Below are 72,089 nucleotides of genomic sequence, written 5' to 3' on the forward strand. Positions count from 1 at the left end.
TCCTTTGTTTTTCCAGAAGCATACAGCCTTATCTAAGACCCCTATCAAAATGCAGAATGTTGTCATCCAGGAGTTGTAGATGTTTGCAAAGTGGCATTTTGCTGAGGGCTGCCTTGCCTAAGTGGAAGCCAGAGAGATGGAAATTGTGCAGGAGCTGGTGTTGCGCGTGGTGGACTGCACACATTGCTGTCCTCTTGCTACTCCTGGGTGGTTTAAAGACTTGTTTCCTTATTCCTTATTAATGTGTGAAATGTGGAGATAAAATTTTTGTTTACATGTAGTTTAAAAGACAGAAGTGTACTCTGAAAACTGTTCAGATTCTTTTTGACCAAGTGTATCGCATCGCCTTTAGCCCAGCTTTGGTCAGGAGTGCTGTCGTCTCTGTCTGGCATTCCAAAGAGCCATGTATTCATGAACGCATAATTGAAGCTCAAGACCCATGCCCATGTATTCTCATGGGTACCTTCGTTACATGGTATTTAAAAGGGCTGGCCACATGTAGGAATGTAGGTGTGTATGACCCACTTGGTAGAAGTGGCAAGAGTCCAGGTACTGCTATCCCCGGGAAACACGGTCCTAGTTTAGAACCTCAGATGCTTCGGCATACTGACTGGTAGTTATAAAAAGCAATTCCGTATACATTATCTTGTTTAATTTTATCAAATATGCTAATCCTGTTTTTCCTCCTGACTGCTAGTCTCTTTATCTCTTATCTGAATTTTAAAATGAAATTTAATTTTACAACCCATATGTAAATATATCCCCCTTGTAAAAACATCCAAGCATTTTATATTAAACAGAAGTTCCCCTTGATCTTTCCTAATCCCAGTTCTCTCCTCATAGGTAGTCATTGCTTTCAAGTTGGCATGTGAAACACTAAAACTGTCTTGTTTGTTGCATTGGCCCATTTATTGATAAAATCGTTGGGACTCAATCATGTTCAGTCCAGGTTTCAACAAATAAAATATGGGAAATCATGGTCTCAATTCCAGGTCTTCAGATAACAAATCGCTATCTTTTTCTGTTTTACCCCTGAGCTTCTTTGGAGGACCACAGGGTAAATACATGCCCCCTTGCTCAACTCCTCAAAAAGGGAAGTAGCTGGCTCCCTCTGCCATCCTAATAGAATGCCGTTTACCAAATCCTTGCCGTTCCGGGTGACTTCTTCATGGATGTCTTCTGGTTTGCTGGTACTTATCATCAGAGCCTAGTGCCCAGATCACTGTAGAGTTCTCCAGCAGGTTCCACCGAATCCAGGCACAGGGCACTGCTCCCTCCCTCAGCTGACACAGCACACTCTCATTAGTGTAGCCAGGATTTCATTAAGTTAGTCATGTCTGTCCCCTGCTGTTCAATATTTGGTGATCTTTGCAAACTTTGAAGGCATCTATATTTATAATCCTATGTCTTCAGCCAAGAAAAATTGTAGCTTGAGCCTGGCCTAAGGCTGGTGTGCCCAGATTATCTGGAAAGTCTTATTTATAAAGGTAGGTATATGAGTTGACACGGATCCACTGTTTTGTTGTCCCTGCAAGATCTTTTTACAGGTCATGTGTGCAGGAAACACTTTCCTCTTTCAGCTTTTCTTTGACTTTTAATCTGTGGAATGCAAACCAATTTCCACAGTCAATATGTTAAATTTTGTAGATGGTTAAATATTTACATTTCCCTCCCTTCTTGGCTTTTTGGCTTCTTGATTTACTCTACTTAGGAAATCTTCCCCAACCAACCACTATATAAATAGGCATGTATGTCCTTTTGGTATTTTCATGCTTTCATGTTTCTATATTTAAATCTTGAAGGAAGACGCTGTTTTGTAGGATTAAGAGTTCCCGTGGGCGCCCAGGACATCTGACACACTCGTCCAAGCGTAAACACAATTGCCTTTTCTGAGGTGACACAGGGCCGCGGGCCTGGAGGTCCGAGGCGGCCTTCCCGGGCCTCCTGTGTCCTGCTCGGCGCCTCCCCCAGCGCTAGGGCGGCCTCCCCCGTCTGGAGGGCTGGACCGGAAGTGCCCCAGCATTTCTGCCGAGAAGGCGCGGCTGTGCTGGTGAAAGCCCATCCCTTCGCCTCAGCGGCAGGACCGCGCGGTGCCGGTGTAGGTCCAGAGCCGCCTGGGAGGCCTCGCCTGGCCTTGCCCGTGCCCTGCTGTTCTCCCCTCCCCTCCCGCCAGCTGGCTCCTCCGGGGGGGCGCTTCCCTCCTCAGCCGCGTGCCCGCGAGGGTCCTCTCGTCAGGGCAGGGGTGCCTGAGGCCCGCCTGCAGCGCTCACTGTTCCAGATCCTTCGGAGCCTGCCTGGTGCTTTCTGAGGGCTGAGGGCAGAGCGGTGCTGAGAGTTACCTCCAGACCAGGTACTGCAGGGGCCGGAGCCAAGCCGAGCAGGCCGGTGCGCAGAGCAGGCGGGGAGGGCTCGCGGGGTCGGGACCAAGCTTGCTGGAACAAGGCGCGCCCTGGGGGGTGGCGCCCTGCGGCTGAGGAGCAGGGTTGTAGCTGCCACAGCTCACTGGATCCCCAGCAGGAGGCAGAAGTACGGGGTTGGTTCTCTGGAGGTCCAGAGTGAGGAGTCAGGGTGGAAAGCCATCCTTCTCCCTTTCCCCAGGGGCTGCGTGCCCAGGACTGGAATCTTGGTAGTGGGCTGGGGGACCGAACCCGGGACCTCCCACGTGGGAAGCAGGCACTCTACTGCTTGAGCCACATCTGCTCTGGCAAATTGCCTTCCTAATCCTTAGTCATCAGGGAGGCACCTTTGACAATCTGGTTAAACTGCCGGATCCCCTTCTCTGAAGAATGTTTGTAAATGCATAAATTAAAATATGGAGGATCAAAAAGGAGAAAAAAAGAACAACTAAGTCACAGTGTCTTCAAGAGGAAACCTTTGTCCTGGGTCTGATGTGCTTGGCTCTGGGTTCACGGTTCCTGCCGTCTAGAGCCTGTAGCCTGACAGGTGGCCAAGATGAGGCCTTTTGAAATCGAGGTGACAAGCGCTTGGTCATGGGCTGCATGCAGCATCATGGGGTGTGAGGAGGGACCCAAGTCAGGAGACACAGTGAGCCAGGGGAAGGGTGGAGTCTATCTCCTGCATTCCCTTGCCCTCCTTTCTTCCCATCAGAGTCCTTATCAACACCCGTTATGGATTGAATTGCATCCCCCACAAAGGCATGCTCAAGTATTAACTTACCAATGCATGTGTGAACCCATTCATAAATAGAATCTTCCACGATCCTATTAACACGAGGCCAAGGTGAACCAGGGTGGGCCTTCATCCAATATGACTGGAGTACTTCTAAGCAGAGGAAAGTGGGCACAGGAGAAGGGAGAATGGGACTGAAGGAGACGGGTGGCTGTGTGGCAGGCGGAGATTGAGTTAGAGACTGCCAGCCAGCCACCATCGGAACACTAGAGTAATAATCGGAGAAAACCCGGGTTGCCAGCAACTTGATATTGGACTTCTCTAGCTTCCAAAACTGTAAGTCAATAAATTCCTGTTGTTGAAGCCAACCAGTGTTCAGTATTTGTTATAGCAACCATGGCAAACTGAGATAGTACCCAAGCTCCTTTTTTCATTTATGTTTGTGATCTACCCCCCTCCACTGGAGTGTAAGCTTGATGAACTCAAGGCTCTCGCCTCACCTGCTCATCATTGTCTCACCAGTGCCTAGCTCATGTGCAAGATCAATAAATGACTTCTGAGTCAAGATGAGTGAGCACAGCCAGCAATATGTGATGGCATCATCATCATCATCATCAAAACAAGCCTGCATGATAACCTGTGTGTGGCAGAACAATGTGGTACCACTCCAGGGTGCTCTGTCTCATCAGCCTCAGACTGTTGAAAAAACACACTGGGTGTTACAGTATTTCTTGGAGCATAGGCCATTGGGGCCCTCATATTTGAAGTCATCTCATAATGAGGACTTTAGGTAAACATTTCAGATAAAGATCCCATGGGTCCTACCTTCTGCTGACTACATAAGCTGCTCTCTGGTAAACAGTATTCAAAGGAGACATTTCATCTTATACCATTCAAACTCAAATGCGCAAACCCGTTTGTACAGAGGTGACTACGTGATGTACTTTTTCAAATGGGATTGCACTACTATCCAAAAGTTACTTTAGAGTGATGTTTACATTTAGCTGATGTTTTGGATGGGATGAGATGGTACCACACATCCCTAAGTGCCGTGGTATTTAATTTTCATTATTATACAGTGTTCTTTCCAAAGAAAGAGTTGTTTGCACAAATCCTACATTATGGGAAGCTTTTCAGAAAGCTTTTTCTTGTGTTTTCTTTTTGACAGTCTTGGTTTCACCTTCAGGGATTAGTGAGTTGAAAGGGCTCAACGAGAAGACATATACGCCTCTGGTTGACAAGAGTATCTATGTTGGGTCTGCCCTTTCCCTTACATTGAGTGGGGTAAATATGGGAGATCTTATAGCTGAAGTGTTTGAGCTGTGTTTAAACACCAATTTGGGGGATGTTAAATAAATGAAACATATTTCAGTTCATTCTTTTGCTGTGTATTGCCTTGAGCTTGCTATTCTAACACGCTATCTAAATAATAGGCAAGATTAATTGGTTTTCTACTTTATTCCCTCAGGATTTTCATGTGCTTATTTTACTATGTTTTATCAAAATTACTAAATAGCCTCACCCTGTCAGGGAATAACTTTGACAAGCATTTGACATCCCTGCCAAAAACATCTGTATCAGTCAGAATAGAGCACCAGCTGTGCTGGGTTTCTCTGCAGTCAGTGCAGAAAATGAGGTAAGCAGCACGTCTCAGGGTGGAGTGGAAAGATGATCACTGCTTTGTGCTTGGCCTTGGCTTACTCACATGGTTGTGTCCAGTGTCCAGGAGTCATGTGAAGACTGAGCAAGTGTCCACTCTAGTCCAGCATCAAGTGAGAGGAACTCATTCAATCTTGCTGTTAGGCTCTGGAGCTGGCATCAGCCTTAGGGAATATGGGACCCCCTGTTTTAGTCTGCTAAGCTGCCAAAAGCAGATACCATAAAATGGGTAGGCTTTAAAAATATATATATGTATTTTTTATTAGAGAAGTTGTGAGTTTACAAAACAGTCATGGGTAACACGAGGAATTCCCATACAGCCCCTCTCCACCAACATCTTGCATTGTTGTGGAACATTTGTTACCGATTATGAAAGGACAGCATCAATATATTACTGACTACATCCACAACTTGCACTTGGTATCTTTTTTCTATACCCCCTTTTATTAACACCATGTATTAGTACTTACATGTGTTATAGTTCATGAGAGAATGTGCTCACATTTGTACTGTTAACCATCGTCCATCATCTACCACATGGTTCTCTGTGTTATACAGTCCCATGCCTTGTACAGTCCATCCAAAGTGAACACTCAGTTATTGCCTCAGTAAGTTTTTGGACATTTTTCTTTGAATGGGTTGGCTTTTCACAGTGGGAATTTATTAGCTTAAAATCTTGTAGCTCTGGAGGCAGACTTGGCCCAATGGATAGGGTGTCCGCCTACCACATGGGAGGTCTGGGATTCAAACCCTGGAACTCCTTGACCTGTGTGGAGCTGGCCCATGTGCAGTGCTGACACATGCAAGGAGTGCCGTGCCACACAGGGGTGCCCATACACAAGGAGTGTGCCCCATAAGGAGAGCCACCCAGTGTGAAAAAAGCACAGCCTGCCCAAGAATGGTGCCACACACATGGAGAGCTGACACAACAAGATGACGCAACAAAAAGAAGCACAGATTCCCGGTGCCGCTGATAAGGATAGAAGCGGTCACAGAAGAACACACAGCGAATGGACACAGACAGCTGACAACTGGAGGGGGGGGTGGGGAGGGAGGGGAGAAGGGGAGAGAAATAAAATAAATCTTAAAAAAAAAATCTTGTAGTTCTAAGGCTGAGAAAAATGCCCAAATCAAGGCATCATCAGGCAATGCTTTCTCTCTGAAGACTGGCAGCCAGTGGTCCTGGACTCCTCTGACACCTGGGAAGGCACATGGTGGCATCTGCTGGGCTCTCCCTTCTTGCAGAGGTTTTGGTGATTTCAGCTTCTTGGTTCCATGGCTTTCTCTCTCTTTGTCTCCAAATTCACACTGTTTATAAAGGATTCCAGGAAGAGGATTAAGAACCACCCTAAATGACATGAGTCCCATCTTAACCTAAGATCCTGTCCACCAAGCTCCGTCTTACAATGGGTAAGGAATGGATCAGCTTTAAGAACTTAATCTTCTGGGGTGCATCCAGGTTCAAACAACACATGGCCTTTGTGAGACTTCAGGAATGATGGCTGCTACACGACTATTAGGCTCTGTAGGGAAAATAAAGCAATCTTGCCAACAAAAGATACCCATCCCCCATTTCTATTCCTGTCTAGGAGAGAGGGAGAGGGAGAGGGGATTTGTTATCGAGTATGCATTATCAGATTTACATTCATGTAAGGAAGCAAAAGCATGACTAACAAATACTGGGCAGAATTTCACCTAAATTTGTAGTCAAGTAAACGAAAGGACAATGAAAATTCTCTTTTTGAGAGACAGATGGCCTTCTTTTCACCCTGTGAGTGACTACTGAGTTAATTTCAGGGACCTAGGTTTGCAGTTCCAGTGGTCAGAAGAGCTGGTTGTATTTTCACAGAGACAGCCTAAAGAGGAGAGAGCGGGGGTACAGCTACCTCTCTCCTCTTTATTAAGCCAAGAAGATGTCATCCTTTTACCCTGACAGTCCAAGGTAACAAATTACCCTTACACAAACTGCTGCAAACTGTAACGAATGCAGTGGCTTCAAGCACCACATGATTGTTCTCCTACAGTTCCCAGGTCAGAATGGGCTTGCATGGTGGGTTCGCTCCGAGAGTTGCAGGCAGATTCTCCTCCTTGCCTGTCCCAGCTTCCAGAGGCCTCCGACATCCTTTGGCTCATGGCCTCCTCCCTCCATCATCAGGGCAGCAGCATTTCAAATGCTTTCTCCCTGCCCGCCCGCTTCTGCCCCCTCTGATAAGGACTTGGTCATAGAGCCCGTGGGGTGCTCCAGGCTCATCTCCCTGGGTCAAGATGCTCAGCTCAAGCGATCGGCAAAGTCCCTTCTGTGAAGGTCACATTCACGGGTCCTGGGATTAGCACCTGGCCTGCTTTCTCAGGTGGTCTGGGTTTCACCTTGGCCCAGGTGGACAGCATTCCACATCATGGACCCCACGCGGGAGCCGGCAGGCTGGAAGGCACGAGCCCCCGTGAAGGCACCCAGCTGGCCCTCTGTCTCTGCTTGGCTTCCGCATCGACCCCCGGAAAACACGGGATTGCAGCTCCAAGTTTTGGGCTGAAGCTTGGTAGCAGGACTGTACCATAGAAGCTCTAGTTTTTAAGTGGTTTTCAAAAACTTTCTCTAAGTGGGGTAGGAATGGGAATTCTGCCAAACCTCCATGGAGAGAAAGGTACAAGGAAGCGATTTGCACTCTTGGAACTCAGACGCCCTATTTCATGAGTTTGTTACTTTGAGAAACGTGCAGTAATTTCCCAGGTCAGGAGAGCTGGGCTTGTCGTGAACTGTTAAAGAAGTGCAGGTGCCACTTTCTGTCTGTCTGTCACAGCCCACAAGCCTTGTGCGCAGGCTTCACCGGGAGGAATTGCAGTAGTGCAGCAGATTGTCCAGAAGAGGGGGCTAAAGACTTTTCAAAGTGCCAGGGCTCCTTAAATGAGGGAAAGGTGACCAAAAGCTGTGAGCAAGCATCGGCGCAGGCGACTTCCCACCTGGGATGGGCAGCCTCTTGATGGTGCAGGAGAAGGTAACTCACCTGGCGATGCTCAGTGGTGACCTGCCTGCATTCTAGAGACCACTGAGCCCTGTCCTGGGGAAAGCTGCCCATCTCTGGACAAGCACCTGTGGTCAAGGGCTGCAGTGTCACTCCAGGAGCTACCGTCTGCAGGTTTGAGCACAAAGTGAGTTTTTAATCAATGGGATCATATTTTCTTTAACATTATGGGGAAAAAGGTGATTCTGGAAAGTCACTGTTGCTTGTTGGAGATGGGGGAGGCTGAGGAGAGAGGGGAATGAACGGGGAAACGCTTCAGGGACGGGCTTGGAAGGGCCACTCTCGTCCAGCTCCTCCTACTCCAGCCACACCTGCGTCCTGGTCTAGGCGTGTCTGAGGCTAGGAGTGTCCTGCAGAGCAGAGGGAGCGGCTTTCACAGCATGTCCAGCCATCAGAGAAGTGTACCATGTTTTTCAGCATCCAGCAGAGACAACTACGCTGTGTCAAGTCAGCTCCAGGAACCTTTCCAATAACTAAGGAAGCATCTCAGTGGGGACAGCCATGGTGGATGCAGCGGTGCTGCTGCAGCTGCTGGAGAACATCCGTGAGGCTCGGGTGAAGGTCACCCTGTTCTCCAGCTTCCATCCACTGGGCTGGGTGCCCTGAGCTCTGTGCCCTGAGCCTCCATCTGCTGGCCTGGGCTGCCCTGAGCTCTGGGTGAATCTGAGCCTCCATCCTCTGGGCTGGGCTGCCCTGAGCTCTGTGTTCTGAGCCTCCATCCTCTGGGCTGGGCTGCCCTGAGCTCTGTGTTCCTAGCCTCCATCCTCTGGGCTGGGCTGCCCTGAGCTCTGGCTGCCTTGAGCCTCCATCCACTGGGCTGAGCTGCCCTGAGCTCTGGCTGCCCTGAGCCTCCATCCTCTGGGCTGGGCTACCCTGAGCTCTGGGTGAATCTGAGCCTCCATCCTCTGGGCTGGGCTGCCCAGATCTCTGTACCTTGAACCTCCATCTGCTGGACTTGGGCTGCCCTGAGCTCTGTGCCCTGAGCTTCCATCCTCTGGCCTGGCCTGCCCTGAGCTCTGTACCCTGAGCCTCCATCCTCTGGGCTGGGCTGCCCTGAGCTCTGGGTGAATCTGAGCCTCCATCCTCTGGGCTGGGCTGCCCTGAGTTCTGTACCCTGAGCCTCCATCCTCTGGGCTGGGCTGCCCTGAGCTCTGGGTGAATCTGAGCCTCCATCCTCTGGGCTAGCTGCCCTGAGCTCTGTACCTTGAACCTCCATGTGCTGGACTGGGGCTGCCCTGATCTTTGTGCCCTGAGCCTCTATCCTCTGGGCTGGGTTGCCCTGAGCTCTGTACCCTGAGCCTTCATCCTCTGGCCTGGCCTGCCCTGAGCTCTGTGCCCTGAGCCTCCTCTGTGGGTGTGTAAGGCAGGCCACCTCAGCACAGCCTAAAGCCATGGCAGAGGAAGTCTCCAAAGGGGAAGGCAGCGTCCTGCCAGTGGCTGCAGAGAAGCCAATCGGCGATGCGTTTCCTGCTGACTTTGCTTAAATGCAGCTTCAGGGTTTTGAGTTTCAGGTTTTAATCTGAGCTCTGCTAAGGCATTGCAGTCCCCTCACCCCCTGCACAGGCCCTTGGCCAATGCATTTCTAGCTGAGCTGCTCAGCCCAAAATGCCCTGTCAGGTCAGGTTTGCATTTCATCCACCACTTCAGAGGAGGGATGGCCCTGCTGCAGGCCCTGCTGCCCTTCTCTCCTTTCCTGCCTGCCCAGGGTCAGTTCCACATGGAAAGGGGTTTGTTCTAACATCTCACACTCATCAGTGAACTCAGCTTGCTTCCCCCGGCTCACTTGCTGTTGGGGTAGTGTTGGGGCATCACATGGTTTCAGGAGGATCTAGGAAATTTAGTCCTCAGCTGCTCCATCTGCTCAGCACATGCTGACTCACTTAACTGTAGAGAAGGACTGGCCAGTTTCTGCCATGGAGCCTAATGAGCGTTCTCTGTCCTGGAAAGGGCTTGTGGTGCTCAGACCAGCTGGGAACTTTCCCACTTGGCTTCTCTGCACATGACAGCGTTTCCCTTTCTGGAGCCCCTGCTCCTTCCACATCTGGCAAACCGCTGCTCATGCTTCCTGTCTTCCTCTCTCAGCACAGGTGCCCCCTCCTCTGTGCAGCCCTCCACCTGCAGCCTGGGGCTCCTTCCTGGCTCCCAGCCTTGTCCCTGTGACCAGGCTTGGAGGTGGGGCTCCACCCAGGTGATTGGACTGAGGACAGGACTCTTGTCCTCTGTCTCCCTGCTGGCCCAGGACCTTTACACATTCAGAGCAGGATGAATGTAGCATGCCTTCTGAATGCGTGGACTCAGTGAATGGAGGGCAAGTGTGCCTCTTGAGGTTTTATAATGCCCAGCAAAGCCTCCTTGCTCAGATAGCTCAGGTTTGCTTTCTACCTTCACCAGGTGTGACCACCTGTGTCCTCCCATTGCATATGCCCAGCCCACCCTCCCACATCGGGCACACCCTGTGCTCCAGCGAGTCCACCTTCCAGGCTCCTCCATGCTCACACGTGCTCTCCTTTGCCCCTGGTCTCGACTTAGGCTGTTTCCTTTGCCAACAAGGCCCTTCTCCTTCCCCAATACTAAAAAGCTTTTACTTTAAAGCCTCAGTGAGTTCTGATTCTCCTGTGAAGTCTTCAACAACTGCAGGCCATTTTATTTTCCCTTCTTTGAAGCTCTACTGCTTTTTATAGGCTATACCTCACTCCACTCAAAGTTGCATTTTCTTTCGTGTAGTGCACTTGGTTTTCTGGTTACATTGGAATCTCCTTGAGGTCAGAGACCATATCTTGGTTTAATCAGTTGGTCGATCAGTTGATCATTTCAGCAAATGTGTATAGAGCCCCCAGGGTGGGGGCTGCCCTGCAACCTGCATGAGGAGGTGGCTGTGATGGGGAAGGGAATGCACTGGCCTTATAGTTTTGTGTCCTCAGGGAGATGTTACAGAAGCCCAGGCATATGACAGAGGCTTAAAATATATATTGGGTTGTTGATTTCAAGACTAGACTCCTTCAAATGCACTTAGTCACCCTCTAGACTTTCTTCACATTCTTGGCAGTATTCATAAGCTTGGAGGAATTGGTTCAATGTTTACTTTAAAATGGTCATGGGGCATTGTCACAGTGGGTAGAGATTCACACAACAACTGAAAGAATACTGAATTCCCATCCTGGGGAGCTCTGTCATATTCTCTAATGGAGCAGCCACAATCCCCCAAGTACAGGGGCAATGACCAATGAAGAAGGATGGTCCATTGATAGGCCCTTGATAGTGAAGACTATGTTTATGAACCCTTTGCTCTTGAAATTTCAACTTAGCCTAGTGTTGTAGGGAGAGCCTCTATGTTGCTGAAATGTGGCCACCCTCTAAACCAAACTCAGCATATAAATGCATTACCTACCCTCCAGTGTGGGACATGACTCCTGGGGATGAGCCTCCCTGGCACCAAGGGCTTACTACCAAGCACTGGCTGGTGATACAAGGGGAAAAAGACCTTGAATAAAAGGGGGAAATGGTAAAGACAAATGAGTTTATATGGCTAAGAAACTTCCAAATGAGTCAGAAGGCCATCAGAGAGGTAACACTTATGCACATCTCAGCAGGATCTCATAGACAGCCAAAGTAGATACTACCCCAAATAGTGGGGCTCCTGAGGGCTCTGGAGACCACCCAGGCCCTCCAGTCATGGCAGATGGCTCCAGAGTTTGGTGCCTTGCCAATGGGCCCTACTTTGGAATTTGTGCTCCTGAGTGTGACAGAGTTGGATTCAGATGCGGCTTCTCTACACATGCCTCTTCTGTCCCTTTTATTGAACTTATAGTTGGTGCTGGAGTTGGTAGGTGTTATGTCCAAGAGACTTAAATCTTTGGCCAGTCTATGTACTGGCTGGGCCCTGAACCTCAGTGGAGTTGCAACACCTACTCATCAGTTCATTGGACTTACCCAGGACAGCTAACAAGGAGGTAAGGATGGACAACCACTGCACCAAGGAACCAAGAAAGTCTACAAATGCAAGCAAGAGAGTCCCATCCATCAGCCATATGGGATAGAAGTCCCCTCTCATTTAGAGGTGGAGTGGGCATCACCATCCTAGAATCCTCAGGCTTAGGGAATAAAATATGGACTAGAGTGGACTTACTGGCATTCTACTATAGACTTGTTGGTATTCTAGCAATGGAAGAAATTATATCATTGATGTGGAAACAGTGGCCACTGGACATGCTGAGGCAGGGAGAGGGAAAAAGAGGAGTAATATGGGGACATTTTCTGGACTTGGAATTGTCCTGAATGGCATTGCAAAGACAGATACAGGATATTATATATCCTGCCATAACCTACAGAATGGAGTGGGAGAGAGTGTAAACTAGAATGTAAACTGTAATCCCTTCTGTGTGTCAGTGTTCTAAAATGTGCTCATCAAGTGCAATGAATGTACCACACTAATGAAAGAAGTTGTTAATGTGGGAAAAATGGGAGGTTTGGGGAGTGGGGCAGATCGGAATCCCCTTTATTTATTTTTATTTTTATTTTTTTATTCCCCTTGCCCCTTGCAGCTTGCTTGCTGTCTGCTCTCTGTTTCCATTCGCTGTGTATTCTTCTGTGTGTCTGTATATTATTTTTATTTATCCACCCCCCCTTGTGGCCTCCTTGTAGTCTGCTCTCTGTGTCCATTCACTGTGTGCCCTCCTGTGTTTTTACTTGCCTCCCTTTTTGTTGCATCACCTTGCTGAGTCAGCTCTCTGTGGTGCTTGAGGGCTGGTGGCGCTCAGCAGCGTGCGGTGAGCCTGCCTTCACAAGGAGGCTCCAGGATGCAAACCCGGGCCTCCCATATGGTAGACGGGAGCCCAACTGATTGAGTCACAGCCTCTTCCTTCCTTTATTTTTTTATGTGACATTTTATGTAATCTATGTATCTTAAAAATGAATAAAATATATATTTTCAAAAACTCACTTATTTTTGTGGTTTTTACACACATGTAACACATCAATTAAGACACAAAATATTCTGACCCCCCAAAAGTTCCTTATGCCCATTTGCTGCCAATTCTACCTAGCTCCACCCCCAAGTCTAGGCAAACATTCATCTGTTTTCTTTCACCATAAATCAGATTCGCCTTTTCTAGTATTTCATTCAAATGGAATCATAGAATATTTATGTTTGACTTCTTTTGCTCAGAAAAAAACATTTTTTTGAGAAATATCCATGCTGCCACATGGATCAGTAACTTATCCCTTTGTTTGTGGAGCAGTATTTCATTCTATGGATATACCACGATTTATTTATCCACTCACCTGTTGAAGGATATTTGGTTTCTTTGCTGTTTTTGATTATTACAAAGAAAGCTGCACTGACCATCGGTGTGCAAGTCTTTGTATGTATGCGTACTTTTGGTCTTCTTGGTTAAATACCTAGAAAGTGGAGTGGAATGGCTGCCTCAGGTAAATCCTTCAGCTTCATGTAGCAAAAAACTGTTTTGGCTATTCTAGATCATTTGAATTTCCAAATACACTTTAAAATTAGCTCATTAATGTCTACAAGAAAGCATGCTAGAATTTTGACCAGAGCTATGCTGAATCTATAAATCAGTTTAGGGAGAACAGATATCTCAACAATATTGGATCTGGTTCAGTGCTTTGAATCTATTCTAACTGCATGATCTGCCAATTTCACTAATAGGAAGCTAACAAAACTTATTCTGGATCCTCAGTTATTATTGTAATTACTGAAAAATCTTAATTACCTGGGAATAAGGGAAAAAGAGATATAAATTTTAAATAAACAAACAAGCTGTTGGGGTGGGGGTAGGGGTCCCAGCAGTGGAAAAACCTGGTAGCTGAGCTGCCTGCAAAGAGAAGAGTTTGATGCCCAAGTTAATGTGCATGGGAGAAGATATGGGGAAGAACCAAATCCTGGTTGATACGTGGTGGGTAAGAGCTCTAGACAGTGGACATGTTGCTAGAAAACAGGTGGGAGGGGCAGGGTTCCCTGAAATGGTAGCTGATGTTAAAGGGGCAGGAAGGAGCAGTGGCTTAGGGTCTGTTGGCACATGAGCAGATGAGAGGATGAATGGATGTTCGTCCCTAAAGAGAAGTTATAGAAAAATCAGGGCTACAAAGCTTTAGAAATCAGTGTGGCAGTAAAGGAAGGCAGACTCTTGGAGCACGGGAATGGACGAGATCAGCCCACATCACAGGTGGGGTGCTAGTGGAGTGCACAGATGTGCATAGGCTGTGTTAGAACTCACTCCATGTTTCAGCAGGGCTCGCCAGCAAATATGAAAGGACTTGGTAGCATGCTTGCAATTCCCAGAACTTCCTTTCAGTGTCCTCTTGCTAAACATTTCAATGTATCCCATCAGGTTTCTTTATCCTTGGCATTAGCAGAATGCAGAAAAAAATAGGCTTAAACTTTTTTTCATTTTCTGTGTCATTGGGAAAGTGGAGACATTAATTAGGTGAGAAATGGACCAGAGGGCAAAAAGCAAGTTGATGTGGAAAGAGAAGCTGAGATGTGAGGGACTCTTGAGTGAGAGAGCCAATTCTTGAAAAACACGAACTAAAGCGAGACAGTTTTTGCGGGGAGGTAAAAAGTCATGCCAATGGGACACCAGGCAGTGTCACTGGGATCTGCTGGTCTTCACCTGAGCTATTTCACACATCTCACACAAAGGGAATTTGATTCTAAAAACTATTCATAGTGAGACTGTAAGAAATAATTGAAATCAAGAAAGTGGATGGATATAGGACAAATAGAAGCATCCAACATTTTAAAACCACATCTGGCAGCTATTGGGAGTTTGCTACCTTGCACACATAGGTGTTGGCATCAACTCTGACACATTAAGAAAGTTTAAATTGGTGTTTATTTATTCTTTACAGCTCCTCTATAACTTAGAACTCAATGCAGTTTAAAAACAAAACAAATCAAGGTTTAATGTGAACAGAACCATTTCTTACAAAGAGCTATTTCTCAGATCAAATTAAATATTTGGTTTATTTTGCCCAGACACTGCTATTTAAATTTGAGCATTCAAACCTTTCTCTCCTATTTCTTTTAGTCATTTCCTTGGCGAGCTTTTCCACTCTTTGATAAGAAGGAAGAAGCCCTGCCAACATTTGTTTATGCAGCAGACTTTCCTGTAATGGATCAGGTCATGGACAGCCCAGCAGGAAATTAATTTGGAGACTGGCAACTTTGGTTTTAGACATGCTGACTGGATAGCCAACCTTTAATTTGAATAAACATTTTGCTTCTAACCCAGGTTGCCAGGGTCTGCTGTTCTAGTCACTGTGGTGTGAAGACCTAAAATCAAGGTCCACTATCCAGTGCTTCCTTGATGTCTGGTAAAGGTGAGAGGGCCTGAGAAATCCTACCTGCAAGATCACCTGTCCACTCTGCTCCTGCCGAGAGGGTGCCCTCGCCATAGGAGCATCTTTCACAAAGCCCAGCTGCAGTTCCTTCTTATCCTTGAGCAGCAGTTTCTGGTTTTACCGCCAAGCCAAAGAATTATTCAAACAACTCAATCACACCTGCCTGTGGGAAACCAGGGGCACCCGCCCTCTTGTCACCACCAAGCCGGCCTCCCACCAAGCCCTGGTGTTTCATTCTGCTCCAGTCTACAACACACGTGTGGCCTTGCGTGTGTGTGGTGTCCTTCCCCCACCCCCCCAAACTCTGAGTTACGTGACTAATAAACTGCTGTCGATCTCATCTTTCCAGTGTTCGGTGTTCTGCCGTCCTCCTACCCTTAGGGCGGGACCCCCTCTTTCATTAACGCGGGGTGAAAAGGAGGTGATTGAAACAGTCATTTATGACATAATATCTGTGATAACTTCTCATCCCCTCAAGAGTGGACAGCTATCATGTGGGGAGATATCGCGCTCTGGTGCAATGAACTACATAGCCAACACCCAGTCCAACGGCTTCTCCTCTTTCCTCTCTGGTATTTTCATTTCTCTTTTCAGTGTTGGCTTCTGCCCCCCCCCTCCATAGGCTGGGTTAAGTATTACATTCTACTTCTCTTTCAGACTCCTTCACTCCCAAAGCTCTCTCATTTTCACAAGTTAGCTATTATCCTGCTGATTCTGGTTTCACAAAACTAAATCATTAACTGAAATGCTCTTTTCAGATTACCAGTGGCTTGTGGGATGCATCTTTTTTGGTGACTGGACATCTCTTTAAACATGCATACCTCATCCTTTCTATCCTTTTTCTAAAGAGTGCACATCACTCGGCACCATTTTTCTTCTTGAAACTTTTGGGCCTGACTTTGGAGCAATGTGATTCTCATATGTACAACCTCTCTGTTCTTGTCGTTTTCCAGGTTCCACCTAAGGCAAGGATGCTTATAAAGCAAACTTGGGAGGCAACATCTAGTCCAACAGAAATCATTTTCTGATCACATATGGGGCTAATTAGACACATTTCCTGAATGTAAGCTTTTAAAATCACTTAGAAGAGACAGAGGAGGGAGCGGATGTGGCTCAAGCAGTTGAGTGCCTGCTTCCCACATAGGAGGTCCTGGGTTTGGTCCCCAGTGCCTTCTAAAAACAGAAAGAAAACAAAACAATTATAAAAAAATGAAAAAATCAACTCAGGGGAGCTAATGTAGTGGCTCAGTGGTTGAGTGCTGGCTTCCCACATACAAGGTCCCAGTTCAATCCCCAGCCTCCATACTAAAAAAATAAATAAAAGATAGACTCTTTGTTTTTTAAAGATTTACTTATTTATTTTACCCCCCCCCCATTTTTTCCCTTCCCCATTGTCATTTCTCTGTGTCCTCTCACTGTGTGTTCTTCTGTATCTGCTTGTATTCTCATTAGGCGGCTCCAGGAACTGATCCTGGGAACTTCCTGAGTGGGACAGAGGCAATCATTCTCTTGTGCCACCTCAGCTCCCTCTTCTGCTACATCTCTTATTGTCTCTCCTCTGGGTTTCTTTTTGTTTACTCATCTCTCTGAGCGAGCTCTCCACATGGGCCAGCCCTTCTGCATGGGGCAGTACTCCATGCAGGTCAGCATTCTGCATAGGCCAGCACTCCATGTGGGCCAGCTCCCCACACGGGCCAGCTTGCCTTCAACAGGAGGCCCTCAGCATGGAACCTTAGACCTCCTACATGGCAGATGGGAGCCTAATTGCCTGAGTCACATCCACTTCCCTAACGGTAGAGTTTTGATAGCCCTTCCTCTAGTTCTGCAATTTGGGTGCTATGTAAGGAATTGAAAGATGGTTGACTCAGTAATGTCTAAAGCATGAGACAGTTTGGCTATTTCAGGACCTGACCAAGCTGCTGCCATTTTATGACTCCTGAGCTGAAACTCAGTTTTCGCTGTAATGAGCCTTTCAGCCACAGCCAGGGGCGAGTTGCAGGAGTGCAGGTGGGAAGAGACTTGGTGACACTGTCCTTATCCAGACGCTTCTAGGCAGGGCAGTGGCTTGCCGTGGAGCTTCAGCCCTTCCAAACTCTTCTTCCCAGACTAATTCTTCTGTGAAGTTGCTCCTTTCAAGATCGGCTTGTTCTTGCTAGCTCTCTGGCAAGACCTCCTTCATACATCTCTGGGCTCACCTCACAAATCTCACCTGACAGGGTCCCTGCCACCAAGCCGCCTTCCAGACTGGGATTCTTCTGGCTCCTACCTGAGGTTGTGTGCATCCCCTTCTCCAGCATGCCCTGCTCTCCATCAGATCTAAATGCCACCTTCCAGGTGGTACCTGCCTGCTTCCACGCCTCTTCCTGGAGGCCCTGCTCATGAGCTCCTAGGAAGCCTCTGTCCTCTGAATCCTGTACCCCGGGTCTCAGCCTCAGTCCAGGTGTCACTGCCTGTGCTCTCTAGCAGTTTCATGACTGGACATGACAACTTACCTTCCAAGATTTTTAGGGCTAAGAGCTGCCTTTTCTGAAGGCCTCACCATTGGCCCCCTGAGAGCCACGAGGTGGGTCAACCAGTCAGTACAGCACCCTGCTGGGGCCCCTTCCCAGCATTATGAAGAGGGCCGGGGAAAGACTTTAAGAGGGCATAACCTGGGGCCCCACGTGCGTGGCTCACCCTACAGCATGCCTTGGACCAGGTGCTTCTCTAGTTTTCTTTTTCCTAATAAACTCTTTATTCCCTTAAAAAAAAAAAAACCCTGCCTTTTCTGTACCATTTTAGCAGGTAGTAAATTGTTACTTGGCATTGTTAGATTGACTAGAGGCTTTTTGGTTTGGTCTTTTGTCTTGCCATTTGGTACCAGCAATCTCCAGTCAGGGAATGGATATAATACCTTCTTCATCCTTGTAGTTTATTGCCGACATTGTCTTAACTAAGATTTCAGAGGTAGGTGTCCTAGCTCACCTTTCTTTCACTGCTTTTGGATTTTTAAAAAAATTAATTTTATTTTTCACAAAAGTGTTTTCTCAGATGTAGGTTCCCTTCTGAAATGATATGTTCCTTCTGGGGCAAAGAATTTCCCTGTCAGCTCAACAAAGCTTTTCTGAAACCCACTCTTATGCCAAGACCCCATTTGGCATTCCAAAAGTAGAACTAAAGGTTGTGGTCCAACATCTGGTATTTAATCTTATCAAAAACTAACTTTAGGAGAAACCAACTCATGTGGTAAAGTCAGCCAAGTTTAGTTCTGAACAAATTGGCAGTTGCCTTGAAAATGATTTGGTTTTGAACTAAGAGCATGATAAAAATGCCTTAGGATTTCATTATTTTTCCTCATCTGGGTATAATCTTGATTTTTCAGGTAACATTATGTATTCCTGGTTTACAACCAAATAGTTAATAGTAACTTTGGGGTATTTCTTTAAATATTGCAAATACTTGTTTTCTCCAAGTGACTTTTGAGTTAGTAGCCTTATACTGTTTTTTATTTGTGTGAAAAGATGGAGAACCCAGAGCATTGAAAATGGAATTTTCAGCCATGCCATCTCTTTACAATATAACTGTCTATTTCTTATCATACTTGTGTAGCCCAAGGCCTTTCTAATTTCTAATAGCTTGTTTTATCTATTACTGGCCTAAGGAAACATAGGGCTTTGTAATTTGTAAACACATTTGAAATTTCTTTAAAAAAATAGGCTCGGAACTAATTTTAGTATAAGACGAAAATCACTGCATGCTTTCTCCTAGGTTTCTACATGGCAATCGCATGATTGATTTAATTCCACACAAAGACAAGTTATTAGCATTTTTAGGTATTATCAGTTCAGTTTACCACTGTCCTAGTTTCCCAGAGGCTGTGATGAGTGTCACTTAATTGGTTGGCTTAAACAACAGGAATTTATTGGCTCATGGTTTCAGAGGCTAGAAGGCTTGCTTCTTTCTCAGGGCAGGGGCGTTCTGGCTTGTCGGCAATCCTTTTGATTCCTTGGTTTTCCCATCACATTGTGATGTCCTCTCCTTTTGCTTCTGGGTTCCATTGACTGTCAGCTCCCTGCTCCTCCCCATGGCTTTTTCCTATAAGGGTCCTAGTAATAAGGTTAAGACTCTTCCTGATTCAGTTGACCATTGTGGGAATTCCCGCCACTGGAAAGTCCCTAAGGGAAGTTGACGCCTAGAGCTATCAAAATGGTGCCTGAGGCAAACAGCGGGAAAGTAACAAAGGAGCGCCTGGGGCAATGACTCAGCATATACTGGAAACCAACCCATTTCCAGGAAAAGGCAACTGAAACCGAGTGCGCACAGACCCAATAAGGGCATGGCAACCAGCACTAGAGCTCTGATGTGCATCTCACTTCACTCAATATCATCCAAGCAACCTTTTACACGATCCTTCAAAAAAGAGTATAAAATAGCCTCCCCCTTTACAATAAACTAACTTGCTTTTGCCCATTAAGCAGTCTCCAGAGTCTCGTTTCGCGCCGCCCTGGCTGCCAGAGTGTCTGTGTGACTAAGTGTCTCTGTGACTAAAACTCTGCCTGCTTACCCCCGCGGTGCCGAGGCGGTGGGCATAGCGCTCTGCTGCTCAGCCTGGATAGGGCTTGCGACGACGGGTCCCTAGCGACCAGCGCCCCGCCAACCCGCGATAACAGACCAGCCTTAACTAAAGCTAAATCTTCAAAAGGTCCTATTTATAACAGGATCACACCCACAGAGAAGAGACTGAGAGTAAGAATATGTTTTTTTTCTCTCTAAAGTATATAAATCAACCAACCAGAAGCACTGTAATAATTTACTGAGTTGGTGAACTTGGGGGAAGGTACTTTCCAAGCTGATCAAGAAGGCATGCTCTGGAACCAGAATGTCTAGGCACCCACTATATAGCCCTGGGTTCATACCTTACTGTCTACAACTCAGTTTCTTTGTGTGTAAAATGGGGAAATAATGCTTACAGTGCACTAAAGTCTTATTATAATACATGGGGTTATGTCTGTAAAGTGCTTTGGACTTCACCTATCTCTTTGGAAACCCTTTCTGTCAATATGATGATCATAATTACTCTAAGAAAAATGGTCAAGCTTCCAAACGATGTAATGTTGGAAATGTAAGAGTTGCCAGTCAAAACATTTCATTCATTGACAAAGCCACAGACACAGGAAAGGAATAATTAGTCAAAAAGGGGAAGGAGCTGGAAGATGAAGATGCAACCATCAGTCATCAAACCTCAAACGTGGACCATCCATGATAATTCTCTTGAAGGATGAAATTCTAATGTCTTTCCTTTAAAATCCTCTGGCATTTGGAGAATTGTCTGCACATCAGAGTTCCTAAACAAGACTTGGACACTTTCTAATGAGTGCTGAAGGTGAAGAGCTCCTGTGATTCCTCAGAGCTATACACATGCACTTCATGGTGAAGGCAAATTGCAGAGGATCAATTAACATTCGCTCATTTTAAATAGACCCCAGGGTTTTATTTGACTGAAAAATAACATATAAACCAATGGGGCAATGTGAATGCATGAAAGGTTAATATAACCTCAGATTGCAGCAAATGAAAGAATTCAAGTCAGGGAAAATGCTGGCCCCTGTAACCTGCCCAGTTAGTCTGTAGACCCATGCTGATGAAGTGATACTCTCAGCTGCTCCTTGTGTCCTGACATTGAAGTCTGCGTGTTTATGTGGAAGAGTTGAAGAAGAACTTACCTGGGCAGGGAGAAGCGATGATTGAAAAATAGCACATTGCAAACCTGTGATGAGCAGTGAGGAGGAGAGGAAGTGGGTTGGTGTAGGCAAGTTAGGAGGACCTGGGATGCCTGACCAGAGACTGCCACCTCCACAAGCACCCAGTGCTCTGTCCCCAAGTTCATAGCCATGGCTTCATGACCCCCTTCACAGAGGCATGGTGACTTTGAAACATTGTGTAAACTCTGGGGCTTGAAGTTGTGATTTCAGCATGTGTGCTAAATGCTGGTTCAGTGTGCACACCTTGAGAATAAAATGATCCCATGATGTCTGTTAGGCATGGTTTTAGCTGAATTGCTGCAGCCCCTCAAATGCCTTCTTCTGTTGTTAAATGTTTTTTTTTTTAAACTTGCAGCTGAAATTTTCCATCACTCTCCTTGTTTCTCAAACTGACCAACATATAGATTTCAGTCATTCAGGCATAAGAGTGATTTGCTTCCCAAGAGGTTTGAAAAGTCATTTTCATGTTGATTTGTTATTTTCTCTCCCTTTGCCAGTGAAGTCGATGGTAGCATTTCTCTCTTTCTCCTTTCTGCTCCAAGGAATAGCTAATTACCTGGACTTCAGCAAATGTTTTCCCGCAGTTTTGAGAATGAACGGTATCATGAAAATAACAACTGTGGTAAACATAATAGCTAGAACAAATATTCTCATTAAACCGTCATGGTGTAGGGAGAGAATCAATGTGGGAAATCAGCATGCCTGGTGAATGTTATAACCATGGACTTGTTGGTGTGCTGCCTCGGGGTCCGTCCCACCTTGGCTAAGCCACTTACCTCAATGCTGCCCTCTGGCCTAGGGAATAAACAGCTTCCAGCCCTGGGATGCAAATGCCCCCAGAGCCCAAATTCCCATTTGTGCCACCACCCATGCCACCCTCACTCCTCCCCCAAAACCCACAGCTGGTCCTTGGTGATAAGCTAAACATCCCCACCCTAGTTCCTTTCCCTTTTTGAGTGTTTCCTTTAAACTAACCAGTCCTTGACTCCTGTGGAAATCTACTAGCCTCTACCACTGAGCCACCACGAAGGCACAAGCCCGTGAGTCTGTCTTGCTCTGCCTGTGTGTTCCCACCTGCACTTCCCATGGACCCTTGTTCCCCCCAACCTATGAGTAAGGAACTATCTTTTCTCATGTATTATGGCTTCAGTTTCCCATTGCATCATACCTGACCTCCACCTAGACCCAAGTTTAAAATCCAACTTAACTAACTAGAAACAGTGAATATCTACAGAACCCTGCTGTGCCCGAACTATCTTGTGGTTTAGTTGTGAATGTGGAGTTCACTTCAGGAAAGTTCTTCCTCAGCTCGTGGGCCATAGACCCTGAGGAGGGAAAGGGCAGGGACCTACCCAAGGCCATCGGGCAATCCTAGGTGAGGCACCACCTTTTCAAGGAGACACAGTGCTGTGGAAATTCTTAGAGGTGTGATACCAGCAGGTATCTTTAGTTGTACTTAGACATTTGGCCTCAAGTGTTCATCACCTCCAGGTGAGCAGGTCCCTGGCTTGGGCACAGCCACCTCTCTCTTACTAGTTGGCTAAGAAGCCACCAGCAAGCCCCCTCTTCCAGACCCAAATATTCCTTTTTAACAATGAGAGATGTCTGCAGCTGCTGTGCAAAACAGTTTGGTGGTTCCTCAAAAAGTGAAACAAAGAATGACCACGTAACCTGACAATTCCACTCCTGGGTATGTTCCCAAAGAATTGAAAGCTGGGACTGGAACAGATACTGTACACCAATGTCCATAGTAACAGGATTCACAATAGCCCAAAGGTGGGAGCAGCCCAAGTGTCCATCAAGAGATGGGTGGGCAAGAAAGATGTGATATAGTCACAAGTTGAGATGGGATTCATGCTACAACATGGGTGAACCTTAAAAACATTAGGCTAAGAGAAATAAGCCAGACACAAGAGACAAAGTTTGCATGATTCCACTTACATGAAATATCTAGAAAAAGTAAACTCATAGAGACAGTAGATCAGAGGTTACCAGCGGCCAGGGGATGGGGGTTGGACATGGAGAGTTACTACTTAATGGGAAAGGGGTATCTGTTTGGGGTGAAGAAAATGTTTTGTTAATGGATGGTGTAAAATGGTTAAAATGGCACATTTAAGGTTATATATATGGTGCAATAATAACATTAAAATGAAAGTAATGATGCCACTGTACTAAAATATAAAAGGTAACACTGTATTTATGCTAACAGGTGAGCCTTTTCTTTTTCTCCCTTGCATCCGTACTGACATCTGCTGACCCCCAAGTGTCCCTCTGAAAGGTCCTATGCTGACCATGTCCTGAGAAGGGGGCTCCTCTGCACTCCAATTCCCTGGCAACCGGTCACACACTTCAGTCTATCTTTCCTCCTTTCACGTTGATATGCTTCTATTTTTAAATCTAAGTAAAACTCCACATATTCAGTATTGAAGAGTCACAGGGAAAGGGAGTCATAAACCAAAGTAAAACTCACTGGAAATACCTCTTGTGATCAAATGGAAAGGCTGGGGTTTCTTTTTCAATCTGTTAATGTGCCTGCGAATAAATCCCATTCACTGCTAGAATGAGACAGGTTTCAGCATTAATTCTCATTCTGTTTTCCAGTTTGATACCTTTAAATGCAGCGCCATCTTATTCACTTAAAGAAATGGAAGGAGACGGAGGAGTTGTGTTCTGGCAACAACACTCTTTGTTTTTAACTCTCTTCATGCCAGAAAGTCACAGTGAAGTCTAAAACAAATGCAGTTTTGATTATCGATCAGCTGCATTTGGTTAACATAAAATAATTGGGAATGACTTGGAGTGTTTACTATCCAGCAACTAGAGTCATAAATGTTGTCAATTTCAGGGCTGTTTGCCAAAATGACTATACATGATATCTGTTTCCCACATAGGTTTCTTAACTAACCCAGTAAATTTGGAATTAGACATACTGTAGACTATAAAATAATCCATATACTTCCATAAATTTTACATTTTGGGGGAAGCAGGGGTTTCTTCTCCAGTCCCATCATCATCCAGATGGATTCTTCATGTGAAATAACGAGAAAAGTCAATTTATTTCAGAAATAGGTTTGGAAATTGCGAGTGAAAATTATTTGAATGCTGCATGAATTACATCAAAAGAGTGCTTGCCCTGTCACTCAAGTTCAGATGCTACCACCACTAATTATTTGTCATCATCTCCCAGATGATAACAAAACATTGTCATACTTTCACAGAGAGTGAACTTTTATCAAAAGGAATATACCCCAGTATCTGACTGAGTAACCAAAACAAAACCAGAGAAACAGATCAGCAGGCTTTTGGTCTAGAGCATAGGCTTTACCAGAAAGCTGTTTTTGCCTTACAGTGTTTCAACTCATAATGTAACTGACACACATATTTCCAATGAATTTTAAGATTTCTATTGACTAAAATAAGGAAAGAAACAAAAATGAGATGTGTTCAAGTGCTTTTAAGCTGCCTGAATTATTAATGCTTCATGTAGTATTTTGTTGTTTTCTTTTTTATTATTTTCTCTTGCTTTAGGTAATCAACAAGTCCACAGGACTCCACTTTGCTCACCCAAGGACCATCCATTTAAGAGTGGGGCTGGGGGTGGCAGAGGCTGGAGAGGGGCATTGAGCCACAGCATTAAACAGTGTTTTGATAGTCAGATGTTTAAATCACAGAGGCACCTGTGTAATCATAGAACTCTCCCAAGCAGCACTTTCTTTTGACTTGTGTTATTTATGTATGTTTTCTTTTTAAGGATTCTCAAATGAGCCCAAAGTGTTGGGGGCTCTGTGGTACTTGAGTGCATTCTGGGGTATTTAATGACCCTTCAAATAATAGCAGAAATGAAGTGATAGTCAATCACAGGAAGCCACTTTTTAAAATTATGCTTTTACTTCTTTATGCCTCTTAGTGGACTTTGCAAACATCTAGAGGCCTATTCAGGAAACTGATTTTCTTATGGAAAAGGCATGACTCTGAAATTGAAATAAGTAAGATACCAAAAGGGAAGATATCTTAGTAACAGGTAAAAACAACTGGATAGATGTCTAATATATATATATATAGGATTGTATTCCCTTGTCATCACATGTTTTTAAGAGATAGTGGTTATTTCTAGAACAAAGCAACAAGTGAACTATCTAGAAACAAAGGCACAGGAACATTAAATCAGAAGAGAAGTAGAAGACTCCTGTACATGTTAGAAAAGAATATTGGATTGTTTTGAAAATTGAAACTATTGGGAAGCAAATGTCATCACAGTATTTCTTGTCTTGTAATCATTGGATCCGTCAAAAAGTGAGATAATATATTTTCTATTATTAGTGACATTTAAATGAAATATCTTTTCTCCATGGGTCAGAACTATTGAGCAGGGTTTAGGCTTTAGATGAAAAGTTAAACCAATATTTCCCAAGTTTCTTTTTAAATTTTGGTATTCTGTGATTCTGGCCTAGGTCTAATCTTAAGCCTGAGAATGGCCCCCAAGTTTCCACTCCTGAAGCCCCTGGAAACTGTGACTTTGTTGAGATACCACTCCCATGTGCTATATTGTATGGCACAGTTAACCTTGAAAAAGGAAGATTCATAATGGAGAATTCAAAACACTCTTCAGGGTCTTCAATGCAAATTAAAAGCTGTATCAAAATGTGCTGAGTGGGAAGTGAACCTTCTCCCACTGAGTTAGAAGAGAGATGAAAGAGATGTTTTGGTGGATTGTTTATGTACGATTGGAGGAGTGAGCATGGTCTTATCAAAGTGTCTGTTCCTTTCCTTACTGATTTATTTAATACTATTTATGGAGTGTCTACCACATGCCTGACCCATGGTAAGTGCTGAGGTAGAGGGAAGTAACGGAGATATCAGAAGTCAACAATGTGCGAGAGCTGCAGAAGTCTTCACAAAGTTCAAAGGGCACCTGAACAAGGTGGCCACTTGCTTGGACTGAGCTAGAGAAGGCATATTAGGTGAGGCGGCCCTTGTACTGGTCATAAACAATGCAGTGGGAGTTCCCCAGATGGCGAGGAGAAATATTCCAGGAAGAACAGAAAGATAAAGAGGCATAAACAGAAATCACAAGAGGACACTGAGCAATTATGAGAAGATTGAAGGAACTAAACACAGGACCAGTGGGGTCAACAATAGGAAATGGGACCAGGAAAGAAGTGGGGCCAGACTGTGTGAGATTTTGCAGGATATTTGAAGAAATGTGAACAAGAAGGATTCAGTGGAAGATTTGAAACAGGTAATGAAATCCAAATATTCTAGTAAAACTCTATTCCCAGAAGTTTTGGAAACCATGTTTCTTCCTTCTCCATAATTTATGAAGAAAAAGGCCAAGTTGCCAAGCAGGGTAAAAATGTAATGATCTGGGCCAAAAGGAACGTGATGGAAGGAGATGTGTAGGTAAAATTGTGCAGGGGTTCTTGTCTGCAGTATCATTGCACTAAGTTCTGCTCATGTTCTCCCCTTTTATTCTCAGCTAGATCTTTGTTTCCCCTTGCATTGGCTCTCCTAGAAATATCCTGCAAAACTAATTCAAGCTAGAACTTATAACCCCAGGAATGCCAAGCACAGAGAAATGATATGCAAGTTCTATAATTCTGGGCATTTGGGAATGAGGGAAATACTATTAAGGAGAGATCATGCTTACTTGTGGAGCCCCTCCCTGGAACCTCCAAAATACCCATGACAGATCATCTGAAGGAAGTTCCCAGGATGCTCTGCATGCTGTGCTTCCTTTAGTTTATGGGAATCTTCCCATGTGACATGTAACTGATACAGGCAGCAACTTAGTTTCTTTAGATATCCATTCAGAGTCATGTTTATTCTATGACATTTAATCTAAACCACCTTTCTTCTATTTTTATCATTCAAGTCTCTACTTTTTTCTCTAAGATGGTTCCTTTTAATATTCTCTCTTTATGGTCATTCTTGACTGCATAATCTGTTTCTTATTGACTGTGTTGTGTAACAGCCTGAAATACTATGTTCTCAGCAAAATGATATTTCCCAAAACTGAGCTCAGCCCATTGGCTTTAAAAATTTTTATTATTATTATTTTTTATTAACTCATCTTTTTTTAAAAAAGATATATAGATCACAAAAAATGGTACATTAATTTAAGTGGTTCTCACACCTAATCCCCCCACTCCTCCCACATCAACAAACACTTTCCTCATTGTGGCACAATCATTGCATTTGGTGAATACATTTTGGAGCACTGCCGCACCACGAGGATTATAGTTTACATTGTAGTTTACACTCTCCTCAGTACATTCAGTGGGTTATGGCAGGATATATAACATCCAGCATCTGTCCCTGCAGTGTCATTTAGGACAATTCCAAGTCCTGAAAATGTCCCCACATCTCATCTCTTCTTCCCTCTCACTGGCCTCAGCAACTACCATGGCCACTTTCTCCAGATCAATGCTACAGTCTCTTCCATTACTAGTCACAATAGTTCTATAGTAGAATACCAGTAAGTCCACTCTAATCCATATTTTATTCCTCCATTCTGTGGACCCTGGGTTGGTGATGTGCACTACACCCCTATATTGAGAGGGGGCTTAGATCCCTCATGGTTGATGGATATGATACTTCTGCTTAGAGTTGTAAGCAGTCTTGTTTCCCTGGTGTGGTGGTTGAACATCTTCACCTTCCTGTTAGCTGACCTGTGTAAGCCCAACAAACTGGAGAGTAGGAGCTGAAACTCTGCAGAGGCTCAGGGCCCAGCTGGCGCATGGCCACTCCAGAGATTGAAGTCCCCTGGGTATACACCAACCTCAGTGCCAACCACAGGTTCAGTAAAAGTGACAGGAGAGGAATGTGTAAGAAGTTCACATCTGAGTCTGACTCCATCCCACTCAGAAACAAAAATTCCATATGGCTTTTAATGTCTTTCAGCTTATTGGGCACCCTGAACTGTCCCACATGTCAGTAGAAGGCATTTGTATCTCATCAGGCCATATTACGGAAACAATCTTTGCAATCCTTAAAATGTTTTCTCTTTGTTGTGATAATGGCTCACTATATTTTGATTTGGTTCTTTTGTTATAGTGATAATGAAACTATAGAAGCACACTAAAAGTATAAATGGCAAGCAATGGGAAATACATTTTCTGGATGTTAATGAATCCAATGTGGAATTGCATAACTTTCAGATGTTTTGACATCTTAGTGTGTTTCAAGGGGAGATACAAAAACTTTCCTTTTAAAGCAGATAGCTGTGTCATAACTCCTCCAGCCTGTCTTCATGGCATGAAACATTGAAGCTGAGCCTTAATAGTTCAAGGGTCCTTTAGATTGTCACTTTTGGTTGCCTGGTATGTTAACCACACTTTCTAGCTTCTGTAAATTGATGATTTGATATCAATAGCCATCACCAGGTGACCATGCCCCACCTGCATCTGTTAGTCCTAGATAAGGATTGACATCTGTTAGTCCAAGCACAGGGGCACCACTTTCAAACACAGCTAGCCCATCCCAGGTGGGTGTGCCCCTTGCCTTTTCCCACTTCCCACAGAAACTACAATAAAGCCACTTTCTCAGGCCCACTTGATCTCTCTGTCTTGGGACTGATCCTGGTATTTTCCCTGTATGACTCTGAATGGTATGCTGCCCTCTCACCAGAGAACTAGTGAGTATAAGAAATCTTTCAAACTCTTTCAATCTTTCTCTCTTTCTCTTGATCTCATCTGGCCTTACCCATCACTCACACAATGTAATAGGCAGAGAACTCCAGAATCTAAGTTGTCTTTTGCTTAAGAGGCAAATTGTATTGGTCTGGAGACATCGTGGTTCATAAATTTGCACAAACATTTTTATAAAAACTAAATTTGGGGCATGCTCTTGTCAAGTAGATCTAGGCATGTGGTGAGTGGGGTAAGAAAAGAACAGGAAGAGGCAGGAGAGAGTACAGCCACTACACAACCAATGGGTTTTTGCATCAAAATTCAAGTTTCCAAGAATGACATTATGCTGGCCACTTCCTGATGTACCCACCTTGGAACATAGATCCCTTTGAGTGTTCTTCCTGGTATCTCTTGCCATCACCAGCATCATTCACCTTCCACCTAACACTTCCTGGTCTAAAATTGTTCTATGTGACGTTCAGCCCTCATTTAGATTCTATTCAACTGTAACAAAAATTCTAAAAATACTAGAGGTCTACTATGTATCTCAACTGACTACCTATAAATTTCAATTGCTGGGGACATTTAACCACCTGCCTGCAAAGATAACTTGGTCACAACATAATCCACATGGTGGGGATGTGACTCTGTGAAGAAGATCTTTATTTCTGGAGGTGAAACTGTGTGTGGTTATAATCCCCAAACCATTAAATTCAGTCCACCAGCAGAAGAAAGAAGGCTAAGCAAATGATCAAGGAGTTGTGCAATTTTAGAGAATAAAATTATGGTGAAACATAAATTTGTCAGGAAATAAGGAGGAGTTTTCAGAAAAGAAATGTATACAAATTTTGGTGACTGTCAACAAGAGTTTTGAAAGCCCAGCTTCAAAGAGTAGAAGGGAAGAGAGTCCCCAACGCTTGAGCAAAGCTGAGAAATAGCGGTAAGACTTCCTTATAAAAGCATGGGAGTTCTATAAAATGTGACCCTGGGACAAGTCTGTGCACACTCATGAGTGCTGATAACAAAGTTGCAAAAGTGTCATGGAATGGACTACCTGCCACATCCTGAACTTCGCGTTAGCAAAAACATCGGCAGGAAAAAGAAATCCCACTGATGGGATAAATGAAACTCCTTAATGATTTTGATGAAAAAGAGATGACGTGAGATCGAGATCTGGGATGGGGCCTGGAGCCTTTTCAGTCACCCTGGATTCCAGCTCTGTCCTGGTTCATGATTCCCAAAGTGGACAGATCCAGGGTTCTTCTGCCTGCCAAGAATGCTAGATTTCCCTCTCCCATCGGACTGAAGTGTTCTGATGTCTTTGTCCTAGACATCCCCACGTGGGACCAAGTTTCTTTTCAAAAACTTACATTAGGATAGGCACAAAGAAATATGAGTTGTGTCCCTCCTCCTACAGGAATTCACCCATCAGTGAGGAAGGGGATATGGGTTCAACTGTGTCCCTCCAGTAATGATACAATAATGATACAACCTCCAGGACATCAGAATATGACCTTTGTTGAAAATAAGATTGTTGTAGATGGAATTAAAATCTATTCATTTCTTGCATTTCTTAACTTTAGCTTATGTTACTCAACAAAAGTGTTTAGGGACAGAGTAGGAGGTCTTGCACATGAACAAATTTGGCAACCCAAAGAGATTTTGTAGAAAAGATAATATTTAATCCAGGCCATAACTATAGGTAAAATTGGGTGGTGGCAGGAAGAGAAATTGACAAGAAATTTAGAAGACAGTTGCATTGGAGGACCATTAAATTTTCATAGTGAAGTGGATTTAAAATTTCATAGATGCATGAATCAAGCAGTAAGGTATATGCTGTTGACTTCTTTACACAGGAAATTAATGTCTATTTTGTATCTATTAGTATTAAAATATATCTCTTTCTATAATTCACCTTTGATATATATATATAAGGGTTTTATAAATGAAAACAATAATATATACATGATCAGTTATAGAAGATGAAAACATTTAGAAGTATGCAGAGTGAAATGACAGTGTATTCTTTCACACACCATCTCAACTTACTTGCTCCCAGTCCTCTTGGCAGGTATCCTTCTCCAGAAATTAATACAGGAAATGATTCAGTCTGCATGTGCTGTGTCCACTGATAGGTGCATTAGTCATCAGTGATATTCACAAAGATTTCCTCAAGAAGTCTATGTCAGGATTCCCAAACACCATCCTTAGTCCTGATGAATTCTTAGAAGGACTCTCAGAACTAAGAATAGCTGTTATATTATGGTTACAGTTTGTTATAATAGAGTAATTCAGATTAAAATCAGCAAAGGGAAAGGTTCATGGGACAAAGCCCAAAATAATTCGGGTGCAAGCTTCCAGGTGTCCTCTCCCATTGGATTTGCACTGATGCACTAATTCTTTCAGCATCAATATGTGATAACACGTGAAATGTGTTGTCCACTGTAAGCTCACCAGGCCTTGGTGTCCAGGCCTTGTGCTGGGAGTCTTTCATGTAGGCATGCAGTGCCCATGTGACCGACCTCAGCTACTGTGACTCAAGCCACCCAAGGCCAAACCAGGCATTAACCGTAAATCACATTGTTAGCATAAAGAATCTGATCAAACTGGCACTGTATGGCTCAAGACCTCAGGCATACAAGATGACTCTTACCAGGCAGAATATTCTGTGAGTTCAGAGCTCATTTCCCAGGAGCTGGCCAAGGGCCAGTCCTTCAGACAGGGTTTCCTTGGGAGTTTGCAGAGTTTGATCCACCCAGGCCTACTGAGTTAAACCTTTCCTGCCCAGGATCACTCTGATAAGTTTAGGAGTACAACTTTTGCTTCCCTACCCCTGTGGATGAGTGAAGTCCTAAAACTCCTTCTGGCCAGTGAACTGTGAGCAGATGTGCAGAAGCGATGTGGGCTATTTCTAGGCTGCAAAATTAATTGCTCCTTCAAAATATTCCAGAGTGATTTTATCCCTACAGGTGTGGAGGCATGGGCTTCAACAAGTAGCTGTGTTGTCAGCTTGGGGAGTCATAACATAGCCCTCATGGACGTTTGGTAGGGGACATACAAGGTGTGTACTAATCAACTTTTATTGTATTAAGCCACAAGATCATTGGATTGTTTCTGCACACTTAATGAACCCATCCTTGCTGATGCATATTGATAGACATACATAGACAAGCACAGGATCATATTGGTACCGTCTTTTTAAAAAATACATTTATTTATTTTTAAAAGATACATGGACCACACATGTTACATTAAAAAATATAAGAGATGGACACCAATGTTCATAGCAGCACTATTCACTATTGCCAAAAGTTGGAATCAACCCAAATGACCAAAAACAGATGAATGGATAAATAAAATGTGGTATATATATACAATGGAATACTACTCAGCTATAAGAAGGAATACAGTACAAACACATGTGTTAACGTGGATGAATCTTGAGGACCTTATGTTGAGTGATACAACCCAGGCATTGAAGGACAAATACTATATGACCTCTCTGATATGAAATAAGGAAACCAAGCTAGAGACTGGATAATAGGCTTAAAGGACATTGGGGGAGGGGAGAGAGGAAAGTTGTGAGCTGACACCTACATGGGTGAAATCTATGATAAGCAGGAGGTGTATATATATACAGGGAAGGGATAAAATGGGGGCATAGGGATACTTTTGGGTGGGGCTTTGTGGGCTTGAGGGGGGCTAGGGATGGGAGGATGGGTCAGATGACCCAAGAAATTGAGGGGAGGGTGCGGGTAACATTTGAACATAAGAAATTGTCAGGTACATGGTTGAAATTATAATGTTGAGAAAACTCTTTATAAAATATAATAAGGAAGGTTACCTGTTTAAGATGCTTAAAAGGGGGCATCTGACACAGGGTGTCTTCTAGGGAGTGTGTGAGTGCTCATTGTGTCATAGTGGGTTATATCATTGGGTGGAGACCCATACAATGAGAGTGAAGGTATACCCACATCCTGGGGAGGACTGATGTTCTCAAACAGAGGGAATTGTATCTCTTGAGCAAATTGGTAGCTCCCAATGGATTAGGGCAGTCTAATATTTCAAGCCCTCAGCATTGTTTCAAGTATTTCTGAATATGGTCTTTCAAGGAATGAAGATTGATTGTCACTGTGGGCGCTGAGGGGAGGGGGAAAGAGATATTGAATAGATGGAATCAGTGTAACTGTGGGGCAATGGAAGTGTTCCAAAAGATCATGCAATGATGGATATAGGATATGTAATTACACCAAAAATGTGTAAAAGTGTATAGGCTAAAATACAAAGCATAATGTAAAACATAAGATAACTAAAAATTTAGAAAATTATATAGTCTAAAATATAAACCATATTGTAAACCCAAATGGAACCATGTTTGAAAGCTATTGTTTCAATATCTGTACACCAGCTGCAGCAAATTTAATATGAACATGTAAAAAGATCATTGCTGGGGAAGGGACAAAGTGTTTAATATTGGATATATGGGAGTACCACATATTGTATATGTGAATTACTGTGATCTAAAACTTTTGTGAAGACAAACTTAATAATTAGAGAAAAAGTGAAAGGATGTAGACACTGAGGAAGAAATGACAGAAATTGCCTTGCCCCTGTACATACAGGGCAACACCTATAGCAGTAATGAAAGGCAAAACGTCAAAAACAAAGCTTTTTCATTTTTTGATACCCCAATTTATTTTTACTTTGTTTAATTTTTCTAAATTAGTATGTGTTCTATATCTAACCTTTAAACCCATCACTATATTCCATTTTAGTATTAATGGAACTTGGCAATACATTAGGTTTCATTTTTGAAGAAGTTCTGGACCACAGAGAGGTTCAACTATGACAGGGGAAGAACACTGGTATGGGATGTTATTGATGGAGAGCATATGTTGGGAGGGAGTTCTCTAGGGCATGTATAAAGGGTACATAAAAATGTTTGGATATTTTCATAGTGGTTATAGTTAAAAACAACAACTGAGGGAGTGCTGAGTTCCTAGCCAGGGGAGCTCTATCACATTCCCCAATGGAATATCAACAATCCCCCAAGAGCAATAGCAAAGACCAATAAAAAAGGATAGTCCAAAAATGAGCCCTTGATAGTGATGACTATGCCTATGAGCCTGTGTGCCTGAAATATGAACAAGGCCTAGAACTGCAGGGTGCCTAAGAGTTACCTCCTGAGAGCCTCCATGTTGCTCAAATGTGGCCACTCTCTAAGCCAAACTCAGCATGTAAATGCATTACCCTCCCTGCAGCATGGGGCATGACTTCTATGGATAAGCCTCCCTGGTGCTGATGGATTACTACCAAGCACCAGCTGATGATGGAACTAGAAGACCTTGAATAAAAGGGTCAACTCAGACCAGCAGAATATTTCAGCCTACATGTAATATCAGGTGTTAAAAACTGCTTTTTGACTTTTGAATAAAAGGGGGAATTGAGAGTACAAATGAGTTTATATGGCTATGAGTCTCCAAAAAAAGTTGGGAGGTCATCAGAAGTGTTGTGCTTATGCATGTCTGAGCAGGGTCCCAGAGACAGCCAAAGTAGATACAACCCCAGGGACTGGTTCTCCTGAGGGCTACAGAGACCCACAGGTTCTATGGTCATGGCAGATGGCTCTGGAGTTCAGTGCCATGTCAGTTGGCCCTATGTTGGAGTTTGTGTTCCTGAGCATGATGGAATTGGATTCAACTGTGATGTTTTTGCACATGCCTCTTCTGTCACTTTTACTGGACCTGTGGTTGGTGCTGGGGTTGGTGTATACTCAGGAGACCTGAATCTCTGGACTGTCCATGTGACAGCCACACCCTGAGCCTCAGCAGACTTGCATCTCCTACCCTCTGGTTTACCCTGGCGAGCTAACAGGGAGGTGAAGAAGGTCAACCACCACACCAGGGAAACAAGAGTGCCTTCAACTGCAAGCAGGAGAATTATATCCATCATCCATGTGGAATCTAAGCCCCCTCTTGAGACAGTGGTGGAGTGGACATAACCATCCCAAGGTCTGCAGGATGGAGGTATAGAGTATCATTAGAGTGAACTTACTGATATTCTACTATGGAACTATTGTGATTAGTAATGGAACAAACTGAAGCAGTAATGTGGAGAAAGTGGACACAGTAGCTGCTGAGCGTAGGGAGAGGGAAGAAGACATATGATGTGGGGGCATTTTCAGGACTTGGAGTTGTCTTGGGTGGTACTGCAGGGACAGATGCTGGATAGTGTATGTCCTGCCATGGCCCATTGGATGGACTGGGGGAGAATGTAAACTACAATGTAAACTAGTATCCATGTGGTGCAGCAGTGCTCCAAAATGTATTATGCCACAATGATGAAGGAGGTTGCTGATGTGGGAGGGGGGTTATATTTTTTTTAATATAACATTTTTAAAAAATAAAAAGAGGAAAAAAAAGGATATATATAAATATAAATAAATATATATATATATATATGTATATATATATATGAGGTTCTCATATACCCCACTCCCTACATGGCCCACTCCTCCCACATCAACAACCTCTTTCATTAGTGTGGTACATTCATTGTATTTGATGAGTACATTTTGGAGCATTGCTACACAGCATGGATTGTAGTTTACATTGTTGCGGCAGCTTGCTCGGTCGGTAGAGGTGGGGTCTGGCTGTGGACGAGGGGTCGGTCCAGCTCTGGACGAGGGGTCGGTCCCGCTTGGGACGAGGGGTCGGTCCGGGAGCAGATGAGGGATCGGTCTCACAAGGGGTTGCGCGGTTCGGCTGGCGGGGTCGCCCGGCGAAGCCGGCGACGAAGGGGTCGCCCGGAGAAGCCGGCGACGAAGGGGTCGCCCGGAGAAGCAGGCGACGAACTGGGGACAAGGGAGGCCAGGCCCTTGTCGGGGGCTCTCAGGACTGGAGGGCGCACGGCAGAAAAACTATCACGGAGAGGAGGTAAACACGCAGGTCCACTTTACTGAGGGAGAGGCAACAGTTTTATAGGGGCTGGGGAAGGCTGATTGGTCGAAGCCACGCCCTGTTCTGATTGGTTGCCGGCAAAAGGTCAGTGGGCGGTACTGGATGGGGGAGGGGTGGTGGTTAGGGATTGGCTGTCGCTGTTGCTGGGGGAAGGGGCAGGGTTTAGGGATTGGTGGCTGCTGTTGCTGGGGTGGAGGGCAGACTTGAGTTTCCCGCCCACGCCTGGCTGTTGCTGCTGTTGGGAGAGGGGAAAAGGGCAGACTGGAATTTTCCGCCCTGCGCCTGTGCAGGGAGAAAGAAGAAGAAGGGTGCCACCCCACAGGCATCGTGTGGTGCCATCCGGGAGGAGGGGCGGCCGCAGAAGCATGGCTGCTGAGAAGGGGAGACCCGAGGGCACTCTGTGCCCATGCCGAGGTTCCTTCAGGGGTGGTGGTGAGTCCGACCAGCCACCCTATTATGGGGGCAGTGGCTTGGCCTGCCACGGCTGCTCCCCCGCCAGGCCAGCAAACCACACTTCAACCCGAGGGGTGACCGCACATTGTAGTTTACACTCTCTCCCAATCCAATTCAGTGGTTTATGGTAGGATATATAATATCTTACATCTGTCCCTGCAATATCATTCAAGACAAATTCAAGTCCCCAAAATGCCCCCATATCACACCTCTTTTACCCTCTCCCTGCCTTTAGCAACTTCCATGGCCACTGTGTCCGCATCAATGATACAATTTCTTCCATTACTAGGGTCGCAATTATTCTATAGTAGAATAACAGGAGGTTCACTCTAATCTGTATTTTATTCCTCCATCCTGAGGACCCTGGGATAGTGATGCCCACTCCAACTCTAAATTGAGAGGGGGCTTGATCCCACGTGACTGATGGATTGGATTTTCCTGATTTCAGTTGTAGACTCTCTCTGTTTCCTTGTGTGGTGGTTGACCATCCTCACCTCCCTCTTAGCTGACCTGAATAAGACCAACAAACCGTAGAGTAGGTGATACAACTCTGCTGAGGCTCCGGGCCCAGCTGGCACATAGACAGTCCAGAGATTCAAGTCTCCTGAGCATGCATCAGCCCCAGTGCCAACCACAGGTTCAGTAAAAGTGACAGAAGAGGCATGCGTAGAGAGGTCACATCTGAGTCGAACTCCATCACTCTCAGGAGTTGCCACTGTTCTTTTGCTCCATGTTCATCTATTTGTGAAGGTCCTTGCTCTTTTCCATAAGTTTTTCTTTGACATGTTTGTAGCAAACAATTGTTAGCTTGTCAAATGTTTGCTCATGGTTGAGTGATTTGCTATTTACAGGGGTGTCAGTTGAGGGGATTGGATAGGTTAGTCCTCTAAGTTGAACATCTTGAAGTTTCTCTGTGGCACCACAAATGAACTGTTTCCTTTGTATGTGTGACTTTTGTGCATTTGTCAGTGTAGACGTGCTTCTTTTGCATCTGTGAATCTAAACAGGTCTGGAAGGCTTCTGCAGCCAACAGTGTTCCCTAGTTCCCTCACCAGTTTCACTACGAAGGGTTTTCCCTTCAAATTCATGAGATAAGTATGTCCATGGAGAATTATCATCAGCAATTTGGTAACCTTGGACTAGGAGTTTTACTTCTGGTAATGAAGAAGGTGCAGACAACCTTCCATGAGAACAATAGGACATAATGGTAAAATTTTTTTTTTAAAAAATCACTTAAACAGAGAGCTGTAAGACCCTTAAGATTTACACAGTCAAGATCCCAGAGAATGGAAGCTATTGTCATTTGGGTCCCACAGAGAAAGACTTTGTTATGGAGATTAGTGTACAAGAAGTTTATTTGGGAGTGGTCTCTAGACCATCCCTTTTGGGGAAAGTAAAGAAAGGATGGGCAGCAGGGAGAAGATGGGCAGTGATGCATTCTCAGAAATAGCCTCAACTGGCCCACGAGGAGCCCTAAAGCTGGGATGGCCCCTTAGAGCCACCTTGTGCTGGTACAAAAGAGGCCAGGTCTTTATACCCATATCAGCCAGTCACTGGAGTACACTGGTCTCAAGAAGCAGGTGTGACCTAAAGCAAAGTGGCTCTCGCCTTTGTCTTATTCTTCTCCTTCTCCTTCTTTTCCTTCTTTAGCATGTCATTATTTATTTAAATATATATAAGCTCTTGCACTAAGCTTTTACAAGTTTGTAAACACTTACAAATTATTTTTCCCACAGAACTACAACCACAGATTCCCAGTCAGTATAAATATATTGTTTAATTAACATTAATACATATCACCATTTTATCAATTATATAATAAAACAAATTGTCAAGTATCCAAAAATTAAGTTAAACAGCTCAAAAGGCATATAAAATATTAGATGTCTCTTGAATTCATTAGCAGAAACCTACTTTTTTTTTTGCAGGAATTTGGGAAGAGAAGGAAAAGAAATCACACTAAAAACAAAAATAATAGCTGGTAAACAATTTCTAATAGATATGGAAAACGTTAGAAAAATTTTGGAAATTCCTAGGATTTTTAGCTTCATATGCTACTAAAAATACACAAGTATTGTGCTGGGTGTTTTGACACCTTATCTCTCAAAATTTCTTATATATTGATACAATTATGGCATGGGAATAGATTGAAAGAAGACTTCTAATTCAATACTGCCTGATTTCAGGAAAGGTCAATTGTTACAGGTGATAAGCCTATTTGCTAAGTGTCAAATAGGCCAGTTGTAATCCAATAGAGGTTGCAATTCTGTCAAACTTGTAGCACGGTGAAACTGCTTTTCAATTCTCCTACGGAAGTTTCATTAGACTTATTCACCAATAGGATGGCTAATGTTTTTGACAAATTAGGTCGTCTCTCAAATTCCACTTCCCAGGCAATAGGGATCAGGCACTCCAATTTTATTGAATACAACAGTAGTTTCTGTGACCATTGGAATTCTTGAAGCACACCTTCATTTTAGGAGGATATTTCTTAAATACAAATACAAAAATTGCTTGCTGTTGAAAGCTCCACCCCGCTTTTGCTTCATGAACTGTACTGCATTTCATATTTCATTCCACCTTTGGTCAATGCTAGTGCAACAAGCATCGGAGTTCTCCCAAGATCTGCAGCACAATGAACAGCACTGCAGCAACCAGGTTCTTTATGAAACTTAATTTTTATAGGCTTAACCCATCTTCAGCAATTTGGCTGGATGGTGGTGCACCATCATCAGAAGGTCAATCAAGAACATGGATGTCTTCTCTCTCCACAAGAGTTGTGCCATAAGTTGCTTTGCATACTCTTACTATTGTGGTAATTCCATACCTCTTTGGTTCCTCTAGAGGTTGCATTGGTTGGATTGTGTGGAATAAGAAATCTCATACTCTTGTATGGAATTCATTTGAGCCATGTAAATTTAGTTTCAAAACACTCAGAGAGTTATGAAAGAATTAGAAAAAATGAATACAGAAATGATATAGAGAAACTGAAGTCTGCTTCAATAGACTCAGCTTGAAATTCTTCATACTTTGAATACGAAGCTGGGAGTAATGGGAAATGAACCTCCTAACAAGAAGCAGTGATTCTTTAATCCAGTAATACTGAGGTAATATAAAGAAGTACACTGAGGTTTACCCCATCCAGGTCAGAAGTCTTGTAAAATGCTCTGCAGATTTCAATTCAACACTTCTGTGCTTCTGTGTCTTATGGAGGTTTCTTGGTGGAGGAGTAATCAGTTCCTACATTTGCTTGTGTGCTAGAAGTTGTGCTATGCCTGGCAGTCATCTCCACTGCCCTTCAAGGCTCCATAATGTGTGACCAAGAACACCACAGAAGGGAGTATGTTCACTCATTGAAGATTGTGGCCTGATCATGCAGCCGGTCCAGAGGCTGCAACTGCATGGCAGTGAGAGGCTCCAAGGAGAGTGTGTCCTGAGCAAGCCCAGGGAGCCAAGGAGCACCCAGGCTGGTGGCTGCCCTCTGCTAAGGGCAGTACCTCAAGGGGCAGACAGAGAGGGCTGCTGGTCAATCATTCCCTCCTTCAGGTAAAGTGGGCAGCAGGTCGCAGTGTCCCCTGGAGAGGTTGAGTGAAGGTGATTCCAGCATTGTCGGGCATGGTTGCCCTCAAAGCACCTGCGCACTCTAAAGGACTGACAGAATGCAGGGGTTTTGAAAGACGTAGGACTTCCTCATAAAACACTGGAGTGTGGGGTCTTGGTAAAAATGTCAGGCCTTTTGTTTAGCTAATATCTAAGCAACTACAGAAATCTGCTAGAGGAGTGTCCCCAAGTAGTAATTACAGTCCTTTGTTACACCTCGCTCCATTAAAAAAGAAAGCTAAAATTGTATGTGCTAATTATTTCTTACAAAGCTCTCCTCACAGATTTCCCAGTTTCACAACGATGATAATGAACACAATACTTATTCAAATTTTCTATTTCACTTATTCTGAATATAGGCCAAGATTTGAGAAGAGAAGAACATAAAGACTTATTTTCATTCTTCTGCATGATGTCAACTCTTGAGGCCAGGGTTATATGTATATTGAGCAGAAAAAAAACTGTGTGTGCATAATGCAACATGCTAAATGATGTGAGAGTCAAAACTCTTATCAAAGCTACTAAGGATTCCATTCGGATCAGGTAAAATCAATTAGAGGGACACAAAAATATGAATTTCAATATAGCTCTCTTGTCTAATAGCAATTGACTATTTTTCCATCGGTGGATTATAACACATAAATTATGGGAAAGAGGCTTAATCTTGAATTTCCTAAGAATTTCTAAGGAAAGGCTTGTAATCTTTCTGAAGATGGCCCTGTAATTAGTTCCACATTATGATTTAACCTCATGCCTTCTACGTTGGAGCTGTTGCTTACCCATAAAATGGCAGGTTTTTCAAATCCTATAAGGCTACTCTTTTCTTCAAGGAAAACAAGCCTATGTGGTACGTAGAGTTACATACTCCAGAAGACATGGTCTTAGTCTTAATCCTTTCCTGTGGGTGGGAACCCACTGTAAATAGAACATTTTGAAAGTGTTGTTTTCAGTTAAGTTGTGGCCAACCTCATCAGGATGTCTCTTAGTTCTATTACTGGAGGCCATACAGAGAAGGCTGTAGGAGAAAGCCATGGGGAGGAGTGGAAAGCAGAAGTCACCTGGAACCTGGAAGAGAAAGGAAAGGACCTTGTCATGTGGCAGGAAAGCAAAGGAACCCCAAGGAGCACCAGCTGACCAGGATGCTACAGACCTCGGGAAGAAGCCAGCCTTCTAGCTTTGGCAATGATAAGCCACTAAATTCCTGTTGTTAGGCTAACTCATTGTAGGCTATTTATCTTAGTAGCAGGTAGAACAAGGCTCCTACCTCCCATTGAAATGCCTTAATGTTATAGAAATCTTGGGAAACCCAACTATTAAATCACCTTGGTCACAATTACCATCATCATAAATCATGTGTATTTGGTTGGTTATTAAGATTCCCACCTTTTCATGTAACAAATTAGTTTGGTAACACCAGCTGGAACCAATCCTTGCACCTGACACACAGTGTATGCCCAATACATATTTCCTGAATGTATGAATGAGTGAATAAATGCATATACCAGTATGGGCATATCTTAAAAATAACAGTGATGATATGTGACTGAGCTCAATTCTCTCTCCTGCACCAATACTCAGATCCATCCAGGGATATCTATTTATGCTTTAAACTATTGGGGCACACTGTACCTGTTCTGCTTTTCTATAAATACCATTATAGCATATTGATATCATGAGTAATTTTTTAGCTGTGAGATGGCAATAACTATATCTAATACTCTATGGTTTCTCCCATTTCTTTCTACTGTTGTTGAGTGGCAAATTCTTATGGGAAGAAAATATACTGGCTTAGAAGAAAAAAAGTGTATACAAGTGAATTACAAGAAAGAAAAAATAAGTCAATGGGACACATGCTGGTAGGGATGGAAATCCTGAGTGGAGCTCGGTAATTCAGCTGTTGCTGAGATAAATTACATGACTGGGTCTCATTTCTGATTTCACAAAAACAAAAAAGTTCTGCCCTTCAGCATTGTCCTTTTCCTTATCATGATGATTTTCTAGAACATCTCTTGACCTGTACATACTCTTTCATTTCCCTAATTTATCATGATCTATTATTACCAAGTAACTGGGATAATTTTTTCTTCTCAACAATGCTTCCCAATGAACAATTATTTGAGAGACAATGGGACCAATTACTTGGTTTCAAGTATGATTCAAATGATCAGTAATTTCTGAGAGCAAATTAGACATGACATTTTTCAAAGTAAGAATTTACGATTGAACTATATAACTTTTAATTTGATTTGTAAAATATACAAGTTTTTGTTCTTCTGAAAGTAGATGGTCAGTTTAAACTTTCTGAAAATATGAAGCTCCTGCAAAGAGGCCATTTGATTCTTTCATGAAGTCAGTCAATGACAATGTAATTTGCTATTGAAAATAGTGAGACAATGTGAAAACAATTTTCCATCCCTTTTGTAAAATTGGATTTATCCATTGTGACTGGATAAAACCGCCTCTTCACATAGAAGGAAAGAATGAAATGATTGATTAGTCATGTCTGCTGTGAGCACAGGTGAAAGGAATGAGGTACACTTGTAAAGTACACAGGATATTAAATCTTTGCTACCAGTACATGCAAATATGGTTGAAATCTGTTTTATCTCTGTAACCATCACTATTTATGAATTTAGAACCCCCTAACATTTAGTGGGAAGAAAAAGGACAGATATGAGTTAAAATCTTATCTCGTTCATACTATCTCCGGATAATGGAAAAGCAATCTAAATTCTCTTCAGGGTACAGTTCAGTTGCATCGTGTGTAAAATGAAAATAGCGGCTCATAGCTAAGAGTGATGTCTTAAGGCTTCCATGGTGGAGCCTTACATTTGACCAAGACTAACAGCAGCAGCAACACAACAACAGCTCTCATGTGTTGAGTGACCATTATATGTCAGACAGTGTTTTTCCTTATGTCTAACCATGTGATAGAAATAATCAAAAAGTATTAATTGTCTTAGAGCATTCTTCTAAAACATGACAGAGAGAAGGCATAGAGGAGCTACTTGGAAAAGAAAAGTATGGAAAAGGTTTAGGCCATTATATGTAGAGAGGCCTTTATATTAAAAACAACAGAGATCCATTGAGAGCTTTTAAGCATGATATTAACTATAATTATATATTTTTTAGACAGTTTAGAGGGAATTCCAGTAAAAAATGCTTTGGTAAGTTAACACTTAGATGAGCCCCTTCTGCTCCAAACATGCAACTCTGATGGATAAAATATGTAAAGAAAAATGCAAAGAGACTAAATCCACAATTCCAAGGACAAGAATGGGAAATTTTAGAAAGCAGTGAAGGACCCCGAGGGAATGGGGCTGTTGTCCCTCAGGTCACCTCATGCTGGGTCATAGGGGGAATATGGTCCACAAAAGATGGTGGTCAGTGTTAGAAACCAGGGCCCAGGGTGAACTATATGTCACTCCTTTCACTAGTGACATGATAGATGTGAGAAGCAGAGATTCAAAAAACAACACTCATGGTCAGGAACTGAACAAAGCCGATGCTGGTCTGGGGTGTGCCCAGCCCAGCTTCTCCAGTGGCAGGAGCTCTGCACTGCTATTGACCTTCCTTCTGGACTTCTCCAGGTCTGGGGCCTGAGGGCCTGGAGAGCATCACAAACACATGCACACATGCACAAATGGTTGAAAATCCCCTTACTCAAATGAGCTAACAAATGAAATTTATTATAAAGAAATATAATGCTAAGAAAAAAATTACAGCAGAATTAACACTAGACAATTAGCTGAGAACATATAAATTGATTTTGTAGAAAGCTGAAATGTTAACCTATTGAACCTCAAGAATATAAAGAAGTTATATCCATTAAAATAAAAATTATGAATATAAATCATCAGGTGTGAAAAATAACAAACATAAAAAGTACCATTTAGAAAGATGACATATTGAAAATCTGTAGTATTTGAAATAAAAACAGTAATAAAAATAAATTCAAAACTTGGCACAATCAAAAAGATAACCTGGAAAATAGTAGTGAGAAATTTTTGAAGAATGAAACTAAGGGAGATAAAAAGATTAAAATATAAAAGTTGAGAGTCAAGAGGCAAGATGGTCGCCGAGTGAACTTGCCTTTGTGGTCTGTCCCGGGAAGAGACGGCTGGGCGCGGCTGCAGGTTCTCCAAGGCGCGGCTTTTTCGGGATTTTTGCACAGCAGAAGTGCCTGGACATCGATTGGGTGGAAAGGTAACGGAGAGGATTGGTCTAGTAGATATAATTTGGGTTCTATTGCCCGCAGTTGAGACCCGCACACGGGCTCCTCCCTATTGGGGGTGGGGAGAACCGCGGTCCTGCCCGGCAGCTCCGCTTTTAGATGGCTCTGAGTTGCTAAAGAGTTCGCAAGTTCTGGGCGAGCTATTGGTGGGTCAATGCGACGGGTCGCCTTTGCGGATCGATTTGGGAAGATAGATGGTGTTTTGTTGTGAAGCGGGAGAAACTTTTGATTGAGAGCACAAACAGTAGAGCTTCCGCCTGAAGCCCCGCCCCCAAAAGCCTGGCAGCCGGTCTCCAACCCAAATAGGCTGTAGGCAAAAAAGGGACGTAATTGGAAAATTGTTTTAGGCTGCAGCAAGGGAGGAGGACACGCCTGGAAGCCGATTAGGGAATATTCTGCGAAGCTTGGGAATTCCGGTTTTTGGAATCTGTTTTCGGCGTCACAGGCCGGGCTTCGGATCTGTACTAGTAAAGTGGCTGTGGTGTAGAGGCGCCCTCTAGTGGCAGTGGTTTGGAATCACAGGATGGGAGCTGTCCAAAAGCTGAAGTGAAAGATACACTTACTAATGAGCCCAGCTAAGTAAGTGAATTGCAGGGTTCAGTAACAATATTGAGTTTGCGGATCTGACTTCCCCCATAGGGCTGGCACCCAGCTGTGGGGATCCCTGAGGGCTGTGTTACACTGTGGGGCTCCCAGGCTTCCGGTTGACCAGATTGGAGGTTGCCAGGTCTGAATTACCTAAACTCTGGTGGTCCACACCACAGAGACTCACACCTCTTGAGTCCTCAATATCTCAGACTTTCCATCCCTGAATCCATCACGCACTGAGGTCCATCTGAGGTCCTTAAATGCCCTAGCCTTCAACATTGGCGTTTTTTCTTTATCATTTCATTTTGTTTTGTTTTTATTTTCACTTTGACTTATTCTTTACTTTTGTCAATTTCCTGATTGCTAACACCGCATTATCCCCGAGTCTTCTCTCACAGCGTATCCCCCAAAGTCTTTTTTTACTCAGTTATTTAAGGTTTTTTTGTGTGTGGAAGGTGCTGTGTAGTGGGTGTTTTAATTCTGGTTCATGTATATCTGTTTTTTTTTTCTTTCCCCTACCTGTTCCCCACCCTTTGCCCACCCTCTTTTCCTTTCTTCCTCTCATCCCTTCCCCCCCCCCTTTATTTTTCTGTTGTCTCTTCCCCTCTTGTCCCTCATATTCTACTTAGTTTATTTTAACTCAATTATACAACAGGTGCAGCAGGAAACACCTCACATTTGCTGGGATTTCTCATCCTCCACTGCCTCATTTCTGTGTGAACTGATTTAGGCCACCTACACTATCCTCTTTCCCCTACATCTTGATATCCGCCACCATCTACTGTCTCTCCTATATTCCACCTCCCACCTCCCTTTCTTCAATCCACGAAGGATCTAAGTCTTAATTCCTAATACCTTTGTTTTGTTTTCTGTCTGTTATCCACACTTGAAACTAGTACCTTTCTTTTCTCTTCCCCTCTCTCATGAAAACAATAGCTTTTTAGCTCATACCACATTCCTCCCATATTCATTCATCTACCTCATAATAAGTACTCTACCTACTGCTATAACTCTACACAATTTACATGAATCTAACCTCCATCCTCCCAGATCTCATATTCTTGCTTTGTTAATATAAATCACCAATACTACTATACACTTTTCCCTTGCTCACACAATTGCCTTTCCCCAACACTAATATACTTTCCTTTAAAGTGAACTTAACCAACAACAAGAAATTAGAATAAGAAGGAAAAAAGTGACAAAGAGAAGATATAACACCTATGCAAAAATAACAGCTAATTAACCTCCAAGAGTAGACAAAGAAGCTAAGGAACTGATTAAATCAGTCAAGATAAAGAGATGACCAGAAAGCAACAAAAATCTACAAACCAAACCAGTAATCAGGAAAACATGGCTGAATCCATTCAACAAACCAAAAATCATGAAGAGGAGCAAAACTTTGCACAAGCAATGAAAGATCTCAGAACATTTATCACCGACAAATTTGATGAAGTAATGGAAGAGGTTAACAACATGAAGACATCACTTGGAGGGGAAATTGCAGACATACGCAAAAACATAACAGATATGATGGGAATGAACACCACAGTTCAAGAAATCAAAAATACACTTACAGCAAATATCAGCAGACTAGAAGAGACAGAGCAGAGAATTAGTGATGTGGAAGACAGTACATCAGAAATCAAACAGATAGTAGAAGGGGTCAATAAGAAGATAGAAAAAATCCAGTTAGGAATTAGGGACCTGAATGACAATGCAAAATGCTCAAACATACATATTATAGGCATTCCAGAAGGTGAAGAGAAGGGAAAGGGGTCAGAAGGAGTGTTGCAGGAAATAATGGCTGAAAACTTCCCAAATCTACTGAAAGAGACAGATGTACATATCCAAGAAGCACAGCGCACTCCACTAGTCATAAACCCCAACAGGCCCACCCCAAGACATATACTTGTCAAATTATCCAATGCTCAAGACAAAGAGAAAATCCTAAAAGCAGCAAGAGAAAAGAAAACCATCATATACAAGGGAAGCTCAATTAGATTAAGTGCTGATTTCTCATCTGAAACCATGGAGGCAAGAAGGCAGTGGTATGATATAGTCAAGGTACTAAAGGAAAAAAATTTCCAACCAAGAATACTCTATCCAGCTAAACTAGCATTCAAACATGATGGAGAGTTCAAAATATTCGCAGACAAACAGAAACTGAAAGAGTATACCAACAAGAAACCTCCCCTTCAAGAAATTCTAAAGGGAGTTCTGCAGGAAGAAAGGAAAAAACAGGAAAGGCAGAGTTGGAGGAGAGTATAAGAGCAACAACAACAACAAAAAAGACCAGAAAAAATACAAACACAATATGACAAACACAAATCCAATCAAAATATGGCTAACCCAAATAATTCCTTGAAAGTAATAACACTGAATGTCAACGGATTAAACTCACCTCTCAAAAGATTCAGACTGGGACATTGGATAAGGAAATATGACCCATCCGTATGCTGTCTACAAGAGACACATCTTAGACCCAGAGACGCATGGAGATTGAAAGTGAATGGCTGGAAAACAATCATACAAGCTAACAATAACCAAAAAAAGGCAGGAGTAGCTATATTAATATCAGACAAAATAGACTTTAAATGTGAAACAATTGTGAGAGACAAAGAACGATACTACATTTTAGTGAAAGGGAAAATCTGTCAAGAAGATCGTACAATCATAAATATTTATGCCCCTAACAAGGGTGCCTCTAAATACGTGAGGCAAACGCTGGAAAAACTAAGTGAAACAATAGATACATCTACAATTATAGTGGGGGATTTTAATATACCACTATCAACTCTGGACAGAACATCTCAAAAGAGAATCACCAAAGAAACAAAACATCTGAACAGTATATTAGAGGAGCTGGATCTAATAGACATATATAGATCGCTACACCCAAACACAGCAGGATATACATTTTTCTCAGGTGCACATGGATCATTCTCCAAGATAGATCATATGCTAGGCCACAAAGAAAGGCTGAATGAATTCAGAAAGATGGAAATCATACAAAACAATATCTCTGACCACAGTGGAGTAAAGCTGGAAATTTGCAAGGGACAGAAGCCCAGACTTCACACCACGATTTGGAAATTAAACAGCACACTCTTAGAAAAACAGTGGGTCAAAGAGGAAATCTCAAAAGAAATCAATGACTACCTTGAATCAAATGATAATGATAACAAAACATACCAAAATTTATGGGATGCAGCAAAAGCAGTACTGAGAGGAAAATTTATAGCCATAAATTCATATATCAAAAAAGAAGAAAAAGCAAAAATTGAAGAGCTAACTGCATATTTGAAGGAATTAGAAAAACAACAACAAAGTAACCCAACAGGAAGAAAAAGGAAGGAAATAACAAAGATAAGAGCAGAACTAAATGAAATAGAAAATAAGAAAGCACTTGAAAAGATAAACAAGACCAAGAGCTGGTTTTTTGAGATCAACAAAATTGACAAACCTTTAGCGAGACTAACAAAGAAAAAAAGAGAGAAGATGCAAATACACAAAATAAGAAATGAGAAAGGCAATATCACCACTGACCCCACAGAAATAAAGACTATCATAAGAGGATACTTTGAAAAACTATATTCCAACAAAAATGACAATCTAGAGGAAATGGACAAATTCCTAGAAACACATAAGCAGCCCATATTGACAAAAGAAGAAATTGATGATCTTAAGAAACCAATCACAAGCAGAGAGATAGAATCAGTTATTAAAAATCTCCCAACTAAGAAGAGCCCAGGGCCAGATGGCTTCACAGGTGAATTCTACAAAACATTCCGGAAAGAACTGACACCAATCCTGCTGAAACTATTCCAAAAAATCGAAACAGAAAGAACATTACCCAACTCCTTCTATGATGCCAACATTACCCTAGTACCAAAGCCAAACAAAGACATCACAAGAAAGGAAAATTACAGACCAATTTCTCTAATGAACCTAGACGCAAAAATACTTAACAAAATACTTGCTAATCATATTCAACAACACATTAAACGAATTATACACCATGACCAAGTGGGATTCATCCCAGGTATGCAAGGATGGTTCAACATAAGAAAATCAATCAACGTAATACACCATATAAACAGATTGAAGGAAAAAAATCACATGATTATATCTATTGATGCAGAAAAAGCATTTGACAAAATACAGCACCCTTTCTTGATAAAAACACTCCAAAAGATTGGAATACAAGGAAATTTTTTGAACATGATAAAGAGTATATACGAAAAACCTAAAGCCAACATTGTTTACAATGGAGAAATCCTAGACTCCTTCCCTCTAAACTCAGGAACAAGACAAGGATGCCCACTGTCTCCGCTCGTATTTAACATTGTCTTAGAAGTACTTGCTCAAGCACTGAGGCAAGAACGAGAAATAAAAGGCATTCAAATTGGAAAGGAAGAAGTCAAAATTTCATTATTTGCAGATGACATGATCCTATACATAGAAAACACTGAGAGATCTACAACAAAGATTCTAGAACTCATAAATGAGTTTAGTAAAGTCGCAGGTTATAAGATCAATGCGCAAAAATCAGTAGCATTTCTGTACACTAATAATGAACAAGATCAGGAGGAAATCAAGGAACAAATACCATTCACAATAGTAAATAAAAAAATCAAATACTTAGGAATAAATTTAACTAAAGAGATAAAGAACTTATACACTGAGAACTATACAAGATTGTTCAAGGAAATCAAAGAAGACCTAAATAAATGGAAGACTATTCCTTGTTCATGGATAGGAAGACTGAACATTATTAAGATGTCTATCCTACCAAAACTGATCTACACATTCAATGCAATCCCAATAAAAATCAACACAGCCTTCTTTAAGGAACTAGAAAAACTAACTATGAAATTTATTTGGAAAGGAAAGAGACCCTGAATAGCCAAAGACATACTGAAAAAGAAAAACGAAATTGGAGGAATCACATTACCTGACTTCAAAACATACTACAAAGCTACAGTGGTGAAAACAGCATGGTATTGGCATAAGGAGAGACACACAGACCAATGGAACCGAATTGAAAGCTCTAATATAGAACCCTCACATATACAGCCACATAATATTCGATAAAGCCACCAAACCCTCTCAACTGGGAGAGAGTGGCCTATTCAACAAATGGTGTCTGGAGAACTGGATAGCCATATGTAGAAGAATGAAAGAGGATTACCATCTCACACCTTATACAAAGATCAACTCAAGATGGATCAAAGACCTAAATGTAAGAGCCAAGACCGTAAAAACCTTAGAAAGCAGTGTAGGGAAACATCTACAGGACCTTGTAATAGGAAATGGATTTATGAATATCTCACCAGAAGCACGAGCAGCGAAAGAACAAATAGATAAATGGGACTTCCTCAAAATTAAAGCCTTTTGCACCGCAAAGGAGTTTGTCAAGAAAGTAAAAAGGGAGCCCACACAGTGGGAGAAAATATTTGGCAACCATATATCTGATAAGAAAATTATAACTTGCATATATAAAGAACTCCTACATCTTGAAAATAAAAAGATAAACAACCCATTTAAAAAATGGGAAATAGACTTAAACAGACACTTTTCCAAAGAAGAAATACAAATGGCAATAAAGCACATGAAAAAATGTTCCAAATCTCTAGCTATCAGGGAAATGCAAATCAAAACCACAATGAGATGCCATCTTACACCCATAAGATTGGCAGCTATGAAAAAAAACAGAAGATTACAAGTGCTGGAGAGGATGTGAAGAAAGGAGAACACTCATCCACTGCTGGTGGGAATGCAGAAGGATCCAACCATTCTGGAGGGCAGTATGGCGGTTTCTCAAAAAACTAGCCATAGATTTGCCATATGACCCAGCAATACCACTGCTGGGTATATACCCAGCAGAACTGAAAACAAGGACACAAACCGATATATGTACACCAATGTTCATAGCAGCACTGTTCACTATCGCCAAAAGTTGGAATCAACCCAAATGCCCATCAACAGATGAGTGGATCAATAAAATGTGGTATATACACACAATGGAATACTACTCGGCTGTAAGAACAAACACACTACAAACACATGTGATAACATGGATGAATCTTGAGAACCTTATGTTGAGTGAAGCAACCCAGACATTGAAGGACAAGTACTACATGACCTCAATGATATGAAATAACCAAGCTGCCCTAGATAGGAAGAGACTGAATGATAGGCTTACAAGAAATCGGAGGGTGGAGGAAGGATGTGAGCCAATGTCTGCAGGGGTGGAATTTAAGACGAGATGGTGGTAAGTATGAACACAAAGAAGAGAGAGAAGGGGGGCAAGAGGTTGCCTCTGGTTGGGGCTTTGCGGGTTTGAGGGTGGCTGGGGTGGGGCGGATGAGTAACATTGCCCAAAAGTGGGGGGAGGGAGGGGTAGCATACGATCACAGGAGAGGGTCAGGTGTTGGTGGAGAGTAAAATGCCGAGAAAATCATATCAAAATATAATAAAGAGGGTTACCTGTTTAGAACGCTCGGAGGGGAGGGTCTGATGCAGGACGGGCTCCTGGGCAATGTCTAAATGCTCATTCTGCCAGAGTGGGTGACACCATGGGGTAGAAACCCAAGTAGTGAGAGTGGGGGTGGACCCACATCCTGGGGAGGACTAATGCCATCAAATAGAGGGAACTGTATCCCTCGAGAGAAAGGGTGGCTCCCAGGGCATTGGGGCAGTTGAGCAAGTTAGGCCCTGAACACTATTCCATCTATCTCTGGAAGTGGCTCCTTGGGAAATGGAGGTTGGCTGTCACTGTGGGCACCAAGGTGGAAGGGAAAATGGACGTTAAATTGTGGAACCAAGGTAAATGGGGGGTAAGAGAGGAGTTTCATGAGAGTACACAAGGATGGATATAAAATATGTAATATTACACCATAACATATAGGAGATGACAGACTGATAATGTAAACCATAATGTAAAACATAGGATAACTAAGAATGTAAAAAACGTGTATCCTAAAGTATGCACCACAATGTAAGCACAGATGTCACCTTGTTAGAAAGCTATTGTCTTAGATGCTGTACATCACGTTAAGTAAATATGATGTGAATAGGGTGTAAGGGTATCGCTGTGGAAGGGAAAACGTTTTGTTATGGATGTATGGGAGTGCTGTATATTATATACATGCATTGCGGTGGTCTAGTGCTCCTGTGAGGAGAAGCTCAATAATTAGGGGAAAAAAAAAAAAAAGAAAAAGATAGGATGTAGAATTTTTTCCAAGTCAACACGTATTCTCTATCTAACCTTTAAACCCATCGCTATATGCCATTCCCTAGTAAGGGACCCTGACATTATATTGGGCTTCAAATTTCGGGGAGTTGTGGATCACAGAGTGTTTCAACAATGGCAATGGAGGGATACTGGATTTAGGATACCATTGACAGGTGATATATGGCTGACAGGGAGCTGTACAGAACATATGTCCAGGGTGCATGGTAATGTTTGGATATACTCATAGTGGCAACAATTAAAAACCACCAGCAGGGGGGGTACTGGGTTCCTGGCCAGTGGTGCTCTGTTGTGGTCCCTAGGGGAGCAGTGACAGTCTCCCAGGTGCAGCGGCGGGGACCGGGAGGGAGTGAGGGTTCAACAGTGAGCCCCTGATGCTAATGACTATGCTTGTGAGCTGATAAGCCTAAAATAAGAACAAGGCCTAGAGCAGCATTGTGCCTGGGAATTTCCTCCTGTCAGCCTTCATGTTACTCAAATGTGGCCAGTCTCGAAGCCAAACTCAGCATGTAAATGCAATGCCTTCCCCCCAGCGTGGGACATGACACCCGGGGATGAGCCTCCCTGGCACCGAGGGACCACTATCAACTACCAACTGATGATGCAACTGGAAAACGGAAGGTTCAATGCGGATCAGCAGAATATCCCTGTCTACATAAAATAACATGTCTTTAAAATGCTGTTTGACCTAATGTAAGGGGGAAATGGAAAGGAGAAATGAGTTTATATGGCTACGAGTCTCTAAAAAAGAGTCTGGAGGCTGGCAGAAGGATTGCCCTTATGCACAACTAAGCAGAGTCTGAGAGACAGATAAAGCAGATACAACCCCCAGATATTGGTTCCTTTGAGGGCTAAAGAGACCCATGGGAGTTATGGTCATGGCCGATGGGGTTAACTACCAGGTCAGATGGCCCCTCTTTGGAAATGGTGTTTATGTGTGATGAATCTGGACTCAGATGGGATCTCTCTTCATAAGACTTTCATGCTAATGTGCTGGAGGTGCAGTTAGTGTTGGGGTTTAAGATATATTTAGGGGATTTGAATCTCTGGACTGACAATGTGATAGCCAGGTCCTGAGCCTCAACAGACTCCAGCACCTACAATCTGATTTATTGGACTTACCACACTCAGCTAAGATGGAGTTGAAGAAGGACAACCACCACACCATGGAGCCTAGAGTGATTACAACTGAAAGTGGGAGGATTGCATCCAGCATCCATGTGGAATCTGAGCCTCCTCTTGACATAGAGGTGCAATGGACACAACCAATCCAACATCCACATAGAAGAGGTGGCATTGGATTGGGAAAAGTGGACATGGTGGCTGATGGGTATGGGGAAGGGCAGGAAGAGATGAGAGGTGGAGGCATCTTTGGGACATGGAGATGCCCTGGATGGTGCTTCAGGGGCAATCACCAGACACTGTAAATCCTCACAGGGCCCACTGGATGGAATGGGGGAGAGTATGGGCCATGATGTGGACCATTGACCATGAGGTGCAGAGGTGCCCAAAGATGTACTTACCAAATGCAATGGATGTGTCATGATGATGGGAACGAGTGTTGCTGGGGGTGGGGGGGGGGAGAGGTGGGGTAGGGGGTGGGGTTGAATGGGACCTCATATATATATTTTTAATGTAATATTATTACAAAGTCAATAAAAAATAAAAAAAATATAAAAAAAATAAACGTTGAGTTAAAAGATAAAATAATTTGAGAAATACCAATACATATGTAGGAACAGTTATAGAAGAAGAAATTTGAGGGAGTGTTAAAGAAGTGATATTTAAGTAGACAATTGCGAAATTTGTTCAAATTGAAGAATAATGTTTCTTCAGGTCTATAGTAAACTCTGAATGCATTTGATAAAATTAAACTGTTATAACGAAAACTCTTTGAAAATTAGAACTGTAGGACCATTTGCTTAACCTGATAAATTAAAATAAATTAAAAGTAAAATGTTAAAATTCTATAGCAAGTATTTTGCTTAATGGTGACATATTAAAAAGTTGTTATGTCAAATTTGCAATGAAACAAGAATGACTACTATCCCCACTTCTACTAAGAATTATGCATATAATATATGCATAGAAAATTCAAAGAATCTACAGAAAACTTATTAGAATTAATAGGGTACTTTCACAAGATGTGAACTTACAATCACTATCCAAAAATCAATAGGAATTCTACATGCTAATGAGCTAAATTATTTTTCTTCTTGTTTGAGGCTTTGGTAAGGACCACCTGATAATCATTTGAGACTGTCTCTATTCAGGAGAAGATGATTTTTTGTTTGTAATTGTCTGATCCTAGTCATAAAAACCTATAGTTCCAGGGGACTGATATGTAATAAGTTTTCCCTTCTTAAAGGAAAAGGGGACATTAACACATTTAAGTAGGTTTTACTGGTGGTGTTTACTAATTTGTTCCTTTAAGACATCTGACTATGTGTACTGAGGGGAATGACTAATTTTGTGTGTCTTTAGTTTGAAGATTTTTCTTTAAAATTTTTCTTTATTTGCTATTTTTTTCTATTTTAAAAAAATTATAATGAATTTTGATGAATGTGTGTAGCTGTGTAACCACCACCAAGCATGCCATTCAGTGGGCTTCATCATGTTCACAATATTGTGGTACCATTCTATTACTAAAGCTTTCCCATGTCCCGAAAGAGAAACCCTATACCTGGGGAATTCACAACTCCCCATTTCCCCTGCCCCTGGTATCCTGAATTCTAATTTCTGCCTCTGTGAGCTTGCATATTTTAAAATGTTTTCTTTGTAGTTATTATGGAGCTTAAAATTAACATCCTAAATCTATAGCAATCTCATTTGCTTTGATACCAACTTAATTTCAATCATAGACACAATCTATGCTTCTATACTCCTTTATCCCACCTTTATGTAGTTCTTGTCACAAATTACATGTTTATGAGTCCACAAAAACTGCTTTTTCATTTTTTTTTTAAGATTTATTTATTCCCACCCCACCCCCAGTTGTTTGTGCTTGCTATCTGCTCTCTGTGTCCATTTGCTCTGTGCTCTGCTTGTCTTCTCATCATCACTTTAGGAGGTACTGGGAACCTATCCTGGGATCTCTGATGTGGGAGAGAGGCACTCAGTGAGCTCTCTGGGGAGAAGAGTTATGATATGGGGGCATTTTTGGGACTTGGAATTGTCTCGAATGATATTGCAGGGATAGATGCAGGACATTATATATCCTGTCATAACCCACTGAATGGACTGGGAGAGAGTGTAAACTACAATGTAAACCATAATCCATACTGTGCAGCAGTGGTCCAAAATGTACTCATCAAATGCATGAATGCCACACTGATGAAAGAGGTTGTTGATGTGGGAGGAATGGGACGTGTGGGGAGTGGAGTATATGAGAACCTCTTTATGTTTTTTAATGTAACTTTTTGTGTGATCTATTTATTTTTAAAAAAATAAAATAAAATAAAATAAATGCACTCCCTGGTTTGTTGTGTCTCTCCTCTTTTGTCTCTTTTGTTGTGCCATCTGGCCATGTGGGCCAGCTCACCTTCACCAGGAGGCTCCAGGAAGCAAACCCAGGACCTACTATATGGTAGATGGGAGCCCTATTGCTTGAGCCACATCTGCTTCCCTGCCTTATAATTTTATACATTTGAACTTTTAGATCCTATAGGAAGTAAAACATGGAATTACAAATCAAAATGACAATAGTAGTGGCATTTATATTTATTCATGTCATTACCCTCACCGTAGATCTGTACTTCTTCAAGCAGTTTTTTTCCCTTTCTTTTTCTTTTTTTCCCTATGCAATTTTGATCTATTGTCTATTGTCTTTCAATCTGCAGAACTCTCTTTAGCATCTCTTGTAGGGCTGCTCTACTGGTGATGAACTTCTTCATTTTTGCTGTATATAGAATTCTTGGTTGGCAGTTTATTTCTTTCAGTTCTTTAAATATGCTATCCACTGTCTTCTTGCTTCCATGGTTTCTGGTGGAAAATCAGCACTTATTCTTATTGGGGTTCCCTTGTATGTGACACATTTTTTTCTCTCTAATGACTTTCAGAATTCTCTTTATCTTTGGCATTAGACAGTTTGACTATAATATGCTGTAGTGTGGTTCTATTTGGTTTGTTTCTGTTTGGAGTTCATTGAGTATCTTCGATGTGTGTGCTCTGGTCTTTCGTTAAATTTGGAATCCTTCCTCCCATTATTGTTTTGAATAGTCTCCCTGCCCATTTATCTTTTTCTTTTCCTTTTGGGACTCTCAAAATGCATATATTGGTATGTTTGATAGTGTCCCACAATTTCCTCAAACTCTGTTCACTTGTCTTCATTCTTTCTTCTTTTTGGTCTTTGACTGAATTATTTCAATTGTCTAATTTTCACATTCACTTATTCTGTCTTCCTCCAGCTCCAATCTGCTCTTGGTCCCTCTAGGGAATTGTAAATTCTATTCCTGTGGTCTTCAGCTCTGTGTGGATCCTTTTCATAATTTCCATTTCTCTATTGATATTACTTTTGTGCTCATCTATCATTTTCCTGATTTCTTTAGTTTGACCATATTTTCCTTTGGATCTTTGAGCTTATTTAGGTCTGTTTTCTAAAATTCTGTGGTATGTCCTAACTCTGTTTCTCCTTTTTGATCATTTCTAAAGCTTTAATTTTCCCTTTGTTTGTACTTCCTGTTTTTTTAAAAAATGTTTTCCAACCTTTCATCAAATCAAGAAAAAGGTTACTTAAAAACAGTAGGATCTTATGGTGCCCAGTTTCCCCCTCCCCTACTTCTCACTGGTTAGGTGCAGAGTCAGCCCATGATTCCAGTGTGGTCCCTGGTTCCAGTTCTGGAGGGAACAGAGTAACCCTTGTGGCAAAATTTGAAAACCTATAAATGTATGCCCAGCAAATATTTTAATGGAACAAAAATTGATTTTAGTGCCAATGGGTCATCATTAAAGTAACTTTTAAAAGATATACTAGAAGAAGAAAAAATAATTTCCAGAAGAATGAGCTGAGATGCAAAAAGTAATTCTGAAAAAAATAAAATAGTATAAATGTAGGGAAATTGAAGTAAAAATTAGATGTCTAAAAAATGAACTATTTAGTTTTAAAAAAGGCAGAACAAAATTTTGAGCACTTATAAATATGTAAAAGGAAGGGGTCATTTTATTTATGACACCATAAGGATTATGTTCAGGATTTTGCATTTTTTAAACGCAAGTAGAGAAATATGGATACCGTTTAGATTTCAAGTATGAATGCTGACATCCTTTGGTAGTCAATGAAATAATAAAACTAGAGTGCCGTTTTAGTTTGCTAAAAGCTGCTAGGAGCAATATACCAGAAATGAGTTGGCTTTTGTAATGGGAATTTATTAGGTTAAAAGCTTACAGTTCTGAAGCCATGAAATTGTCCAAATCAAGACATCAGCAGAGATACTTTCTCCCCAAGTTGCAGATGTGGACAATCAGACACATAGTAACATCATCTAAAGATGCATTCTCTCTGAGTTGCAGTTGTGGACAGTCAGGTATGTGGTGGTGTCTGCTCATCTCTCCCCTCTGCTCATTGCTTTTGACTTTGGGCTGCTCTGTCTGTGGCTTTTCTGTCTCCAGGGTTCAGTGATTTCAACTTCTGGAGGATTCTCTCTGTCTCTGGAGCCCTTTTCTCTGTCTGCAGTTTTTTATTCCTCCATTTACAAAGGACGCCAGTAAGACAATTAAGACCCAGCCTGGGGTCAGCTAACAAGGAGGTGAGGATGGACAACTACCACACCAAGGAACTGAGAGAGTCTACAACTGCAAGCAGGAGAGTCCCATCCATCAGCCATGTGGGATTGAAGCCCCCTCTCATTTGAGAGGTGGAGTGGGCATCACCATCCCAGAGTCCTCAGGATTGGAGGATAAAACATGGACTAAAGTGGACTTACTGGTATTCTACTGTAGAATTATTATGACTCTAGCAATGGAAGAAATTATATCATTGATGTGGTACAGTGGCTATTGGAGTTGCTGAAGGCAGAGAGCGGGAAAAAGAGGTGTGATATAGGGGCATATTCAGGATGTGGAGTTATCCTGAATGACATTGCAGGGACCGATGCAGGCCATTCTATATCCTGCCATAACCTACAGAATGGAGTGGGAGATAGTGTGAACTACAATATAATCTATAATCATGCTGTATAGCAGCACTCCAAAATTATTCACCGAATGCAATGAATGTACCACACTAATGAAAGAAGTTGTTGATGTGGGTAAAGTGGGGGATGGGGAAGAGGGGCATATAGGAATCTCCTATATATTTTTAATGTAACATTTTGTGTGATCTATGTATCTTTTAAAAATAAATACAACATATGTTTTAAAAAAGAATTCACAATAATTGAAATCAGTAAATAAATAAAAATGACCCAACCTGGGTCATGCCCTATTGAAGTTATCCAATCAAAAGGACACTCCCTTCAATGAATCTAATCAAAAGATTCCAACTCTAATAGGTTTACCTGCATAGGCAGTTTTGATTAGCTTTAAGAACAGGTTTTTCTGGGGTCCACAAAAGCTTCAAACTGCTACAAGTGCTTAAATAGCAAAGAATATAGGAGAAATTGCAGTCAAATTAGTTAAATCAAAAGAACATAGAAAAGAAAACGATATAGGAAAAGCATTAAGAAGGCAAAACAAAAAAATATGCTCAAGGAATACCAGTTGATGCTTGTTGCTAATTCTTGGGACATCTCAGATGTCAGGGGGTTTATACTCACAGCAAGATCCTGAAACCCCAGGCACTGCCAAGTGACTTCTCTCCACCCTTATCACAGTAGCCCTAAAATATAAGGCAACTGAAATATTCCAGCAAGAGCCTTGGGCATGGGGGTTTCAGTTAATTTCTGGTAAAGGAACAACCAGGTAGTGCATGGTCCATATTCTCTCAGCCAGCAGCCCAGGCAACTAGCCAGGTTCTTCTGGGTGCAATTAGACCAGGCAAACTCTGTACCTGTAGTGATGTGAATAGGCATTCACTGACGATGGCTTCCTTTAGGAAAGTCCTTCATGACTGGTTTCTACCTGGACTAGAACCTTGTCTGATATTATTATCATCACTATCATCATTACTCTCTCTTTTTTATTTTTATTTGTATCCATTTGCCTGTTAATATCATTTCCCCTGATATCTTTTATCTTTGAGCTCCCTCACCTCACTTTGGTTTTAGACAGTTTTATTTAGGTAGAGTTGAGTTTTGCTTTGTGATCTCCTCTGAGAGATTTCTTGCCATAGTTGATAAATTTATCCCATTTCCACTATCTAATATGACAGATACATTTTTGTTTTATTTTTGTGATCTGTTTGAAGTCTCCCTTTGTGTTCTTCATGGGGACATAAAGTTTTGTCTTGTTTTTGTAATTCTTTCTTGTAATTTTTAAGTTTTCTACAATATATTTTTAATTATTCTGGAGGTGGCTTTCATAATGTCTATGTAGGTGTTAAGTATAAATAGTGATATGTATAGTACCTAAAATGCTATTTCCTGATTTCTTTCCTGTAGAGAAAATGCTATTCATTAACATGGTCTTTGAATGGGGAATACAGAAACTGACTGCGACCCTGAGAATATCCTCTTTGAAGTAAACAGTCCTCTCCAGGAGTGCAGATGACAGTTGGCTGACTTTCAGGGGTCTCCTCTACACCAGAGAAGTTAATGTTTATGTTTATCTTTTGAAATATAAGTCATTTGATTTTCCTGATGATTTTGATTTCTACATCGTAGATTTGAAGTTAGACAAATTTCCTTTTATTTTTTAGTTTCTACAGCATATACTTAAAGTTAGACAAATTAACTTTGATTTTTTAAGTATTAGTCTTTTAAAGTGCTTAATAAAGACCATCTAGCAAAAGGAAAACAACTCACATAAACAAAAAGAGTTTATTCTATTTCTCTAGTGAGCATTACTCTCTGAATCTAAGTTAGAAAATTGAAAAGGTCTTTTTGGTTTTAGAAGCCACCAGGGGGCCATTTAAAGCACTGGCAATTATGCATGAAATATCGTAAATGTGAATGTACCAAAGAGCACAACTACATTAAAATAACATAATAAGCAGCTTTGGATAGAAGGTGGGTGAGGGTATTAAAATGATAACCTATTGAAGATGTTTAACTCTTGACCATGAGAAATGGAAATTAATATGCAAATGTCTGATGTAGGTTGACATAACTTTTATTATATGCATTTGGTAATAATTTAGTATCACCAAAGTACATATTGACAGAACAAGGTCTTTATTATTGTATGAAAAACAGTGATCAAAAGGGAAAACATATTTAGGTGAAAAAGAGCCATTTAATATATCCAATTGGGCATACAACAAACTTAGAGAAACTCCCTGAATTTTGAAAGATAGTATTATTTCCAAGTCTTGTGAGGAAGCACTTCTTTTTCTTACTTTCATTTTTGCTAATCACATTCCACAGTGTGTATTATGATATAGGCACTTAGAGTGCATATTTTTCTTTGACACAGAAAAAATATGTTTGGTGTGCTTTGAAATTTAATTGAGACAACAAACCTAGAAGATAATGATGTGCTTTCCTGTGGCTATTTAGCTCTTGGGGACAATGTTATATTGTAAATGCATTCATTGTTAATGATTGGCTATGGAGGAAAATTGTGGCTAATGGTGTGAATTGAAGATGAGATGCTTGCTTTGGGCCTTTGGATCAGAAGACCCTTAAAACAGCTCCTGCATTTATTCACAATTCTCCAGTTCAGCACAAGAACCCTCTCATTTGTCCATGAGCTTCTCCGCCCCTCTGAGTCTGGTTTCCAGTCCGTATGAGACCCAGTACATTGTGCCATGAGCACTAAGATAAATACAGCTGAATTTTTGTCCTCAAGAAAATTGTAGGAGAGATAAAACTTGTACAAAATAACCGTAACAGTAGTGGGATGTACTCCTAGCTAAAATTAGATATGACTGTGATGCCTAATGCCTCCCTGCCCAAGATATCCACATCCTGGTCCTCAGAACCTGTGACTATGTTACCGTACATGGTGTATTCATTTCCTTTGGCTGCTCAAGAGAACACCATGCAATAGGCCAGTTTAAACAATGGGAATTTATTAGCTCACAGTTACAAGGCTAAAAGAAAATCTAAATCAGAACGTCATCAAGGCAATGCTTTTTTCCAGTCTTTCTGGTGCTGGCTGCCAGTGATCTTTGGTCCTTGGTTCTTCTGTCACATAGCAATGCACATGGTGTCTGCTCCTGGCCATCCTGTGCTCTTCCAGGCTCCAGTATACTTCAGCTTCTGGCTGTTCCTTTCTGGCTTTTTCTTTCTGTCCAAATTTTATTCTGCTTATAAAGGACTCCAGTAATAGGATTAAGACCCATCCTGATTGAGGTGGGCCACACTTTAACTGAAGTAACCTCACCCAAAAGGTCCTTAAGAACATGGAGTACATCCAGCTTCAAACCACCACAGAGTGTGGCAGTTTGATATGGTTATGAATTCCAAAAATAGATATTGGATTATGTTTGTAATCTGGTCTTTTACTAGGAATGATTGAGTTATGACTAGGGGCTTTAAGTGGGCCACATCATTAGGGTGTTGAGTCTCCAGTCATTGGTGGGTGGGGATTCACAGATAAAAGGTAAGGCAAAGGACAGAGATGGAGCTTTTGATGCAAGGGCTTTAATGTTGGCGTTTGATGCTGAAGACCCAGGAAGTAAGCTCACAGAGGAAAGAGAAGCCAGCCCCAGGAAGAAAGGAACCTTGAACCCAAAGAAAAGCAAGCCCCAGGTACCCAGGAAGCCTGAACCCTCACAGACATCAGCAGCCATCTTGCTCCAAATAGATTTTGGTGAGGGGAGGAACATGCTTTATGGGATGGTATCTGTAAGCTCCTACCCCAAATAATACCTTTTATAAAAACCAACCTATTTCTGGTATTTTGCATCAGCACCCCTTTGGCTGACTAACACACATGGCAAAGGGACTTTGCAGATGTGATTAAGGGCTTTAAGATGGGTGGGCACTGCAGCGGCTTGCTCGGTCGGTAGAGGTGGGGTCTGGCTGCGGACGAGGGGTTGGTCCAGCTCTGGACGAGGGGTCGGTCCCGCTTGGGACGAGGGGTCGATCCCACTTGGGACGAGGGGTCGGTCCGGCAGCAGACGAGGGATCGGTCTCACAAGGGGTTGCATGGTTCAGCTGACGGGGTCGCCCGGCGAAGCCGGCGACGAAGGGGTCGCCCAGAGAAGCCGGTGATGAAGGGGTCGCCCAGAGAAGCAGGCGATGAAGGGGTCGCCTGGAGAAGCAGGCGATGAACTGGGGACAAGGGAGGCCAGGCCTTTGTCGGGGGCTCTCAGGACTGGAGGGCGCATGGCAGAAGAACTACTGTGGAGACAAGGTAAATACGCAAGTCCAACTTTATTGAGGGAGAGGCAACAGTTTTATAGGGGCTGGGGAAGGCTGATTGGTCGAAGCCATGCCCTGTTCTGATTGGTTGCCAGCGAAAGGTCAGTGGGCGGTACTGGACGGGGAAGGGGTGGTGGTTAGGGATTGGCTGTCGCTGTTGCTGGGGGAAGGGGCAGGGTTTAGGGATTGGTGGCTGCTGTTGCTGGGGTGGAGGGCAGACTTGAGTTTCCCACCCACGCCTGGCTGTTGCTGCTGTCGGGGGGAGGGAAAAGGGCAGACTGGATTTTTCTGCCCACGCCTGGCTGTTGCTGCTGTCGGGGGAGGGGAAAAGGGCAGACTGGAATTTTCCACCCTGCGCCTGCGCAGGGAGAAAGAAGAAGAAGGGTGCCGCCCCACAGGCATCATGTGGCACCACCTGGGAGGAGGGGCAGCCGCAGAAGCATGGCTGCTGAGAAGGGGAGACCCGAGGGCACTCTGCGCCCATGCCGAGCTCCCTTCAGGGGTGGTGGTGAGTCCGACCAGCCACCCTATTATGGGGGCAGCGGCTTGGCCTGCCGCGGCTGCTCCCCTGCCAGGCCAGCAAACCACACTTCAGCCCAAGGGGTGACCGCATTTCCCCCTTCTTTTCAAATAAGGGCCAGGATGGCAGCAGCAACAAGTAGCCGAGGCCCAAGAGGCAGTAAGCAATGAGGGAAGCGGGGCTGAAGAGGGAGGTGAGTATGACGGGGATATAAATGTACAATTTAGGGGGTGGTATCTTGCCGTTGCAAGCAAGGGTGGCCAATGTCCAATTCTTGTTGATCTCGGTGGCTATAAGATCCATCTGTTGTTAAAAGTCCAGGATGACAGCACGTTGCAGGTAGTTGATCTCTCCTTGGCAGCGAAGACATTGTAGGAGAGGATTACTTTTTCCTGCCAGAAGCTTACTGTCCAATTAAAAGGCTGATGGCTGGGGTTGTTGAGTGCAATGGGGAGTGTGAGGAAAAGAAGGGTGACGGTTTTGGACAAGAGGAGGGTTGGTGAAGTCATTATGGGAGGAAGATAAGGAGTAAAGCATAAAAGAGGATAATAAACAGAAAGGCGATGGAGAGTAGAATTTGTTGGCCGAGGTTCCAATCTTCTGGGGTGGTAGCGGCTAGACAGATGGCAGGAAATATTATCAAGAAAGCAAAGGTTATGAGGAAGAAATAAAGTATTAAAGGCTGTGGGGGAAGTGAGAAGATCATTTAGAGGATAGGGTTGAGAATGGTATGTTTAAGACAGAAGCTTTGTGGTTTGTAGGAGACTGCTTTATAAACGAAGGAGAATGAGGGCAGTAAATATAGTAACGATAGATAGGAAGATGACAGTGAGGAGGAGTCTTTGTTTAAGGTTCCAATCGTCCGGCGCAACAGTGGCTAGGCTGATAGCGAGGGGTGTTGCTAAATAGACAATGGCTGCAAAGACAAAATCATCTTCTGTTTCCTTAAGAATAACTTTTCTTTAAATACTTAGTAGCATGCAATATTAGAAACCGTTTCCTAAAAGCAAGTTGGCAGGGGAGCTTGGTTGCTGTTAATCTTTCCTGTTATAAAATTACCTTTTATTATTATTATCATCAATTCAGTTTTATATATATATATTTAAGAATGACCTTTTGGAATTAGCCATTTAATACCTTAATGTAAACTATTGAAGATAAATTTTATCTTTACAGAACACATTCCCTTAAGTAAAGTTATCACAATACCTTTTAAACTTGCCGCATGCAAATTAAGTTTCAAGAGTTTATGAAAAATTAGCCATCCTACTTTAGGACAAAATATGTCTTTTTGCAAAACTTATTACATTTCCGTTAGCATTTTTACAAATTTTTAACCTTTTTAATATTCATATAAGTTTTACATTCTTTATATTATCCTGTGAAGAAAAATAAGTTATTCATTTTAATCTAGGCAAGAACAACTTTTTATGAAGACGTACAGTTAATTTTGTTAAGACTTACACTTTTTTTTTAATTGTAGATATCTTATTAACATTTAAACTTATGTATTAATATAATAAACTTAAGTATTAATATAAGCGCTTATTTAATTTTTGGCCATTTGAATAGAGCTCTTTTAAAGATTTCTAGTAATTTATATTTACCATCCGGAGGTATCACAATATATGTTGACATTGAACGAACAGACAGACAAACACAGAACAATTACAACACATTAACAGAAATATATAATTTATTTACAGTTGACTCATAATTCTTACTTTCTGGTATAGCTGCTTTTAAATCCTTTTTTATATAGCATATCATAGATTATACCCTTCAAGATTTCTTCTGGACTTCATGTTGCCTTGAGAGCGCGGCGATGGGAGCTGAGGTGCGCGGTGAGACGAGGGGTCGGAGCCGGTGGGGTTCTGACAGTGGTCGCGGGCCAAGAGAAGGCCCCGATGAGGGGAGGGCGGAACAACGAGCAGTGGAGCAAGGCAAAGGGGAGCAAGCGCAGAGGGGAAGAGGCAGAGGTGAAGGCAGGGGTGGAGGTGCTCAGGCACGCACTCCTGAGAGTTTTATTGGCGCCTCTTAATCATAGCGGGTCGGTATAAGCCCCCGACATGGAAGGAGAAAGCCATCCAGCGATTCTCCCAGACCGCCGTGGATCATATGAGGTCACCAAGGTTCAGGAGCAGCAATGCAGAGCAAAAAGATAGGGGTGAGAAGAGAGGAGGGCATAGGGCTGTGGTAGGGTTACTTCAGACATGCAAGCGCGCACTCCCGAGAAATCCAAGGCTCCTCTTAATCATAGCGGGTCGGTATAAGCCCCCGACATGGAAGGAGAAAGCCATCGAGCGATTCTCCCAGACCGCCGTGGATCATATGAGGTCACCAAGGTTCAGGAGCAGCAATGCAGAGCGAAAAGATAGGGGTGAGAAGAGAGGAGGGCGTAGGGCTGTGGTAGGGTTACTTCAGACGTGCAAGCGCACACTCCCGAGAAATCCAAGGCTCCTCTTAATCATAGCAGGTCGGTATAAGCCCCCGACATGGAAGGAGAAAGCCATCGAGCGATTCTCCCAGACCGCCGTGGATCATATGAGGTAGCCAAGGCTCAGGTAGCAGCAATGTTGCACAAGAGAAGCCCCATGGTGAGAAGGGGGGGCCGCCAGGTTATGGAGTGAGGCTGTGGTGGGGTTGCCCTGCCCCACGTTGGGCGCCAGCTGCAGCGGCTTGCTCAGTCAGTAGAGGTGGGGTCTGGCTGCGGACGAAGGGTCAGTCCAGCTCTGGACGAGGGGTCAGTCCCGCTTGGGACGAGGGGTTGGTCCCACTTGGGACGAGGGGTCAGTCCAGCAGCAGACGAGGGATCGGTCTCACAAGGGGTTGCGCAGTTCGGCTGACGGGGTCGCCCGGCAAAGCCGGCGACGAAGGGGTTGCCCGGAGAAGCCGGCGACGAAGGGGTCGCCCGGAGAAGCAGGCGATGAAGGGGTCGCCTGGAGAAGCAGGCAATGAACTGGGGACAAGGGAGGCCAGGCCCTTGTCGGGGGCTCTCAGGACTGGAGGGTGCACAGCAGAAGAACTACCGCGGAGACAAGGTAAACACGCAAGTCCAACTTTATTGAGGGAGAGGCAACAGTTTTATAGGGGCTGGGGAAGGCTGATTGGTCGAAGCCATGCCCTGTTCTGATTGGTTGCCAGTGAAAGGTCAGTGGGCGGTACTGGACGGGGAAGGGGTGGTGGTTAGGGATTGGCTGTCGCTGTTGCTGGGGGAAGGGGCAGGGTTTAGGGATTGGTGGCTGCTGTTGCTGGGGTGGAGGGCAGACTTGAGTTTCCTGCCCACGCCTGGCTGTTGCTGCTGTCGGGGGGAGGGAAAAGGACAGACTGAATTTTTCCGCCCACGCCTGGCTGTTGCTGCTGTCAGGGGAGGGGAAAAGGGCAGACTGGAATTTTCCGCCCTGTGCCTGCGCAGGGAGAAAGAAGAAGAAGGGTGCCGCCCCACAGGCATCATGTGGTGCCAACCGGGAGGAGGGGCAGCCACGGAAGCATGGCTGCTGAGAAGGGGAGACCCGAGGGCACTCTGCACCCATGCCGAGCTCCCTTCAGGGGTGGCGGTGAGTCCGACCAGCCTCCCTATTATGGGGGCAGCGGCTTGGCCTTCCACAGCTGCTCCCCCGCCAGGCCAGCAAACCACACTTCAGCCCGAGGGGTGACCGCAGGGCACAATGTAATCACAAGGATCTTGAGAAGTGAAAGAAGGAGGAAGGAAGGCCAGTGTCAGAGGGATTGGAAGAGGAGATGCTGCACTGCTGGCTTCAGAGATGGAGGAAGGGGCCACAAGGAGAGGACTGTGGGCAGTCTCCAGAAGCTGGAGAAGTAAGGAAACAGATTCTTCTCTAGAGCCCCCAGAGAGAAGCCAGACATGCCAAGTTCTTGATTTTAGCCCAAGAAGACCTATTGTGGACTCCTGACTGCCAGAACTGTAAGAAAATAAATGTGTGTTGTCTTAAGCCACTGTGTATGACAATTTGCTACAGCAGCAGGAGGAAATGAATATACCAAGGAAGTGCAAAGAAGGAATCATATTTTCACCTGGAGCTGAAAGCTTATCAGAAGAAGCAGCATTTTGTTGTGAGCTTGGATAGATATGGTTTTAATAGATGGAAAAGGGCATTCAAAAAATAAAGAATGCCATGAACTATGGACAAGGGGAGAGAAGGTCATAAACCGGTGCGCACAAGTGGGCAGTCAAGAAGCATGTTAGGAGGTTGACTGGCAGGTGGAGTGTGGAAATAGGAGGAGAATGAGAAGAGGCTGGACAGGGAAGGCTGGACTCTGGATATTGTGGAGCTTGGGAAGATTTTTGAGTTGAAGAGTAACAAGACAGAGTCATCTGCCCACAATGTTCAGGAAGCTTTGAGCAGCAAGTGACTAGAAATGGGAGGACCAGTTATGAGAAGAAAGATGATGAGGGACATGGTGCTGGGATTTGAATGGAGGGATAGCTGTTAAGCAGGAGGCCTAATAATGTTTAATGTGTTTCTTTGTCCGTTAAACAGAAATATTTATTAAGTATTTGCAAATGCGAGGCACTGAGCAAAAGCTGACATATTAGGGTCTGGTAGGGAGACAGATGCTGATCAAAGCTCCCTGACTATCCATGTAAAATCACAGCAGTACGAGATGCTAGGAAGATGGGCACAACAGTGGCTTGGCCTGATTGAAGTGTAGCTGAGGTTCAACCATATGGAAGATAAAAAGGAAGGATGTTCTGGTACATTCTACAGCATAGGTGAACCTTGGGAGCATTATGCTACATGATCAAGACTTTATATCATATGATTCCACTTATATGTAATATCTAGAATAAACAAATTCATAGAGACAGAATGTAGGATAAAGGTTACCAGAGGGTAAAGGATTTCTATTTGGAGTGATGAAAATTTTAAATCATGGATGTTGGTGATGGTAGCACAACACTGTAAAAGGAATTCAGAGCACTGCATTGTATATTTAAAAATGGTTAAAATGGCAAAACAAAACAACAAAAAGAAAAAGCACACAAACCAAATGAAACCAAGCCACAACTGTAGATCAAGTCCCAGATGCTGCTACTTTAAAGAGTTTGGATTTATTCCGATTTGATGTTTTCATGAAGAATCTTTAAATGTTCCTTTCCTTTCCTTCTAGAGATAGGGAATCCCAGGATGCAACTATGACAGCAGCAGGTAACCCACAATGAGAGGGTGGACATGGACCCATGTTGGGTGGGCATGAAGCCCTGGCTTTTCTTCAGTCAAACCCTTCCTTAATGAAGCTCCTATGAAATATCAGTGTTTCCTCCAGAAGGATTTAGAAGCTACTAGGATATAAACCACATTGCCTCCTGATCCTACTACTCATAGTAACTAGCTTACTTGGGTTCATTTTTCCTGGGCTGACATTAAGTCAAATTGACTAACTGCACTCAAGATAAAGAAAAATGAGTAAATGGCAGTGAGACATCAAGAAAAATATACTTTAAAAATGTTTTCATGGTTTTTATGAAGCTGTTATTGAGAATGTTGTCTGTTTATGCTAGTCATTTTCCACTTTGTTAGGTTCCATGTGAAACTTTCCTTTAAAATTTAATGCGAAGAAAAATCTTAGTTCTTTTTCTATGTGCACTTTAAAGAAGGTGAGGGTGAAATTTTAGGCTAAAACATAATTAAATTTTGAAGCATACTTTCCTCCATATTAAAGGACTTAAACTTCTGCTTTTATTGTGTGCATGTCCCATTCTCCGTGTTAACTGAACATTTTCCTTGACTGGAAATTTCCATTGCTTTAGCATCTTAGTCAGTGGGTGTTCATGCCCTGCTCTGGTCTGACTCCCAGATAAACTAAATAGCCTCGACTTCTATATACAGACCATGCCAGGGCACAAAAGAGCTTATGGGTAAGGCATTCATTAAGGACAGGACTTCAATCACATTCTTTCAGTTCACATTCATTGTTAAAGAAATAAATATCTTCTGGAAATAATCAATTATGAAGCAAGATTTTTTGGAGATCACCACAACTGAAAATGAGCTGGTAAACCTCTCTGTTGGTGTGAGTGACTTCAGTGCCCATTGCTAACAAGGAGGGGTTCAGAACTGAAATAAGTGCCTCCAACCTTCTGAGTTAAGCACTTCACAGAAAATAATATCTTGTGGTGAATCCTCTAGAAAATGATAACACTTCTGGAGAAACTGTTGTTAGTGTGAATGAGCAAGATTTATGAGGATTCCAGATTTACCCATCCACAAACGTGGAAAAGGATATAACGTGCCAGCAAAATGAATGAGCAGTGGCGCCTGCATATCACCGGGGCATTTATAGAAGCATGAGCAGAAACCAGCTTCCTAAAAGCCACACTTACAAGATAAAAAACACAAAACATTGTATCTTTAATTCTCCCTGGAGTAGGGGGCTACTCTTGGGAATGGTAGAGAGCAAAGTAACCTAACTCCAGTGACTGTACCTGCACGTTGGGGTTTCAGCAGTGCTCAGCTGTTTGTCAGTTTCTTTATTAATCTAGTCCTTGGGCTTCAGGACACTCATTTATAAAAAGTGGGTGTCAGATGAGATATTGCTAAAGTACCTTCCCATCTCTGCATCTCTCTCCTCATATATCCTCATTTAATTCAGCCCCTACCTTTGAGGAATCCAGCACACAGTGTCCCCTCCAGCTGCTGCTGACATGGCTCAGGAGAGTCGTGCTCACTGGAATCAAAGCGTCCCTCTTTATGAACCGCAGCCACCGCTCTGCACCTGAGGTTTTGGGCAAGGTTGGTCTCTGTTCCATATGACAGCATCCGCCCCATGCTCAGGTCTCACAGCTCCAGGTGGTCATATCTATTATTTCCCTTCCTCTAGAGCTACACGTGGTCATCAATGTCCTTCTAAAAATGTTGAGTTCATGCTGATAATGGGGCTCCTGAAATAGTCCAATTATTTTTCAGTCTATTGAGCCTATTACCATATTCATTCATGCTTTTTACACTATTTTCTAGAATCGGTTGGAATCTTAAAATTGAAGGGTACATTTACTTTATGGCTTCTCTCCCCACCTTCACCCTGTTATAAAATTGATTGTCTTAAAATTGATACCTTCTTCACTATATTTAAGTGTGGGAAACACTTAAAGCATAACTCTAATGCATGATTAGTTCCAAGTAAATTGTGTCTGTTTTCCAGGGCCTTGCAACAAGGAATAAATTGGAGACCAAGTATAATGATCATCCAGGGTCTAGCCCAGAACATCTTTCCATGGGTAAGGAATAAGAAAGATGTTTGAAGAACCAAGAGTTGGAATCCACCTTTGGCCAGGTGGAGTCAGGATCAGGAGCTCCTTGCTTTGGAGGTTCAGAATGAGAACCTGAGCAGAATACTGGCTTGCCACATGAAGTGGTTCCTTCTTGGAGTCACAGGTTCCAGAGACACACTGAAGACACCCCCTGGCCTGGAATGAGTAGGCACCGACCCCAGAAGTGACCAATGGAGTTGACTGTCCCCATCCACCAGCAACTGTGTGTTGTGTTGGGAGATCTGGAAGAACTGAACTTTCATCAGGAAGCAACCTAACCTGTGGAACTCTGGACAATGTAATTTTCCTCTTTGCTTAGTGCATACTTCTTTGTGGATTACTGCTAAACTTCTTTGAGCCAGAGTAACTTTTTTCCCCCAATTCCTACACCCTGTTATTCTCTGGGGAGGGCTTGCTTCCTCTTTTCCCAATAGTCACCCACATCTCAAATCACCCAGGTTTTTCCCTCTACCCCTCTCTCCAAATGAGTGGATGAGGTTCCAGCTGCTCTAAATTCTCACCACAACTTGTTCTCTTACTTTATGACCATCAACCCCATTGGCCATTTTGCACTTGAGTGGCTTGATTACTCTCTCTCTGCTTCCCTCACTAGACTCTCAGCCCTTGGATGGGAGAAAGTAAATCTATTTTGCCAATCCTTGTGTTTCCAGGGTTTAACACACTGCCTAGTACATCGTAAACATATAATAACTATTCAACAAATATTTATTTACAATAAATATTGAACAGACAAGGTGGCCAAAGCTCTCCAGAATCCCCCAAATCCTCACCAGAGTTTAGGAAGCCTTTCGTTTTGAGGCTTCTTCTGACTGTAAAGTTTTGTGATTCAAAGGCTGCAAACTGATGCTAGAAGATTTAATGCATGGTATTAAATATTATTTTGTTTATCTTAACTTTATTTCTTTTTACCACAATGAGAATAAGGACAAAACCATGATTGCAAATAGAATTGTCATATATACTTAGTTTTCCTCATAAATTCATAAATGGGATACACCAAGGATAGTTGAGACAGTGAGAGTGTAGAAGAGGCATTTTGAAATGTAATAAGATTCATAAAACAAGTTCTGCTCTGTCTAAGATCACCTAGAAATAGAATGGATTGGCATTGCAGTCGCACACGGTCCTAGGCTTTTTTACGACCACCCAAGTGAAGATTTTCACTGTAATGAGTTAAGATTTATCACTATTTTAATTATCCAATCACATTATTTCTTGGACATAAAAAGTACCTCCCCATAAATTCAAAAGCAACATTTTGATGTCTTTTTTGGTTACAGTTTTATCTTTTTTATTTTTATTTTAATTCTGGCAACATACATACAACCTAAAATTTCCCCTTCTTAACCACTTTCAATTATGCAATTGGTGTTAATTTCATTAATAAAGTGCTTCTATCACCACCATCCATTTACAAACCTTTTGCATCATCCCAAATAGAAACTCTGTACTGATTAAGCATTAACTCCTCATTCCCAGCCCCAGCCCAGCCCCTGATAGGCTCTATTCTAGTTTCTGTCTTTTTTCCTTTTTTAAAAAATTTAGCTTGGATATTGCAAAAGTGTCCAAAGACGTGGAACAGCATTTCTGTCAGTACCCGGTTCACATGGGTGGTCAGGATGAATAGTTTGATGACATGAGACTAGTGAGTTCTCACAAGTTGTCCTCCATAGAATCTTCTGGGTGACCTAGTGTAATGCATCACAGATCTGCAGCAGGTTGTTCAGTGTCTGCCTTTATTCTTCAGTGAGGTCCCCACCTCACCATGCACACACACCCAGGAACTGTCAAAGGGGAGGCTGGGAGCCTCCATATTATAGACACTTAATAAAGGTTGGTGGATGATTGGGAGAGGACAGGCATTTATTGAGATTTGCCTTGCTTTCTTTGAAATAAGGCCCAATGTGGTGTTGAGAAAAAAATACCTCTCAAGTTATTATTATTAGGATTTTTTGTTACTCCACAGTTTAAATTTCTCCTAGCATCTAATAGCAAGCAGCCCAGAGGAGTCGTTCCTGCATTCCTGTACCAGTGTGTTCCCCCCGCTGCAGTACATGCACATATACATTGACACTGCAGAGGGTACCTGTATGCCGTTGATATCATTAGCCTGTCGTGACGTACGTCCTATCCAAATGCACATGAGAAGATGAGAGTACTAGGACTAAGCGCACCTTTGTCCAGGTAACTTTACCTTTGCTAGTGGAAGATTTTGCCCAGGAATATCAGACTCAAAACCAATTC

This window comes from Dasypus novemcinctus, chromosome 8, assembly GCF_030445035.2.
Source record: "Dasypus novemcinctus isolate mDasNov1 chromosome 8, mDasNov1.1.hap2, whole genome shotgun sequence".
NCBI lineage: Eukaryota > Metazoa > Chordata > Mammalia > Cingulata > Dasypodidae > Dasypus > Dasypus novemcinctus.